Raw genomic sequence first — 72,089 nt, 5'->3', positions numbered from 1 at the left:
AATATTAGCTTATATGTGAAAAAGTGTGATTAAAAATCTTGAGAGGTAAAGCTTATCCTGGATTACCTGGCAAGCACAGGTGTCCTTGTAAGAGAGAAGCATAGGTTGGTTTCAGGCAGACACACACAGTTGTGAAGATGAAGGTAATGTTTAGAATGATACTGCCACAGGCCAAAGCCTGCAGTCACCAGGGGCTATAAGATGTGAGGAGGATGCTTCTTTTGAACCTCTGGAGGGAGTGCCGCCCTACAGACACCCTGATTTCAGACTCTTATCCTTCATAACTGTGATGCATCCCCTTTCTTTGTTTTAGCCACGAAATATGTGATAATTTGTTGGTGTAACCACAAGAAGCTAAAACAATGCGATAAAATATAAACTTGCAGGTCATCTTTACTCCTTAACGTCATGTGACTTTGAGTAATTTCTTATTGTCTTAGTTTCCACATCTGTAAAAACCAATGCAAAACACTTTCCCACCTCATGAGATGGTTGTGAAGGCTTCAAAGAACAAAGCACCATATTAAGAAAGATAAACATAGTGACTGGTGTAAAATCGGGATGTCATTAAATATTAAGAAATGTAAAGAATACTGGAAACTCCTTACAGTTTGTTCTCCACCAGTTCCATAGCAGAATAAACCACTGACTGAAATGTAATCCTTTCCAGAGACTTATTTAACTATTTAAACTGGTCGCTACCGGGGGTAATTTGCTCCACTGTGTTTTTTTGTCAGTTGAAAGAAATGATATTCCAACAGGCTTCCTAAGCTGAAGAAGATAAGGCCCAAAGTGTTACTAGTCCAGTGATGTAGAGGAGAGGTTCCCTTCAAGCTCTCTAACTGTAAGAGGAGAGATATTTCAAGGAAAAATATCCTGTGACATATTTTGGGCCCCCCTCTCCCCAACTATTGAAAATACTGTAGTTATTGTATAAGATATTGCACTAGCTGTAACAAAGAATACATGAATTGCATCTCATGTATGCTATGATGCATCCATTTTCTTTTTTACACAAATACCCACACAGGCATTCCCTAATCTCCCAGGCCTTGAAGAATGGACCAATTAATAATAGTCAATGTACACCTTGAAAGGAAGACAGTGGATTTTCCCCTTGTGAAATTGCTATGTGAGAAATAACTTCCAAGTGAAATTGCATTCTACTTCTACACTAAGAAAAGTAGCTCTCATGAAGTCTTTAGACACTATACACAGATGATGAAGATCCAAATAAAATTCTGTTTTTCTGACAGAGATTTGCCTCACCAAATCTCATCCCAGTCATTTTGTCCTTTGCCCATATTCACTGTAGAAGCTGGAAAAGCTAAACATTCACTGTGGCCCAGTGATATAATTTTATGAATATTTATGTAAGCTTCCCGTGCTGACATTGTTTTATTGCTTTCTTTCCCTGCTTTCTGTTCCAAATGTGGATGTTATATCTGGAATTGGACAGCCATCTTATAAATGACAACTTGAAAACATGAGGCGAATGTGTGCATGTGATCAAACATGCACATTTACACATGCACACACAAATATTTCAGCAGAACCCCTGGTTTGTATTATGAGCTGCTGAACCATGAACTTCAGCGAACTGCAATATTCAACCTTCTATGTTGTTTTTATTGTCATTTCCTGTTAGGACCTGAGGGAATATCCATAATTTGCAAAGAACCTATTCAAAGTATATGAAAATACCAAAGGCATGCTTCTAACCTCAAGGATCTCATGTTTAAGGTGGGTTAAAATCATTCCTGTGTGAAACAGTTACGTTTGATGATTACTTTATTGGTATCTCAAGGCACAAGGCCAGTGTACAGGAATGAGAAGATAGAAAATTGAGGAACTCAAGGGCTCACACATAAGGTAGTGTTTCTATTGCATCTTAAATGAAGATCTCAGGTGTATCAGCAGAGATCAGCTACTCCTGATATAGGAAACTAAGTACTAAGACAAGAATGACATGTTCTGGTAATCATATACTTAATTATATTACTTAACTATGGTGCTCTTGAGAAAGCAGAACAAATTACACCAGTTAAACTGGATAGCTCAGGAAGGGCCAAATCAGAAAAGTATAAACAGTAGGCAAAATTACTGATAATTTATCAAACTATACTAAAAAGCTACAATAGTCAAAACAATATGGTCCTGGCACACACACACACACACACACACACACACACACACAAATGGACACACAGATCAGTGGAACAGAATAAGAATGTCCAGAAATGAACCCACACTTATGTGGGCAATTAATCTACAATGAAGAAGGTAACAGTGTACAATGGGGAAGTGATAGCCTCTTCAATAAATGATGTCAGGACAACTGGACAGCTACATCCAAAATAATCACACTGGACTATTCTCTATACCATGCACAAATATAAGTTTAAAATGGACTAAAGACTTCAATGTTAAGGACCCAAACTATGAAACTTCTAGAAGAAAACATAGTGCACTCTTTGACTTTGGTCTTAGTAATATTTTTTTTAGTCTGTATCCTTAGGCAAGGTGGGGGGAAAGAAAAAATAAACAAATGGAACTATATCAAGCTAGCACAGAGAAGAAACTATTAACAAAATGAGAAGATCACCTGCTGAATGGGGAGAGACATTTGCAAATGGTCTATTTGATAAGGGATGCTGCTGCTGCTGCTAAGTCGCTTCAGTCGTGTATTCAAATTTGACAAGGGATAGTGATAAGGGATTGTGTATCCAAAATACACAATGAACTAATACAACTCAACATCAAAAACAAAAACAAAACACTAACCAATTTAAAAAAATTGGCAGAGGATCTGAATAGACATTCTTCCAAAGAAGAAAAACAGATGGCAAACAGGCACTTGAAAAGATGCTCAACATCATCAGAGAAATGCAAATCAAAACCACCATGAAATGTCACCTCGCACTGGACAGAATGGCTAGTGTCAAGAAGAAGAAATAGCAAGTGTTGGTGAGGATGCAGAGAAAAAGAAACTCTCATGCACTGTTGCTGGGAATGTAAATTGGGGAAGCCACTATGGAAAACCAGTATATTTTTCTGTCCCACAAAAACTTAATAAAAAGGTTCTACAAGACTTTAAAAAGAGCTATTGTATGATCCAGCAATTCCACACCTGGGTATTTATCAAAAAAAAAAAAAAGCACTAATTAGAAAAGATATGCATACCTTTATGTTCACCGTAACATTATTTACAATAAGCAAGATATGAAAGCAACGTCATTGCCCATCAATAGATGAATGAATAAAAAAGGTGTAGTATACATATATGCGTGTATATATATACACACACACAATGGAGTATTAGCCATGATAAAGAATGAACTCTTTCCACTTGCAACAACATGGATGGATCTAGAGGGTATTATGCTATGTGAAATAAGACAAAGAAAAATAATGTATGGTTTCATTTATATGTGAAATCAAAAACAACAAATGAACAACAACAACAAAAAGCTGGAATCATAGATACAGAGAACAAAAAGGGGCTGCCAGAGGGAAAGAGGAAAGAAATAGGTGAGGGAAGCAGGAAAGAAATAGGTGAGGGAGCTTTAGAGGAACAAACTTCGAGTTGCAAAATAAATGTCAAGGAAATCAAATGTTCAGCACTCACAGTATAATAAATAACTATTAATATCTTTGAATGCTGACAGATGGTAATTAGATATATCATGATGATCACTTTGAAATGCAAAGAAATATAAAGGCACTATATTGTATGACAGGAATTAACACAGTGTTGTGGGTCAATCATAATTCAAAAAAGAAAAAAAACAAACTCATAGAAAAAAAGCCCAGATTTGTGGTAGCAGAGGTGAGGGATGGGACAAGGGGGAATTGGATGAAGGTGGTTAAAAGGTAGAAACTCCCAGTTATAAGGAAATAGGTACTAGGAATGTAACGTACAATATGATAAATATAAATTAGCATGATTGTATATTATATATGAAAGAGTAAATCCTAAGAGTTCTCACCACAAGGAAAAATATCTATGTCTTTAAATTTCTGTCTAAATGAGATGACTGATGTTCACTAAATTTATTGTGCTCATTGTTTCATGATGTACATAAGTCAAATCATTATGCTGTATACCTTAAACTTATACAGTGCTGTGTGTCAATTATATTAAAACAGGAAGAACAAAGGAGTGTGAACAATAAGCAAAAATGCTGAGAATTTATCTTGTGAGCCATGAGCAACTACTGAAAATTTCAAAGTAACTAGTCAAATAGTCATGTTTTACTGTTTTGAACAAAGGTGTCAAGAACTCAGCTAAAGGAATACTACAGAGGCTTAGAGAAGTCAAGCAGCAATAGAGTTTCAGTGTAGTATTCCAATTTTACTAATTACAGTGAATACTCAGATTTTAATTTCCTGAGTTCATATCCTATCTCTGTCATCTATGAGCTGTGTGACAAAGCAAATAAGCTCTGTATGCTTCAACTATTCATGTGTGAATTTAGAGTAATAATTACATCTCATACAATCATTATGAGGATTAAATGAATCTGTACTGATAAAACATTTATAATAATATTTGACAGAAAATAAGCATTATGTAAACTTGATAAATAGGAAATCAGGTATGGAAATAATTCATTTTTATAAGGAGTAAGAGTCAAAAGTGTTATCAAGTTTCCTTATAGGGAGCCAACTGGTTCTCCTCTTAATCCTTTAGCAAATAAATCTTCTCATTTAAGAATAAAATTTCATTTTTCAAGAACTTGACTGTTCTGCTAATTCTGTGGCAAAACAGAAAATGATTTTTAAAATTCTCAGTTTTCTAGTATATGAAATTAACAGGTCATTCTTCTGTGAATTTTGAAGCAATACTAAAACTTCTTACCAGTCACTAATGTTGTCAAAAGTACAACATATATATACACACACAGGAAAAAAAAGAAAAAGAAAATTATGCTCACAGTTTTCCATATTCAGAAAATGAAATTTTAAACTTTATTTTCTGTTATCAAGTAACTAGGTGCAACAACAATAACAAACTATATTATAGGAAAAATAATGTGTGCATGTGTATGTGCTTGTGTGTCCTTTTAATCCTGACATTTGATCCTGCATGCTGAAATTTTTAATGTTATTTTTTTCAGTAATTAGCAACTGCACACAAATTTCCATTTTGAAAGTGGTCTTCCAGTGGTGAATTTGATAATTGTATGAAAATGAAGAGTTTTAATAAGCTGTGGCAACATAATAAACTGTCATAGAGGACTAATTATCACATAAGGAACTTACAATAGTTGTCATCTTTTCATACTGAGAATGCGAACCCTAAACAACCATAGAAAAAGAAAAACAATCAATTTCTGCAGAAGCATGCAAAAGAGTTATTTTCTGCCTTGCTAGGAGTAATAAAAGAACTAAATGTGAATAGTCATTCATCATGCAAATGGAGCTGTTTGTTAGATTTGTATTTTATGGAACTAGAAGATACTCAGAATTCTCTTTATAAAAACTTAGTAAAAGAAGAGTTTTTTCTTTCTTATTTTTAAAAGATTTCTTTGCAGACTGAGTTTTGTTACTTCCTGAACTTCCTCCTGGTCATTTAAGTCCCCTTGGAAACATTATGATCCCTGTTACTCATTGAAAGTTAATTTCTCATAACATGACTAGCTTTTGTTTATTTGGTGATTGGTCACTAAGAAATGTGAGACTACTTTTAAATGTGTGATAAGTTTATGTAATTATAAGACATAGTCAGAAAATTGATAACTTTACCTGCCAAAGATGAAAGAACATTATTCCTGGATATCTAGCTTTTACTAGAATAATTAAAATGAAAATCTTCTCTCATCTCACGTATTCTCAAAACACACAACCTTTTGTACTTACAGATTTGCTTCACTTAAAATTCCCCACATGTTGCCTAGACCATCTCCTGGGTTCCAGCCTGATCTAGTCATGTTCTTCCCTCAAGAAGCCCATATATAAGAATTCTACTTCCAATTAGGATATGGAAGGACTATAAGATCATTAGCCCATTAGTAACATAAAGAACAATCCAGAAAGTATAAAAAGCAAGCAAATCTAATGTACAAGGAAGGTTGATAAACTGATTGCCAGAGAAATAAGTTCTGGTTGTTGACATTTGGACATCTGTCAAAGCAGAGACTTGACTTGGTAACAATGAGAAGAGGACAGGAAAGTTATTGTTGCTGATGGACTTGGTGGAATAAATTGGAGCTTGTAAGACTTTACATTTGGAATCATCAATAATTTTCTCAGCATATCTATTCTCTTCTAATCCCCTTCCCCAGTGTTACAGGAAAGTGCATGCCTGCAGTGAAAAGTGAAGGAATCCATGCATTCTTACCCATTTTTACAATGGTTGGTATCAGTCTCTGCTAAGACAAAATAGAAAGTTGAATCCTGGGTCTAATACCTTTCTAGCTCAAAGTTGATTAAATAAAAGTGAGTAGTCCCAGGCTGCAACAGTGCTAGACTTTGAGATCTGGACTCACTTGAGTTTATTTCAAATTTATTAAGCCTGTACAACTTAATTCTTGGTTATTTTTAGATGTTCTTCTTCCTATGTTGGTTTCCAAACATAGAAAACAAACAAAAAAAAATTTCATCTGAGACTTGCATAAACTCAGCAAAAAAAAAATATTTTATATATTGATGTGAAATAAAGATATTTCCTTTTATTCTTGGGCTAAACAAATCACTGCAGATGATGACTGCAGCCATGAAATTAAAAAGATTCTTGCTCCTTGGCAGAAAAGCTATATCAAACCTAGAAAACATATTAAAAAGCAGAGACATCACTTTGCTAACAAATGTCCATATAGTCAAAGCTATGGTTTGTCCAGTAGCCATGTACAGATGTGAAAGTTGGATCATAAGGAAGGCTGAGTGCCAAGAAGAATTGATGTTCTCAAATTGTGGTGCTGGAGAAGACTCTTGAGAGTCCTTTGGACAGAAAGAAGATCAAATCAGTCAATCCTAAAGGAAAGCAACCCTGAATATTCACTGGAAGGACTGATGCTGAAGCTGAAGCTCCAATACTTTGGCCACCTGATGGGATTTCTTTGGAAGGAATGATGCTACAGCTAAAACTCCAGTACTTTGGCCACCTCATGCAGAGTTGACTCATTGGAAAAGACTCTGATACTGGGAGGGATTGGGGGCAGGAGGAGAAGGGGACGACTGAGGATGAGATGGCTGGATGGCATTACTAACTCAATGGACATGAGTCTGAGTGAACTCCGGGAGTTGGTGATGGACAGGGAGGCCTGGCGTGCTGTGATTAATGAGGTCACAAAGAGTTGGGCCCAACTGAGTGACTGAACTGAGCAGAACTGATGTGAAGAGCTACCTCACTGGAAAAGACTTTGATGCTGGGAAAGACTGAGGGAAGGAGGAGAAGGGGGTGACAGACCATGAGATGGTTGGATGCATTACTGACTCAGTGAACATGTGTTTGAACAAACTCCAGGAGATAGTGCAGGACAGGGAAGTGTGGCATGCTGCAGTCCATGGGGTCACAAAGAGTTGAGCATGACTTAGCAACTGAACAATTATGTCACTGTGAGACATGTATGTAAGATATACATTATAATAATATGACAGATATTGTGAGGCAGGTCTAAGAAACATGTCTAACCACTTTTTTTGTTTAATAAAGATTTGTTAGCTATACTGGATATCTGTTGTGATATCACTTACCACAAAGGATCTACAAGTCAATGCAATGAAAGCATTTTACATGTATAGAGTTTTTATTGAGTGCGATTTGAAGAGAGGTAAAACATAGGAGTTAAGGCTGCCAAAACTGCAGTCAAAATTGGCTTAACATGTTGACTTCTCTAGTTATGAGTAACGTGACTTGGGATAAATATCTTTGTTGTTGTTTTGCATAGATTTCTTTTTATTGAAATGCAATTGACAAATAACTTTATACTAGTTTCAGAGGTGTATAGCCTAATGATTAAGTATTTGTATGTACTGTAAGATGATCACCAAAATAAGTGTAGCTCACATTCATAACCATTTAGTTCAGTTCAGCCACTCAATCATGTCCAACTCTTTGTGACCTCTTGGACTGCAGCACACCAGGCCTCCCTGTCCATCACTAATTCCTGGAGTCTTCTCAAACTCATGTCCATTGAGTCAGTGATGCCATCAAACCATCTCATCCTCTGTCGTCCCCTTCTTTTCCTGCCATCAATCTTTTCCAGCATCAGGGTCTTTTCAAATGAGTCAGTTCTTCACATCAGGTGGCCAAAGTATTGGAGTTTCAGCTTCAACATCAGTCCTCCAATGAATATTCAGGACTGATTACCTTTAGGGTGGACTGATTGGATCTCCTTGTAGTCCAAGGGACTCTCAAGAGTCTTCTCCAACACCACAGTTGAAAAGCATCAATTTTTTGGCACTCAGCTTTCACATCCATACATGACTACTGGAAAAAACCATAGTCTTGACTAGATGGACCTTTGTTGGCTAAGTAATATCTCTACTTTTTAATATGCTGTCGAGTTTGGTCATAAGTTTTCTTCCAAGGAGCAAGTGTCTTTTACTTTCATGGCTGCAATCACCATCTGCAGTGATTTTGGAGCCCCCAAAAGAAAAGTCTGCCACTGTTTCCACGGTTTCCCCCATCTGTTTGCCATGAAGTGAAGAGACTGGATGCCATGATCTTAGTTTTCTGAAGGTTGAGCTTTAAGCCAATTTTTTCACTCTCCTCTTTCACTTTCATCAAGAGGCTCTTTAGTTCTTCTTCACTTTCTGCCATAAGGGTGGTGTCATCTGCATATCTGAGGTTATTGACATTTCTCCTGGCAGTCTTGATTCCAGCTTGTGCTTCACCCAGCTGAGCGTTTCTCATGATGTACTCTGCATATAAGGTAAATAAGCAGGATGACAATATACAGCCTTGACATACTCCTTTTCCTACTTGGAACCAGTCTGTTGTTCCATGTCCAGTTCTAACTGTTGCTTCCTGACCTACATACAGATTTCTCAAGAGGCAGGTCAGGTGGTCTGGTATTCCCATCTCTTTCAGAATTTCCACAGTTTATTGTGATCCACACAGTCAAAGGCTTTGGCATAGTCAATAAAGCAGAAGTAGATGTTTTTCTGGGATGCCCTTGCTTTTTTGATGATGCAGTGGATGTTGGCAATTTGATCTCTGGTTCCTCTGCCTTTTTTAAAACCAGTTTGAACATCTGGAAGTTCACGCTTCACGTATTGTGAAGCTTGGCTTGGAGAATTTTGAGCATTGGTTTGAAGTTCAAGAGTGTTTTTTCTATTTCTGTGAAAAATGGTATTGGAACGTTGTTGATGACTATATTAAGTCCATTGATCACTTTGATTATGATAGGCATTTTAGCAGTTTTCTTTCCAATCCATGAACACATTCACTTGTGTCTTTTTCAATTTCTTTTATCATTGTTTTATATTTTTTAATGTACAGATTTTCACGTTCTTAAATTTATTGTTAAGTATTTTATATAATTTTTATGCCATTTAAATGGATTTGTTTTCTTAATATTTTTCTTGGATAGTTCAGTTTTAGTGAAGAGAAATGCAACAGATTTTTATGTCACTTTGTATTCCTCAACATTATTAAAGAATTTGTAACCACTTTTGTGTATTCTTTAGGGTTTTCTTTTTATAAGATTTGGAGAAGGTAATGGCACCCCACTCCAGTACTCTTGCCTGGAAAACCCCATGGACAGAGGAGCCTTGTAGGCTGCAGTCCATGGGGTTGCAAAGAGTCAGACACGACTGAACAACTTCACTTTCACTTTTCACTTTCATGCATTGGAGAAGGAAATGGCAACCGACTCCAGGGTTCTTGCCTGGAGAATCCCAGGGATGGAGAGCCTGGTGGGCTGCCGTCTATGGGGTTGCACAGAGTAGGACACGACTGAAGCGACTTAGCAGCAGCAGCAGCATACAAGATTATGTCCTCTGCAAACAGACAATTTTACTTCTTCCTTTCTAATCTGGATGCTTTAAATTTATTTTTCTTTTCTAATTGCTCTGTCTAGGACTTTCAATACCATGTCAAGCAGACATGGCAAGAGTAGGCATTCTTAATTTCTTCCTTATCTTAGAGGAAATGATTTCAAGTTTTCATTATTGATTATGATGCTATTTATGGATTTTAATGCATTATGGTACATTTCTTTTGGAATATTTTTTAAAGTTTTTAATCATGAATGGCTGTTGAGGTTTGTCAAGTGATTTTTCTGCATGTATTAAGATGATCATATAGTTTTTATCCTTCATTTTGTTACTGTTGAATACCATGGAAGCCCCAAGAATTCTGGCGTGGGTAGTCATTCCCTGCTCCAGGGGATCTTCCTGACCCAGGAATCAAACCTGGGTCTCCTGCATTGCACACATTTCTTTACTGTCTGAACCATTAGAGAAGCCCTGTCACAATTATTGGTTTGCAAAACTTGTACCATCTTTGCATTCTAGGGATAAATTAAACTTGATCATAGTGCAGAATCCTTTTACTATGTTATTAAATTCTGTTTGCTAGTATATTGTTGAAAAATTTTGCACCTTTTTTCATTAGGGATATTGATACAAAGTGTTCTTCTTAGTGTACTTATTTGTCTTTGGTATCAGGGTAATGCTGGTCCTATAAAATGAGTTTGGAAGTGTTATCTCTTTAATTTTCGGAAAGCTTGAGAAGGATTGGTATTAATTCTTTAAATAGTTGGTAGAATTAATCAGGAAAACATCCTTGTCCTGGTGTTTTCTTTTTTTGGATGATGATAATGATGATTATTATTATTGATTCAACCTCTTTCCTTGTTAATGGTCTGTTCAGATCTTCTATTTTCTCATGATTTGGTCTTAGTAGGCTGTATGTTTTTTAGGAATGCATTAATTTATTTTAGGTTATTCATTATTCTGGTATGTGATTGTTCATAGTAATCTCTTATAGTCCTTTATAAATTTTTGTGGTGTCAGTTGTGATGGTTCTACTTTCATTTCTACTTTTATTTATTTTAATTTTTCCTCTTTTTTCTTGATCAAATAAAATCATTGTAAATTTTATCTTTTGTGTAATATTCTTTTTTTCTTGAAAGCTGCCATTCCTTTAATTTAAATACACACATACTTGATGTATTCTCAATGCCAAACACTGAGAATAGAAATAGGTAAAAGTTCTTTAAGTTTAACTACTTCCATGAGAAGCTTAGTAGTAGGCTTATTATTCAACCCTGACCCTTAATTAGATATAAAGTATTTTTCTCATTTTCTGTTTTATTGTTTTGTTTTATCTTTTCCAAATTGACAGATGGCATGAAGCTTGGATAGAGAATACAGTGACTAAAACAACCATATTCCAAAATGCTGGGATTATATACCTTAGCTAGGAAGATAAAATTAAGGAAAACAATCTGACTTTTCATGAATTTGGGTTCAGAGTCCAATGACAAAGGTACAAGGTAAGATTAGATTTTTTAAATCTTACCACGATTCGTTAAAATTGATCATTTAAACATATTGAACTTTTCTGGATCCTTAAATTCTGAGTTCTGATATGGAGTTCTGAGACAGAGAGATCTAGTTCTGAGGTCATTTCTAAATTTAATACAAATGTTATGATCTAGAAATGAATGGTCTGACTCACTGTATACCTAAGCGACCTCAGTATATTGGAAGACAAGTTGGGATAAGTTTCTTTTATTTATGAGAGAAATTTAACAAAGGGAAATGATAAGAACCAGGTGAAATATTAATATTTGAGCATGGAATTCTATAAAAATTTCCTAGAAACTTCTAACAGTAATATATATGTGTGTATACATGCACACACATATACACACACACATACATTCATACATACACACATACATACACATCCATTTCTTTTTCAAGTTATACAGGAGATATTTAGGGTAGAGAATTTTAATTGTATTCTTAGTTGCTCCAAAATTTCTGACCTGAAATATTTGCACTACTAAAGTTGTAAGCCATAGGTATGCAGCATATGTCAAAATGCCTGGGATTCTCTCTGGTGGTTTCCTGACTAAGGTGAGTTTGACAGACTGCATTGTTACAGTTGTCATGATATACACAAGAAATACTCTGTGTGGGATCATCAGGGGTCATGGCATTTGTAATCTTCAGAAGAGGCAAGAAAAAAGAAATCTCACGTTTCGAAAACTGTCAAAGAAAGGCAGCATTGAGAATAATACCTAGGGGAATATAGGACTTTTGGAGAATTTTGAAGGCAATTTAGAAAATGCTATTCAGAAGTTACACGAGCAAGTGCATATATTTACTTTTAACTATAATTTTACTTTGTAAGGCAATGCTTATTTGCATTAGATGGTACTTCTATGTTTATAGAGAACTAAGAAAAATTCACATGGTCATGAGAATGAAGAATTAGATGAAGTTTTGGATATATTTATGTGTAAATACCAAGCTAACCTGAACTAATAGGATGACATTGTTCTTTTTTCCTATGAAACCAATAAAAATTGTTTCTAATTCCAAATATTTCAAAGTGTGTATTTTGGAAACAGAGAATGAGAATCATTTTTTCAGCTCAAGCTCCCCCCCACAGAGCTACCCAAGTTAGTTCCTAACACAAACAAATATAATTATGCTACTTTTCTTTCTACTCCCAGCTGTGTATGAAATTAAGTGTAACCTGCTATGTGCAGCCATCTCAAGGTGACCTAACGTGCCTCCGCAGCTCCTTATTTGGTATCCTTCCTCCCCATCTCCTTACAACTTGTGACCAAGCTGAGCCTCTGTTTCTTAATTTTGATTTTTAATATGTTGTTTCTCTGGAGAACAGTGGTTCTTAATTGAGGAGAATTGTGCACCGCGCCCCGCCACCCCTGGCCTCAGGACATTTAGCAGTGGCTGAAGACATTGTTGATTGTCATGACCCGGGTAGTTACCATTTGCATCTAGTGAGCAGAGGCCAGAGATGCCGTTAATATACTACAATGCACTGAAGTGCTTTCCTCCTTCTGCCCCCTCAACGAGACTTATTTGTCCAAAATATCAGTAGTACTGAGATTCAGAAACACGGATGTTGAATAATATATCCTCCTTCTATACCCGGTGACATTCTCTTCATTTTTTAGCTTTCATATCAGCTCTAATGTTATTTTCTCCATGAAAACGCTCTAAATTTCCTTGACTCCATTTATGCTTCAAAAAGTCTTTATCTCTTGTATCACACATATGATGTTGTATTGAAATTACTTACACATGCCTCACTAGACTAAACTGTTTAAGGACAAGACTTAAGTTTTATTTCAGTGCTCAAAACCGGTCTGTCATATGGAGGGAACTTAAAAAGTATCAGTTATTGAAACACAAGTGACACCTGATAGTGCCTTATTCATAGCAGGTACTTACCTTTTTGCCTACTGTTATTTGATAATCTTATACTTTATGATGATTTGCCTCATTTCTAAAATAGATAAAAGAACCTATGTTAATAGTTGAATAAGTTAGTTAATACATGTAAATCATTTGAGATAGCTTCCACAGACTAAGCACTGCATAAATGTTAGTTTTTATTTTAAAATATTGCTTATTCCTAATGTTTGTGATTTTACTATAGTTTTTTATACAGTAAAACTAGCTATAAAATGTAGAATCAAAAACTCATATCCTTATCTGTGACTTAAAGTGTCAATCAATCACTCTCCAAATATTTGCATGCAATATTTACCTACCCTTCTCAAGAAAGTATCTATTTATAAATAGAAGCAATGTTTTATTATTTTCAGCCTCAAATATCCTATTTATATATGTATGACAAATCCATTTTTATAAGAAAAAAGATCTATACTTGTGTCTTTATATTCAAATCTCAAATCTTAAGATCTTCATATGTTAATGATACAGTTATAGTCTAAGGTAAATATTTCACTTGTCTACATTTATGGTATCAGGCATTGGGTTTGAGGCTATTGAACATCCTGGACTTATCTACCATTGTATAAATATAAATTGGGACTCGCATTCATTTTTCAGTAAATTTTGAAAGAAATATATTTGGGGTCTATTCTCATCTCAGCCCAAATAAAACCATTAAAATTTCCTCTTTAGTAGCAAGCAGGGAGCTGCTGGGTGTGGTGTAGAAATAAGGTCATGCATATCAGTCTATCCATAAATATTTAAGGCCATGTGATTAGGTATGATTATAATAATGGGCTCTAGATGGTTGGGTAAAGTTTCAAGATCTGACATTAGTTTATTGAACTAATGGCTTGTGACATAAGGATAGGGACTCTTTAAATGAGTTCATTTCTAGCAGTCATTTCAGCATCTCAAAAGCCCCCAACCTTATCAGAATTGTGAATTACTTGAATCTAAAAACATTAGGCAAAAATGTAATAACCACCCTCTAGAGATGACTGCTTCTTCCTGGTTCAGTTATTAGAAAAGAAAATCAAACAGGTAAATCAAGTGAATAAAAGAGATAATCAAATTCAATGTGTCAGTAAACTCTCAAATCTATTCTTATGTTATCATAATTGCATTACCCAGATTCTCTATGTGAGTAACTGAGCAGAAGTTCTCCTGTCTTCAATTCTGTTATCTAACACAAGAAAGCAAAACAATGAGAAACAAAGTGAAAGATAAATAGAAAAATAATTAGAGGGATTTCTTCCAAAAGTTGTAGCAGATAGGATATGGGATAGAAAAATCTGGACTGATCTTAAAGAGGGTTGTCATGAAACCCTCTTTAAAAAAAATCAATTCTTTTTCTCTGGCTCTAGCTCTCTTTCTATCTTTTGTTTAACATGTATATATGTATGTATATATGTGAACATATATGCATGTTAATATATGTGTTTACTATGTGTGTATACATGGATGTACACATGTATATGTGCATTACATATATGTATATATTAGTAGATAAATCATATTAAATATATATATATATATATATATATATACACATACACTATCTGTGTGTGTGTTGGTTGCTCAGTCATGTCCAACTCTTTGTGACTCCAAGGACTGTAGCCTGCCAGACTCTTCTGTCCATGGAATTCTCCAAGCAAGAATACTTGAGTGAGTTGCCATTCTCTTCTCCAGGAGATCTTCCTGATCCAGTTTTCCCAATCCAGGGATCCAACGGGGGTCTCCTGCATTGCAGGTGGATTCATTACCCTCTGAGCCACCAGGAAAGTTTATAGACTAATATATGTAGTATACTCAATGGGCCGGGAAGATTCCCTGGAGAAGGAAATGGCAACTCACTCCAGTATTCTTGCCTGGAGCATCCCATGGACAGAGGAGCCTGGCAGGTTGCAGTCCATGGGGTCACAAGAGTCGGACACAACTTAGTGACTAAACTACCACCAATATATTCTAACATATTGTATTAGTATATAAATCATATATTAAACATCTATATATATAATAGTCTTACCAGTGTGAGTGTACACATAATACATATATACATACATGTATGCATATGTGTGTATACATACATGCATATATGTGTTACGCACACATGCATTTACCTTGGTAAGGCTATTATCCTTTGCTAACTCTCAGTGTAGGTGTAGGATTCACAGAGAAATCAGAAATAATTTATGTTATCCAGAAATCTGATAAATATAATTAATAGACATCTGTTGATTCTATCTTCCAGTATCATTCTTCTGATGGTAATCGCAGCCTGATTTTGCTTACACACACACAAAAAAGCTCTTTTTATATCTACCGCAATCCTTATATTCCATTCCTTAATAAGAGTACTTGCTGGGATGATGGACACATGGAATCTGCTCAGTCCAAAGATTTGTGTTAAAATAATCAAAGAATGGAATTCATTTTCTGCAGAGTGTTTAGTTAGTAAGATATGAACCTGAAACCTCCAGAGTAGAAGTCAGATCCAAAGTGAAAGTCCGTCTGTGAATAATCACAACATAGAGAAAATCAGAGATGATACATAGAGATGTATTTCTGTGAATATATATATTGACAAGTACTTTTTATCATTTGAGTTAGAGTATTAGGTAGGATCACGCTTGGCTGCAAGTAACAGAAAAGAAAAAAAATTTCTGTTTTTATTTCCTCAAACGATAAGAAGTGTGTAGACAGGCAGCTCAGGAGCAGTGCTATAGGGGCCTATTGTGATCAGCGTTGCACACTCCTCTCTTTCTGACTTATCACTCTTTGCATGGATTTCTGAACCTCCTGGTCACAAGGTGGCTCCTGCTCATACTCATTTTCCTCTCTCATAAGTACTTGGATCATATTTCAGGCAAGAAGAAGCAGGGAAAGATGAAGGCAAAAGATATCTTCACACTCATCAAACTGACACTGCACAAAATCTGGGTCCTGTTAGTAGGAAGAAGAGGAGTCATATATTCAGTATACAGATACCATCAATTTCTTCAACTTGAGATTTAAAAAATAATGTCAATACATAAAAATTATCTGCTTTAAAATATAACATATGCTTCATATTAGATATGTGCTAAAGGGCTATAGAAGTATAAAGGAGAGAGAGAATAGAATTGGAATACATTCACAGGGGAAATAACACATGAGCTGAACATTAAAGGACAGGAAAGTGTTAACCTTGAGGAGAAATAGGAAAGATACTATATTATATACAAAACAAACATCATCTGGGAAGTTATTGAGGCAGGAAAGGAAATGACATTCAAAGAATAACTAGATAGTTGGAGGGGTTGGTGCAAAATTTACTTGGGGAGAAATGGTAACAAGTAAATACTAATTTTGATATTATCCTGAAGTGTGAAGGTGGCAGTGGGAACAGGTCCGAGGAACAGGTCAGTATGTTCTTACTACTACATAACTGTGGATGGCCCCATCAGGACTGCCTCTGACTCATGACTTGGGGTCCAAGAGGGAAATGGAAGGAAAATGGAACCCACTTGTGCATAGAAGAGTTGTCCCTTGGTATAGCTGGTGACTGCTTCCAGGACCCCTCTGCCTCCTGCCATGTTCTTGGCAGACAGCGTAATCTACAGATGCATAAGTCCCTTACTTAGCACCCTGTACCCATGGGTTTGAATTCAGGGACCAAGGAGGGTAATGATTCTACCCTGTGGAACCTGAATGCGGAACCATCTCCTAAGTGAACCCAGAGGATAGAGCTTCAAGCAGATATCCTCAAGCCTTGAAATTAAATGGAATTTGCCCTGCTAGGTTTCAAGCTAATGCAAATAGGGTTTGAAATAATCTTCCCTTCACCACCGGCTTTGTATTGATAGAGGATGGTATCACCTTTGAACACACTTACATGTGTATCATATACTTTAGAGAAATGAAATCACCAAAGTACTGCCAAAACTAATAAGTAAATTCAGCAACCAGGGATTTAAAGAGTGTAGAAGATATGGCAAGTCTTCCATGGAAATCAGTTGATAAAGATTAGTCACTTAAGTGGGCTTCTCCTGTGGCTCAGCGGTAAAGAATCTGCCTGCAACACAGCAGACACAGGAGATGTGGGTTCAGTTCCTGGGATGGGAAGGTCCCCTGGAAGAGGGCATGTCAACCCACTCAAGCATGCTTGCCTGGAGAATCCCATGGACAAAGAAGCCTAGCGGGCTACACTCCACGGGGTTGCAATGCGTTGGACACGACTGACGCGACTGGGCACGCATGCGTTTGAGAAGCACATCCTGTGATTCAGAATAAAGCTCCTGAAGTGAGCCCTTTGTAGATGGTGAGGTGTATAGTAAGCATTTAACAAAAAGATGCATCAGTTTCCTTATTTCTTAGAACCATTCCCTTTCACACTGGTGAAAGGGTGATGCCAGTTTCATAGGAGAAAAGGAACTAGACGTGATTATCAGAAACCGCTGAAGAGTCTTTATACTCCTTCATATCAATGACTAGTAGAACAAAATAGGCAAGCTTCTTTTTACAGCATGGACTAATTACTCGCAACTTCATAAAAAACTATTTTCATAAATTACAATTTAATTTTTATTTTACATTGTTTTATTTCAAATTGCTCATGATAGATGCTATTAATACTTCACTGTTACAGTGGAATATTAAATTCTGTGTATTACAGTGTTAAATTCTGATTTCAAGGATGGAGGTAGTATATCATTCAGTATCCTCCATGTTGGTAACTTTTTCTTGAATATATTTCATGTTACAGAGGCAACTACTGCACATTGTTTACTTGTAGTGTTTTCATAGCCCAAATGTTCTAGTTTTAAGTATGCTTTCAGTAAGCTTCATTTTGTGAATTCTACATACCACCACAAATACAAAACAACACACTTCACAGAGAAAGATAGCTTAATGCTTGGATAATTCATATTTTTACAGACACATGAAAGTATAATACTTTCTTGTTTAAAGTGCAATCAAACCTCACAATAATAAGATATTGTTAAAATAAATAGTAAGTCATTTATGAACTATAAATCAATTTGCATAATGCAAACAATACATATCTGTTGGCCGTGAGAATGCATGGATGGCTTTGAACTAAATTAACAGTTCTCTCTGGTAGGTTTAGAGGTACTTCTTTTTCTTTACTAGTATTTTTGGATTTACATTGCTGTCACATAAATAATTATGGTGGCTTATATAAGAAAAATAATATCAGCTCTTTTGTGTTTGTTATACAGAACTGTGTTTTTTTGTTGTTGTTGATGTAAACATTTTCTAGAATTCAGTTTGTCTTGTTCAGTTCCCAGTGTAAGTGTATAGAACTGTTATTATCTGTTTGCAGATCTAGGCTAGGTTCAAGATTATTGACAAGTGTAAAACATTTTATACTCTGGAAGATTGTTTTTGAAATTTCAATTTGTCAAAATCAGTTACCTTTATCCATGTATAACTGCATAAAGAAACTATTTCTAGCTGTATATTTGCTTAGCATATACATAGCTTTACGTAATCAATAGAAATATACACTTTTAAGTGGAATAACAAAAGAAGAAAAGGAAAAATATTAGGTCACTAGATGGTGCCATGATGTTATTTTTTACTTTATTGCCAGGGATCCTGGAAAGATATCACAATTATTTTTAAGAGGCATCATTTCAAGTACCATTCAGAGCAAAAAGTAAACTTAACGCTTACTTATAACATGGACATTTTAGACAGAAATGTTATTAACCAAATAAAGAAAGAAGGAAAGAATTACACCAGACAATACTGAATTAAAATGGATTAAAGTACTCCAGTAAGTACTGTGGGCTTTTCACAGTATCAAGTTAGAACAGTTTAATGTGAAGAAATTTTATACTGGATTTTTAGGTTGAGTTTAGTAGTTGTTCCTAAAACCAGTTGTAATTACTTACCTCATATGTAAATACACACACACACACAGAAAATAACACTCTTTCCTAGACTATGCATCAAAGTCAAAATTCCTTGCAGTTTTTAAAATAAGCATAATTTTCTTTTTACATGAGTTATATTTAAGGACTTCTGTCTAATCAGGGGTTTCTTTGATAGATGAACCTGGGTCTTTTGTTGTTGTTGTTATTATTAAGCACAAACAATCTTGGTTAGAATATTTCCTGACTGACATTTTCTCCATATGGGTGATATTACAAAGAAACTGCAACTGGAGTGACAGTTTTTCAAACAAACATATTTCACCACACCTGAAACAAATCAAAAATAACATTCTTGTCTTTGGAAATGTCAGAACTTGTTGCCAGAGTTATGGGTAAAAACACTGCTTGGAGAAACCTAGAAGCCTGAGAGAGGCTCATTTGCATTTCTAAACTTCCCCACTGGCATAATTACTCCACGAGAGAAAAGGAGTTTCTCCCTCTTGAATCCTCAACCACCATTCACATGCACAATGTTCAAGGGAGCTAGCAATTTTAGGTACTTTGTAGATTTAATGGTGGAGCAGAGGAGAAAGACTTAAGTCTCAAAGTGCTTCTTTATTTCTCTCATTACTGGAAACAGTTTAACAGTGCACTTCCAGATCTTCCTTTTAACAGAGTTTGCTCTTTTCTATATTATTATTCAACATGAAAACTGATTTTTTTTAACCCAGATAACAACAAGGAATCTTTCAAAAAAGGTGCAGGTTTCAGTGTCAGATAGATTTAGATCCACCTTTGATAACAAAATTCAGTATTCCCCAAACACTGATCTGTGATGTTTCTGAAGATAAGTCAATTTCTTGTAGGAAGAATTTGTTTAATGTTACCAAGAGCACCATCTCTAACTGCCACAGTGCAAGTGATGGATTTTGGATTGAAAGAAGGGAACAAACAAAGGGGATAAGGTTATTCCTCAGGAATATTTCTTGTTTTCTTTAGACAAGGTGACTGCTTTACTCACTTATATTTAAATTATTACTCCACCCCAAAGTAGGCAAATTAATATCTAGTAATACACTGTTGCATGGGAAGAGTTTATAGCTCTGCTCTAACCTCATTTGGGGGATGGGCTCCTTTGATGTGATTTACAGTAAGGCTGGCCTTGTCTCTGGCTTAGGTGAAGATGTAGTTAACAGATTATTCATACTGCTGCTTGATACTCTATTTTACAGCATGTTTGCCAAGGAACGTTAGCTTGTAACAACCTTTTTCTTCCTTGATGGCTATTAATGATACTTGGCACTGCTTTTCTTTAACAGGCTGCATACAATTAAACATAGAGGTTGACATTTAGCTGTTGGCTAAAATGGTATACTGATAGTGAAATGAAAGTCGCTCAGTCGTGTTCCACTCTTTGTGACCCGATGGACTATAGTCTGTGAAATTCTCTAGTTCAGAATACTGGAGTGGTTAGCCTTTTCCTTCTCCAGGGAATCTTCCTGACCCAAGAATTGAACCAGGGTCTCTTGCATTGCAGGTGGATTCTTTACCATCTGAGCTATCAGGGAAGTCCTAAATGCTGATGGCCTTATCTGAATTCATAAGAGTTTCATTTAATAGGTGCAGGAGCCAAAAGAAATAAAATATTCCAAGTTTTTGCTTAAAATATTAATCTCAGCCCAAGCCATTGCTTAATTTGGATCTCTTTTACTGAGCTAAGGTTTCCCCAAAGACAGCAACCTTGCTTTCTTTCATATTAGCCAAAGAGTTTTACAATTATCAGTGAAACACTATGTCCTAAGCACCTGTAACAATGTTTTGCAGGCATTCTCTCCTCTGCCCACCATTACTGAGTAAAAGGACTATTATTAACCTTACTCTATGGTTGAGGGAATGAGGGCTAGAAGTGGTTAAATGATTTGCTCAAAGGCACTGAGATAGCACACAATATGGTGAAGAGCCATAACTGCAACCTAGGACCCATGCACCACAGAAGTTTATGTAGATTTTATGAAGATAGTGTGAAAGAAGTGTTAAAACCTTTCTATGGGGACTTCTGGAGAAGGCGATGGCACCCCACTCCAGTACTCTTGTCTGGAAAATCCCATGGACAGAGGAGCTGGTAGGCGGTGGTCCATGGGGTCGCAAAGAGTCGGACACGACTGAGCGACTTCCCTTTCACTTTCATGCATTGGAGAAGGAAATGGCAACCCACTCCAGTGTTCTTGCCTGGAGAATCCCAGGGACGGGGGAGCCTGGTGGGCTGCCGTCTATGGGGTCGCACAGATCGGACACGACTGAAGTGACTTAGCAGTAGTAGTAGTAGTATGGGGACTTCCCTGGTGGTCCAGTGGTTAAGACTTTGCCTTCCAATGCAGGGGGTGTGTGTCAGATTCCTGGTCAGGGTGCTAAGATCCCATGTGCCTTGAGGCCAAACCAAAACATAAAAGAAACAACATTGTAACAAATTCAATAAAGACTTTAAAAATTGTCCATATTTAAAAATAAAACATTCAAAAAAACTTTTCTGTGGTCAGAGAAAGCAGTGGTTTTGGTGACATAAAGTAGGTAGAAACCTGAGAATTTCTCTCCCCCATCCAAAAATTGTGTTTCATCTTAGATAGATTATTATTATCTGTCCAGAGGGCATCTCATTTGGACTACCATGTTTACTTGCCCAGCATCCGTTTCTCTTTTCTGTTTTCCTTTTCTGTCTTGCTACCATCTAAAGCTGTCAATTAAGGCAGTCCAACCTTTGGCTGTGTGGATCACAATAAACTGCGGAAAATTCTGAGAGATGGGAACACCAGACCACCTGACCTGCCTCTTGAGAAATCTGTATGCAGGTCAGTAAGCAACAGTTAGAACTGGGCATGGAACAACAGACTGGTTCCAAATAGGGAAAGGAGCACGTCAAGGCTGTATATTGTCACCCTGTTTCTTTAACTTATATGCAGAGTACATCATGAGAAACACTGGACTGGAAGAAACATGAGCTGGAATGAAGATTGCCAGGAGAAATATCAATAACCTCAGACATGCAGATGACACCACCCTTATGGCAGAAAGTGAAGACGAACTAAAAAGCCTTTTGATGAAAGTGAAAGAGGAGAGTGAAAAAGTTGGCTTAAAGCTCAACATTCAGAAAATGAAGATCATGGCATCTGGTTCCATCACTTCATGGGAAATAGATGGGGAAACAGTGGAAACAGTGTCAGACTTGATTTTTTTGGACTCCAAAATCACTGCAGATGGTGACTGCAGCCATGAAATTAAGAGACGCTTACTCCTTGGAAGAAAAGTTATGACCAACCTAGATAGCATGTTCAAAAGCAGAGACATTACTTTGCTGACTAAGGTCCATCTAGTCAAGGCTATGGTTTTCCTGTGGTCATGTATGGATGTGAGAATTGGACTATGAAGAAGGCTGAGCACCGAAGAATTGATGCTTTTGAACTGTGGTGTTGGAGAAGACTCTTGAGAGTCCCTTGGACTGCAAGGAGATCCAACCAGTCCATTCTGAAGGAGATCAACCCTGGGATTTCTTTGGAAGGAACAATGCTAAAGCTGAAACTCCAGTACTTTGGCCACCTCATGCGAAGAGTTGACTCATTGGAAAAGACTCTGATGCTGGGAGGGATTGGGGGCAGGAGGAGAAGGGGACAACAGAGGATGAGATGGCTGGATGGCATCACTGACTCGATGGACATGAGTCTGAGTGAACTCCAGGAGTTGGTGATGGACAGGGAGGCCTGGCGTGCTGCGATTCATGGGGTCGCAAAGAGTCGGACACGACTGAGCGACTGAACTGAACTGAACCTACTGTGACCAATGGTGGCCGGTGGCTCCAATTAGTCAATCACATCATCTTCTTAAGAATTCACATCTTGCTCTTCCCTGGTGGCCCAGTGGGTAAGACTCTGGACTCCCAGTGCAGGGAAAGTGGGTTCGATCCATGGTCAGGGAACTAGATCCCACATGCCACAACTGAAGATTCCACCTGTAGCAACTAATCATCCCGTGTGCCACAACTAAGGCTGGTACAGCTAAATACATGACTAAATATTAAAAAGAAAAGAATTCACATCTTTATAAGTGTGACCCAAAGACTCAAATCAACTGAGATGAAGGAGTTGGTTATCCTGATGACTGTTCCCTGAGGACATGTCCATTAGCTCCTGGCACAAGACGCCTAGAGTCCCCATTTCTTAGCCTTCCTGCAATTGTTTGTTTTCCATTGATGCCATGGTTACTTCTCATTCTTTATGAACCTAAGCTCTCTTGTCAATAAGGTAAGCATAATAATTTAATAAAAGACTTCTGATAGTTGTTTTGGGATTTATTTAAATAATATAAACAAAATGTTGAGCTCATTATCTGACATGTAATAATGGCTCACATGTTAGTTAAATTTCCTGCTCCCGAAACCTAACAAAAAACATTTATACCCCTTTCAGGCATCAATATGTTGTAATTTATTCTCCATCAACACCCATACGTGAAATATCATTTGATCCTCTTGTATTGTCTTCCTCATCCCCTTCAGTATCTCCACTGTCACCCTAACACCCTTACCTGATGATGTGTCATTGATTTAATATTGAGTTTTCCCTTTGTTTTCTAATTTGATTTTGAACAACAAGGTTATCAAATTCTTGAGAGTGAGAGTGTCTTACTTAGTGAGTCCGACAGCTGTAAAAATTGGGTTGCGTTGGAGGGGGAGCAGAGGTAGGGAAAAGTGACTGGGTCGGGGGGAGGATAAAACTGTTTTAAACTACATTGAAATCTGAACTGAAACATGTTCTGAAAATGTGCCATTTCTGTTTATACAAGGCTCTTTTCAGAAGGATTTAAAGTTACAATATTCAGATTAGTGGCAGACATTCTCTGTACCCAGGTTTGTACATGCTGATCAATGAGGCATAAAGATATAATTGGTTTATAGACACATTTGTTGAAATGTATTTACCAAGCTTTTAAACACCACATTTATGTTTTGAGCCTAAATCATCAGCAAATGAATTTCAGCATTAAAAAAAAGGGAGTTTCTCTGAGATATTAGCTAATTTATCTGTATATTGACATTAAAAGTTCCTACCACTCTGTTTTAAGGAATTCATTTTAAGGCATGCCAAGAAGGAATTAATTAAAGTGCAATTTGGCAGTAAAATGTCTTTATGGAAAAGTCCAGAGGCCTCTCCTATAAAAATGATCAGTTAAATAGACTAAATCGATTTTTTAAAGTATTAAATTATCTGTTTATGTTTCTAGGTCTAGTGAAAGTTGTTCCTGCTCATAGCAAGATAGACAGAGACTGAAATTTGGCTGTGGGTTGAGGCATTGTTTTCTGGATATCTTAGTCTTATTTTTCATAAGCCAACTTTCAAAAACTCTGTAGAGGTATATACAGAAAATAATGCATTGAAGATAAGTTCTTCTTACTATAAGTTTTGGAACCCAAATTCTACACAGTATTTGTGCCTCAGCCAAGCTGTATTTTGTAATTAAGGAAAATAAATACAAATAGCAAATGTTGGAGGGGGTCTGGAGAAAAGGGAACCTCCTATACTGTTGGTGGGAATGTAAATTGGTGTAGTCGCTATGGAAAGCAGTATGTAAGTTCCTAAAAAAACACTAAAAATAAAGTTGCCATATATCCAGCAATCCCACTCCTGGGCATATATCCAGATATAACTATAATTAAAAAGACATGTACCCCTATGTTCATTGCAGCACAATTTACAAAACCAAGATATTTAAGCAACCTAAATGTTCATCAACAGATTAATGGATAAAGAAGATGTGGTACACACACACACACACACACACAAACACACACACACACACAATGGAACATTACTCAGCCATGAAAAGAATAAAATAATGCCATTTGCAGTAACATGGAGAGTCTCATACTAAGCAAAAAAGTCAGAAAGAGAAAGGCAAATGTCATATGATATAACATATCTAAAGTCTAAAATATAATACAAATGAACATATCTACGAAACAGAAACAAACTCACAGATATAGAGAACAGATTTGTGGTTACCAGCAGGGAGCAGTGCAGGGAGGGAAAAGGATTCGGGTTTGGGATTAGCAGATGCCAACTATTATATATGGATTGTATAAACAAGGTCCTTCTATATAGTACTGGGAATTATATTCAATATCCTGTGGGAAACCATAATGGAAAATAATATGAAAAAGAATATATGTGTGTATGTATGTATAACTGAATAACTTTGCTATGCAGCATTTATTAACACATTTAACTTTTAAAAATCAACTATTGTTCATTAAAATTAAAACTGACATAAAATTAAGGGGGAAAAAAGCAACAAATATAAGTTCCTCCCACAGCCATGAAAAGTGTGATGATTTGCAATAGTCTCTTCATATATAATCTCATCATCCTTATCATCACAGCATTTCCCAGGGAGCTACTGCTGGTGTATTGTTACAGGTATATGGAATGAATTTCGTCTGCTACCCCTATTTAGGGCATTAGTCTAGGAGAGTAACTCTAGAGATGAGATCATCAAATGAAAGTATTTAAATGTTTTGTGAACACTAACTAAAACATATACTTTCCAGGAAAATAAAAGCGTAATAGAAATAGAAAATAAACTTCAAATATAAAAACATATATTGTATCAATCACTATAACTATTAACACCGTTTGGATAAAGTTTATAGAGAATTCCCCCCGTTATGATCTCATCTTATTCAAACCTCAGAGCCACTCTTTCATGTTGCTATGATCACTGTCTCATTTGGAAATCAGAGAAATGAACCACAGAGAGACTATTTTTCTTGAGGGCACATAACTTATTATGTAGAGTCCACACTAGACCTTTTGACTCTATCATATACATTGCATTGTAAGAGTAAGTGTCAATCGTGATATGTAAGTGAAGTGAAGTCGCTCAGTTGTGTCCGACTCTTTGTGACCACATGGACTGTCGCCTACCACATTCCTCCATTCATGGGATTTTCCAGGCAAGAGTACTGGAGTGGGTTGCCATTTCCCTCTCCAGGGGATCTTCCTGACCTAGGGATCGAACCTGGGTCTCCCACACTAGGCAGATGTTTTACCATCTGAGCCAAATACACTATTAAATTGACAGCAGGAACTTTCCTTTTCTAAGAATTTTACATTGGACCACTTTAAATCTCTCTCCTAATACCCCATGAATTGCAGCACGCCAGGCCTCCCTGTCCATCACCAACTCCCAGAGTTTACCCAAACTCATGTCCATCGAGTCAGTGATGCCATCTAGCCATCTCATCCTTGGTCATCCCCTTCTCCTCCTGCCCCCAATCCCTCCCAGCATCAGAGTCTTTTCCAATGAGTCAACTCTTCACATGAGGTGGCCAAAGAATTGGAGTTTCAGCTTCAGCATCAGTTCTTCCAAAGAACACCCAGGACTGATCTCCTTTAGGATGAACTGGTTGGATCTCCTTGCAGTCCAAGGGACTCTTAAGAGTCTTCTCTAACACCACAGTACAAAGGTATCAATTCTTTGGTGCTCAGCTTTCTTCACAGTCCAACTCTCACATCCATACATAACTACTGAAAAAACCATAGCCTTGACTAGATGGACCTTTGTTGGCAAAGTAATGTCTCTGCTTTGTTGTCTAGGTTGGTCATAACTTTCTTTCCAAGGAGTAAGTGTCTTTTAATTTCATGGCTGCAATCACCATCTGCAGTGATTTTGGAGCCCCCCAAAATAAAGTCTGACACTGTTCCCACTGTTTCCCCATCTATTTGCCATGAAGTGATGGGACCAGATGCCATGCTTTAAGCCAAATTTTTCACTCTCCTCTTTCATTTTCATCAAGAGGCCTTTTAGTTCCTCTTCACTTTCTTCCATAAGGGTGGTGTCATCTGCATATCTGAGGTTATCCATATTTCTCATGGCAGTCTTAATTCCAACTTGTGCTTCTTCCAGCCCAGCGTTTCTGACGATGTATTCTGCATACAGTCACAAAGAGTCAGACACGATGGAGTGACTGAACTGAATTGAACTGATGAATGAAGATGAGCTCTAGAAGATTATGATATATCAACAATAATAGCAAAGTCTTAAATTGTTCTTTCTATTTGCCAAGCCCTGTACCAAACCACTTCTGCTGTTTCCATGATTTCATCCATGTAAATGGTCTTTCATAACTAATGGTTGACATGCAAATTGTTTGCTTCTTTAATATTCAAATTCAGATAGTATGTACCAATAGTAAAAATGCTATTCAGGTAATTAAAACATGACATATGCTGAAGTAGATGCTACGCATGATATGAAATTAAATAAAAACAACAAAAATAATATTTGGATTATATTTTAAATGAGGTGAAAAGGAAGAATTTAGAATTCATTAAATCATTAAAGCAGTGATGTTTGTAAGTGATCACAGTAATACATTTCTTAAAGAACAAATTAAACCATCCTAAGTGAACCATCAAGGGAACTCTAAATGACTGACAAAAATCCATTTAAATAATAAGAAGACAACACTGCATCAATCTGTTCACCTATGCATTTGGGACATCAGGGAAAACCTCTCTGAGGACATGATATTTCTGCTGAGATGGAGCCAGTCATTTTTAGACCTGGGAGAAGTGTTTTCTAAGCAAAGAAAATAGTAAGCACTCAAGGCATAATAGATAATATATTCAGGAAGACAGAAGACCAGTGTGGCTGGAACAATCTCAGTAAGAACACCTGTATAAATAGCTGAAGATAAACAACCTATGGGGACTTGGCAGAGAGGGTAAGAGGAGGGTTTCCCTGGTGGCTCAGATGGTAAAGAATCTGCCCACAATGCAGGAGACTAGGGTTTGACCCTTGGGTTCGGGAAGATTGCCTAGAGGAGGAAATGGGAACCCACTCCAGTATTCTTATCTGGAGAATTCCATGGACAGAGGAGCCTGGCGGGCTATATAGTTCATGGGGTCACAAAGAGTCGGACATGACTGAGCGACAAACACACACATCCCACATTAGCTGTGGATTATTTTCAATAGGTAAACTTTTTATGTATGCACTTGTATGCATTGATCCTAATAAAATCATAGTCTTGAAAAGGAAAATTTCATTTCTAATAGCGTAGTCTGTTGATCTAAGTGCCAGTCTAGATATTTGGAAAATTCTTTCTGAATGGATTTGTAGTTTTGTTAGCAGGGTTAGCAGGAAGTCAAGCAAGAACTGCTATCACAAAGACATACCAGGACCTTCATGCTTGAATTACAGATGCATAAGAGAACCCAGAGAAAATTATTGATTATAGCTTCTACAAAGAAATTATGACTCCAGGTGTTAAGATGTTTATTCCTCTGTTTGGATTCTCTGCATCAAAAACCTCAGTTTTAGCTTACAAAGATACAGATGGTGGAATTCTCAAGGACTTTAAGCTTAATAATTTTGGTTAGAATCTTGACTATGCTATTTCTTTGTTGTTTGCTTTTTCTCCAGTGGTCTGTTTTACATCACTGACCCCCACTTTCCTGCTCACAAGTAGATGTGAGTATAGGTCTGAGGGGTAGATCATTTATGCAAATCACAGGGCACAGCCCTTGGAAAGCAGTCACAAATCGATAGTTATGATTTTCATAAAGCCTGAGCCTCCCTTTGGAACACTGATACTTTTTAGAGGTAAGGTATTGTTGAATCAGTGGCAGAAGATAGAACAGACGAGCAGTCTGGAGGACAAAAGTCTGAACAGACCATATTTCAAGAAGGAAAGCAAAAGCATGCCTGAAGGATCCTCTGGGCTTCAGAATATTCTCCCAAGGGCACTTTTCCCTGTATTTGTAAGTTTTGAATAAAAGAGTTTATTTGAGAAAGCTCCTGGGGTGGGAGTGGGAGTAGGGGGAAAAAATTGTGCATTGTTCAAAGAATAAGGTAGAGGATCTAATAGGTCTTCCCTGTTTGTCAAATTTAAGGCTTTTATTATAATTACAATGCACAAAATGTAGTCTTACACTTAAAGAAAGAGTAAGAGTCAAATTATGTTATAGATGCGTTCATGTAGCCTCCATTAACTTGAATAAAAGTATATTCGTGGGAAGTTAACCCCTTCTATGGTTATAAGGAATAACTTTTCTACAATTTTCTAAAACCTGCAATTAGTTTTTTTCCCCCTGTGAGTAAATCAGTTTCTTTTCAATGCTCCTGTGTAAAGAAAACAAAACCATGTGTTTAAAAACATCCACATACACATATATATTACAGGAAATGTATATGTACATACATACTTCAAAATATTAAATATATACCATCGAAGTATGTTAAGATTTGCATTGTAGATAGTTTGAGCTAGTACAAGATTCACTTATAAAATAGAAAATTATGGTAAATAGGCAGATAAGTCTATTTTATAAAAATAAATTCACCAGAATATAGAATTTTAAAAATGGTCACTTAGAAAGTTCAATAACTGCTCTGATTATACAGAAAGAACACCAACAGTGTCATTTTATAACCTCTATTTCACTGGTAAATTTATTTCAGCATTGATGGCGGGCATAATTAGATAATTTTACTTTCAAAGTAGAGGTTAGTAAGCTAATTAACTGATTTACTTCGTGAAAGAAGGATTTTGTTAGGGGGGAAATCATCATATGAAGATGGTAGGATGAATTCTGAAATCAAGCCAACTTTCAGTTTAGAACTTCTGTTTTATTTTATATGCCTAAGATATGGTTGCATAAATGCATAAATGAATGAGCAAATACCTGATATGCAGTGCTTGTATAAATTCCTAGAGTCCAATATTTAAGTTTAAGGAGATATATACTTCATTTCTATGAGTCCTAGATGGGGAAACCCTTCACTGATGATAGAAAGTCATATTTGAGACTTTCCTGGTGGTCCAGTGGCTGAGACTACCCCTTCCAATGCAGGGGACACGGGTTCAATCCCTGGTTGGAGAACGAAGATGCCACATGCCACAGGGCAACTAAGCCTGCACTTTACAACTCCTGAGCCTGGTATTCTAGAGCCTGTGTTATACAATTAGGGAAGCCCATGCCCACAGCTGGAGAAAGCCTGTACACTGCAATGAAAACCCAGCACAGCCAAAAAAATAAAAAAAATAAAAATAGAAAGAAAGAACAAAAGTCTAATTTTCTCCCAAAGATAAAGAACCTGAGATCTTAAAAGATTTCCTACGGAATTTTGTCCTATGCTTTAAAATAGCATTGTGCTCTTTTCTCCAAGGGTTAGAGTTCAGGACTGAGTTAAATAAAGACAAATTCAGGAAAATAAAGTTGATAAAATTGAAGATAATAAATATGTGGATGTTGGTTTCCACTAGTGTTTGTATGAAAATTATGTGAGACATGCAAAAGCTATCTGTAGAAACATTTGGTGGAAAAGAAATTCAGTGACTTTTTTTTTTTTTTTCCAGATTTCTCTACAAATACAAGGTTAAGGCTATACCCTCCATACCTTTCCACATACTGCACATATCATAAAATAATGCCATTTTAATGCTTCCTACCACATGGACATTCTTAACAATGCCCCTAGGGTGGTCAGTTTCCATTCTTAGATTAACTTAGAGGCTTTCTTCCAGCCCTCAGAATTTTTCACCTCATATGCTACCCACAGACAGTCCCAAGGCTTGCCACTTTTCACCTAGATAAACAAGGCCACCACCATCTCTTTGCTGCCCTTCTGACATTGACTCAGCAGCAAGACAAAGTCTTACCCTCAATACACAATGGAAAACTTGTTTCTCCACCTTGCGGATCACCAAATCTCATGGGTGAATCAACTGTTTTCCTCTCATTTCAAACACATGCTGTTTTCCCCTTTTAACTCTGTCATTGTTGTCTCTATCTTGCCTAGAGACAACACATTCCTTTAATTTTTTCTATTCTAAACCAAGTTCCTCAGGCAAATGCTCATCTTCCTACTTTGGTACAAATCTAGATAAAGAGAGAGTTGACATTCTTTTGAATTTAATGCTCTGGAAATTAGTGTTTCGGTTCTTAGTTATCACCACATAGGAATCTAACTTGCAGCTACTGTCAACCCCTCAAAACAATCTACAAAATCAAATTTCATTGGGTGTGTGACCATTTTTCAGATATATAATCTGAAATTCAAATACAAGTTCAAATATTTTGATGATGGTAAAATAGTAAACCACCATTCTATGGATTTGCTTGTTTCTTTGTATGTTTCTCATTACATCTCCTACTAGGCTTACTGTAAGATAAGCATATTTCTTAGCTACAAGTGCTTTCAGAATGACAAAGAAGACAGTACTTAATTTCAGAACTCTCAGAAACAATTCATCTAGTACTGAATGTCAGTCTCTGTGGTCATTTGTAAGGAGAGCCAAATTTCTTGGTAATGAGAGAACACTGTTCAGTATATTTCTTGGAGAAAATAGGACTTGGACGTTAAAGAAGGTTTGAGATTTGAACAAAACCCTTGGAGTCTCAGTCATGAGTTTGCATTCCAGTTCTAATGCTTTACACCTGCTAAAATTATTTAATCCTCATAGGCTCTCATTATCTCATCTGTATTTCCTCCTTTGGGTATAGCCAAACATGTCTAGTGCATTGCCTATGCATTGTAGGTTTTCAATAAACATTTGCTGAATAAATATGTTTCTGTAAATATGGCTTCATTATTGTAGCAAAACTCTTACATATGGCTATCTATTTACCATGTTACATAAGACTAAATCATAGATTATCAATGCTGGGAGATACGTTTGAGGTCACCCATATCCTTCATTTTTAGAGAAGTAGAAACTCAGGCCCAGATTGAAGGTGTAAATAACTTAAAATTTTATATGTTAATGCTAAAAGAGGCATATAAGAAAAAGAGATGGGAAGTTATCATAAGTAGAAATAAGTTTATGAAGGTTATTAAGTCTCAAATCAGAGAATTCCCCTAGAAGAATACTGAAAAACCTACAAAAAATTTAAGCATAGGCATGACAAGGTGAAAGAAAAGAAAATGGAAGCAAATGAACAGTCGAATGACTCTGTATATTAAGAGTTACTTTTGGCTTCCCTGATAGCTCAGCTGGTAAACAATCCACCTGCAACGCAGGAAAAGCCGGTTTGATTCCTGCATTGGGAAGATCCACTGGAGAAGGGATAGGCTACCCATTCCAGTCTTCTTGGGCTTCCCTTCTGACTCAGCTGGTAAAGAATCTGCCTGCAATGTGGGAGACCTGGGTTCACTCCTTGGGTTGGGAAGATCCCCTGGAGAAGGGAAAGGATACCCAATCCAATATTCTGGCCTGGGGAATTCTGTGAACTGTATAGTCCATGTGGTTATGAAGAGTCAGACATGACTGAATGACTTTCAGTTTCACTTTGCACTTATCAAACTGATTTTTCACCCCATTTTGATCTTTTGGATTTCCCCTATAAAACAAGCTTTCTATTTAAGAGTTTACAAACACAACTTTGTATGCATCTTTATTGGATTAACAGTAGGTTACCATTAGCAGCGGATGGAAGGCAAATGTCATCTATATGGTATATATTAAACAGGAAATTAAAATAGAACTTGAAGTGGCCCCAACTTGTGCCAGTTCAGAGTTCTGAGAAGACAAATCGTATGCTGCTGAAAAGCATAAGTGAAGTGAAGTTGCTCAGTTGTGTCTGACTCTTTGCGACCCCACAGACAGTAGCCTACCAGGCTCCTCCATCCTTAGGATTTTCCAGGCAAGAGTACTGGAGTCGATTGCCATTTCCTTCTCCAGGCGGTCTTCCCAACCCAGAGATCAAACCCAGGTCTCTTGCATTGCAGGCAGATGCTTTACCATCTGAGCCACGAGGGAAGCCTGAAAAGCATAAGCCACCTTCATTCGTCCACATACCAAAGTCTCTCAAATCCAACTACATGTCTAACTCTCCCCTTGGTTCTGGAAATACTATGAGGACAAAACTTGGTTTGTGCCTTCTCACACGGAAGAATATAATGAAGGAAAGAGACATTATTAGTAAAATAGGCACATTAATAAAGTCATCAAAAACTTCAGATAAGTGGTAGAAATTAAAGACAGTGACTCTATAAGTGCATAAAGCAAAAAATCCAAAGCCAAATCAAACAACCAAAAAAAAAAAAAATCCTTTGCTTTCACTGTAGCAGCTGGAGAAACGTTTTAAAAGGATACTGGAGCAGAAACCTAAATTATGAATGACAATTAATTTGGTGAAAAAGTGTAGGTACTTGATTGTATAATTGTGTGTGTGTGTGTTTAGAATAACATACGGAATATAAGATTTCTTTTCTTTTGCACTCAGAGCAAGAATAGTTTTCTATTTCAATAAGAAAGACCTGTTTACCAGGGAGCAAACAAGTTAATGATTAACTTACATACTGATTTAAGGCAATTGCTTTGAGATCAATACTCTTTCAACTTCAGGTAGATGTATTTAGCATGAGGCACTCAAGGTTGCTATCTACTCCAACAAGATCCAGGAATAGCCAAGTCTGTTGAAAGAAAGGGAGAGCATTTTTTAAAAATATGATATATAAACAGAATGAGAAGTATGTCATCTCCCAAGATCTCATTCTGCATTGATAATAGAGAATCAGCAGGCAATAGACTCTTTAATAAGAAGAAACTTCTGAACAATGTAAGTATCCCAGTTGATTGTATTTACATATATGAATAGCCTCACATGTCAAAGTCACTTGGAAATTTCTTAACCCTTAATAAGAAGATCAAAATTACTAGTTGCAGAGTTCGGAGAAAAATTTACTTATAAATACCATTGCAATCAGTTTTAATACAAGTGTTTATTGAAATCATTACATGAATTACTTCTTGGACTGAAAACAGAAGGCATTGTTAAAAAGCAAGCATTTGAGACCTTAGCTCATTAGACTGGGTGGTTAGGTGAAGGATATGTTTTTAGTTGGCAGCAGAGGATTTTGAAAAGCCTATGAGACCAATAATGTTAACCAAAAACATGTTTATACATACATCTTTAAGATAAACATCATTATGAACACAGCATATTTATGAAAATGCCTGAATACCCATCGTCTAGGTGAAGACAAAGGGACCAATTCTAAGTGGAAGCTACTGTTGTATATTTGTGTTTGAAGGAAAAAAATCATATCTTGGAATACTTGTCCTCAAAATAGAGTCAATCACATAAATGACATCTGAATAAGACACTTATATTTGGTAAGCATAAATTCACATTGATATACCATTTCCCTAATAATCACTTTAGTTGTGACTCTTGTTTGCACTAGAAATGCTATTGCAGTGATAACAAGAAAGCATAGTTATATTTTCCACTAAATTTAGAATTTTAGTAATTGAAACACAGATGCACTGGCTTTGACAGGAAATTAATTTGGTGTTAAGTACCCTGCTAGTGTTAGTTGTGCATAGTCACTCAGCATGGGCATATTGCTCATACCAACGGTGATTTACACATAACACACACACACACACACACACACACACACACACATACACCTGGGAATAAGACTGAAAACCCAAGATAAGTGTGGGTTGATAAGAGTGAAAGCATTTTTAAATTATATAAAATATTAACAGATTTTATTTTCTATTAGTATATTCATTAAATGTTTCTGTACATTTTAAAATAATTCTGTAACATTTACCTAGGTAGCATATATTAACATGCTATATTTTTAGCTGTATTCTTTTACTACCTAGCATAGATGAAAGAGGAAGAAAACATGGATAGAAATCTCAGTTTTTCTTTACCTTGGCAGAACCTTAGGTGTTGCTTGTACCCTTAACTTCATTCATTCATTTGTTCATTTCTTCCTTCCTCCCTTCCTTTAAAAATACTATGTGAAGTTTGTTATAAATTAGGCACTACATTCACAGTCTAGTGATATCATAGGCGTCAATAAACAATCATGCTGGGGTACTTTCACTGAAAATTGAAAATGATCCAGTACTGAGAGAAATCGTTAAACAGTTTGATGGGTTGAGAGTTTCAGAGAAGACTTTCTGAAGGTATCAGAAGAAGTACCTTTGAGCTGAGATATGAGGGAGGCATAGGGTTAGCTACGCAAAATTGGTTAGAATAAGGGTATTTGGAACAATGGAAATAACCTGTACAAGGACCTAAAGTGACAAAAATACATGGCAAGTTTTGAGATATAGAAACATTAGAGATGTAGAGGCGAAAAGATGAGAAATTAAACCACAGCAGTAAGCACTGTGCAGACAATAGATCATGTTAAATACTTTGGTCTTTAGCCTGAGAAAAATGAAAAATCTTTAAAAGGTTATGTTCACAGTAATGGTGTGAACATAACTGCATTAAAAAATATATATTCTATCAGAACTTTCCTGGTGGTCCAGTAGCTAAGATTCTGCACTCCCAGTGTAGGGGACCCAGGTTCAATCCCTGGTCAAGGAACTAGATCCTACATGCAAAAACTAAAAGATCCTGCCTGCCGAAGATCTAAGATTCCACGTGCAGCAACTAAGACATGGCCCAACCAAATAGATCTACAAGTATTTTTAAAAGGTTTTATCTTCTTTTTGGAAAACAGATCATATATGATACAGGAATGAATTCTGGGAGGTAGAGTGTCATGGCACAGATACAGGCCAGATTTGACGATAGCTTAAAATAGATTGATTATAGGAGACGCGGAGAACAGAGTAGGTGTTTGAGATACTTACGAAATAAAATCTAGGGGCATGCATGCGTGCGTGCTCAGTCGCTTTAACCATGTCCAACTCTGCAACCCCTTGGACTGTAGCCCACCAGGCTCCTCTGCCCCCAGATCTAGGGGAATCTTTGCTAGATAAGACAAAAGGAGACCAAAAAAAATGACTCTTAGTTTTCCAAATTTGCTTACATCACAAGAATTGGGTGGGGAAAATACATAGGGTGTGTAGCGCCTTTTATTATCACTAATGGATGATGACAATATGATGGATGGATAAAGTTCTAGGATATTAGAGAAGACATTGGAAGGCATAAAACAAAATGCCAATCCTCCAAATAACTGATACCATAGACATACACGTTTGCTAAGAGAAGCACAGGTAGAGTATACACCGATCAGGATCAGCTCTACAACTATAACAATTTCTAAGTATCACTGGCTTATCATAAAAGTTGACTTTTATGATTTTTTTTCTTTTTAAAATATATTTGTGTGTATTTTATTTCACATATGTTACATAGTATACAGGAGTGAGGTGCTCAGCTTCATTTGGTTTCTCAGAGAACTGGGCTCGCGGCAGCTCTACTACCTTGAAGTTCAGTGGCTCTCACTTGGAGCGAGCATCTTCCAAGAAGGTGTTTTTCAGTGCCATAATATATCACTTATTGTCATAACTGGAGAGAATGACGCTGGAAGCTACTGGTGACGGATGCCATAACACATTATATAGTTCATAAGATATATCCTGCCCCCCGCACCCTGGTGGCTCAGACGGTAACGATTCTGCCTGCCATGCAGGAGACACAGGAGATGTGAGTTTAATCCCTGGGTTGGGAGATTCCCTGGAAAAGGAAACGGCTGCCCACTCCACTATTCTTGCCTGGGAAGTCCCGTGGACAGAGGAGCCTGGAAGGCCACAGTCCATGGGGTCACAATGCATTTAACACAGCTTAGTGACTAACACTTTCACACTCAGGATTATCTGGTTCAAAATGACCATAGCAGCAAGGTTGCAAAACCCCGCCATAGCTGTACCACCAACACATTCTCAGATCCCACAGCATGGACAAAAGACTGATGGCTTTTTAATACCTAATCCTGAAAATAATACTCATCACTTCTATCAACAGCACAGTTGCCATAAGTAGTTCCATGTCCATGCTTAAGTGCAAGGAGGAATTTGGGCATGTGGTGAAGTAGATGATATATTTTCTAAGCACTGCTGGTACTGCTTGGTCCAAAACTGGATCCCGCTGTAAGTATATTGTGCCTCTAGAATCATGACTTTAAGTTATTGTATTAGACTGGTGGGGTGGTGAGGATCAGCATGACTGACATCTAATCTGGGGGCTGAGAGAATAAATGTTAAGTCTGCCAAGGAGTTTCGAGTTCAGACTGATCTGCTTTCACATTGAGGTATTCACTGAAACCCAGCAAAAGGCAATATGTTAACTTTCCAATGTAATTTTCTCAGATATGTGTGAAAATGGAATTCATTATACTTGAGAATTGAATATTAAGGGTAATTAATGAATTTGGAAGCTCTTTTATTCTCAGCATTAGCTGGGAAAATTTCAAGTATTCACCAAATGAAGCAGGTTTTCTAGTTTTCAAGTTATTTCTTCAAGTGGAACAAGTGACTGAGAAACTACTTAAAAAAAATTCCAGAAGATTCCTTAACTTCTAAAAAAAGAGAATAAAATAATTTTGGAGTACATCATAATGGAATGAAATTCATTGGTTATTTTCTTTTTATTCTGGCAGATATTTCTTCAAAATTAATATCTTAATAGTTACAGTGAAAGACAATTTTTTTAAAAGGTAGAATACAGTTATGAAGAGAACATGCTTTAGAGCTTGAGTTCTGACTTTACTTTTTTATGTCTGCATGTCCATTGGCCTTTCTTTATCTTTCAAATGACTATTCTCCTCAAAGGAGAACCTTGAGAATGCTTTATCTCATAGCAGATTTTGGCATGTGCCTCATATACAATAGACACTTACTGTAAGTCATTAACACTAATATTATAATTATTGTTACTTATTTAAATTTCAGATTAAACTATTCATCCCTTGGAGGATGATGAAGAACACTTAGAATAGTTTCATTTTAACCTTATTCCCTGGTGGCTCAGATGGTAAAGTGTCCGACCGCAATGCGGGAGACCAGGGTTCAATCCCTGGGTTGGGAAGATCCCCTGAAGAAGGAAATGGCAATGCACTCCAGTACTCTTGCCTAGAAAATTCCATGGATGGAGGAGCCTGGTGGGCTACAGTCCTTGGGGTCACAAAGAGTCAGACACGACTGATCAACTTCATGACTTCACGATGCGGCTGGAAAAATTTTGTTCCAAGAGACTGGCATCCTACTTTTCATTTGTTTCTTTCAGTAAGCTCATGTGTCAGTCAGTGTCCTGAAAAGAGAAACCACACCAGTAATTCAAATAGTGTGATGGATTGAAAAGATGATTAACTACTAAAAGAGGTTAAAGAAGGGTCTAAGAAGTCCAGAAATTACAGATGCAGAAGGCAGCAAGCATGTCTAGGCTCACAAATATGTGAGAGAAATTAACAAGAATGAACTAAGAATTTAGAAGAAAACTACTTCCCACCTCCCACCATCCAAGGCTGTCACAGATCCACAGCATTCTTTACTGCCAGGGCAATTCACACTGGAGAGTGTGTGGCTGCCACAGAACCACACAGACAACGAAATGCCCCGAAAGGGGCTGAGCCAGAACTGCTTTGAAGGAAGCACTCACCAAGTGGCTGAGAAACTTTCTATCATGGCTGCTTACCTTTTTTTTTTCCCCCTGAACTATTTGCTTCTTTGCTGAAAGAAAGTATTTTGGGAAACAGTGCTCTGGTCTTTCAATATCTCTCCGGTGGTATCTTCCAATATCCTCTTGTCTTCCAATATCTCTGCAGCGCCCTCTTTTCACAAAGCCTAATAGAGCAGACTGGTAAAGGAAGAATATTCACAGGATCTAGTTCCTGTTTCATTTCAGTGGTCTCCAGCCTTTTTGGCATCAGGGACTGGTTTTGTGGAAGACAATTTTTCCACAAACCTGGGGGAGAGGGCATGGTTTCAGGATGATTCAAGTGCATTGTATTCATTGCGCTCTTTATTGCTATTATTATTACATCAGCTCCACCTCATTCTCGGAGAAGGCCATGGCAACCCACTCCGGTACTCTTGCCTGGAAAATCCCATGGATGGAGGAGCCTGGTAGGCTGCAGTCCATGGGGACACAACTGGACATGACCGAGCAACTTCACTTTCCCTTTTCACTTTCACCTGTTGGAGAAGGAAATGGCAACCCACTCCAGTGTTCTTGCCTGGAGAATCCCAGGGATGGGGGAGCCTGGTGGGCTGCCATCTATGGGGTCGCACAGAGTCGGAAACAACTGAAGCGACTTAGCAGCAGCAGCAGCCACCTCATTAGATCCCAGAGGTTGGGGACCCCACCAGTTGAACTGATGACTGCACAGTCAGCGGTGTGCCAGCACTGACTACGCCAGCTTATGAGAGCTGAACACTTACATCTCTCCACATTTGGTGACATCATGTAAATGGAAATCGGCCATCATCAAAGTGTCTAAAAAGGGCAAACACTGCATTTCAGTGTTTCTTGCTGTCATTGTTCTTGGAGAACCAGTTTCTCAATATACCACTGGGCACAGCCCAATTTATAGGGAACAAACATACCCTAAAACAAAGAATCCAATTTAAAAAATGTATTGGAATCCATAAATAAACAAAATAGTTCATTTAAAAAACTTGTCAGCTTTGGAGTCTAGCAGTATAGATGCTGTCATTTACTATTTGCTATCTGTGTAACAAGGGTCTAAAGTTTCTTCAGTCACAAAATAAAGACCTCTCTAAAGGTTATTCTGAAAATGGAGCAAGATAAACAAGGATAAGAAACAGCCCTTCAATAAGCCCTCTCTAAATGTGAGTGATAATGATTAGTAACACCACATATAATTCTAAAAATTTTTGTTCTGTGTTTTATAATATTAACTCAGCTAAATGTATCATGCATTGACTAAAATATTAATTCTAGTCCTCAAAAAGTTTGCAATACAATTCATTTAGAAATACTTGAAATAGTCTAAAAGACTTATTATTCATTTGAAAGTTAGGTTTCACAGATTAAAAGTCTTCTAAACTATTTATGTAACTGAAGTCAATAGCTCTATTTCTGGGAAACTAACATAAGAGATTATTCAAAACAGAGTAAAAATTTTATTGCCTGATTATTTTTACTGTGTTACTTATAATAGTGAAAAATCACAAAGTAGGAAACTGGTTAAGTAAATTATGGGATAGTAGGAAATATTTGGAATATTATACAATGCTTTGAATAATGTTTATTAAGTACTGATTGACATAGGAAATACAATTAATAATGTGAAGAAAGGGAGAGAAAAATTTTATACGTTATAAACACAACCATGGGTAGGAGTGTAGGAAAAAAGAGGGTAAAATAATATTGAGATTGTTTCCTATGCGTGTGACATTGAGTTTTTCAGAATAAGAGAAGCTTGTCAAGGGTTAAGAATTTTACAGTCTTGGAGAAGGAAATGACAGCCCACTCCAGTACCCTTGCCTGGAAAATCCCATGGACAGAGGAGCCTGGTGGGCTACAGTCCATGGGGTCGCAAAGAGTCGGACACGACTGAGCGACGTCACTTTCACTTTCACTTTCCTCACCTCCTACTCTTCTCTGTCTATAAAAGAAACTGGCATTCAGACCCAGATAAGATGATATGCTGGGGCAATAGCCTGCCATCTTCTAGGACGCCTAGCTTTCTAAATAAAGTTGTATTCCTTGCTTAAAAAAAAAAAAAAAGAATTTCATAGTCTATTATCCCCATCTTTGAACCAAGGTTGCTTGTGATTTTCCTTTATACAGCAATCACTCTTTTTCTTTTAATGTATCTGGTGATGTTATTGAACTCATGACTCATAGAAAGTCCATCTCAGCCTGGATTGTTTTCTTTTTCATGAAAGCATTTCTGTGGGGAAGTGTTACTCTCCCATCTTCTCTATTCTAGACAAAAACCCCCTAATTCTTAACACAATGTCTCGTTCAGCATGGGTTTTCATATCTATTATGTGTTTTGATAATTCCTCTTACTTACATTTCAGGTTTCCAATGTTCATTTCACAACTTATTAGCAAGTATTGCACTAGGAACTCTGGCCGAAGAGAGCAGACATGGTTTCCTAGCCGGTGTTGGTGATGACAAACTCATCCTAGCTCAGTTACTCCTAAGTCACATTAATGCTCACATCCAACTCTATTCAAGTTTCTCCCTGATGCTTCAAGCTTCCATGACGTGTGATAAGGTAAGGAATTGTATAGTATGGAAAATTTATCTTGGACTTTAAACCGTGCAAACAAGAGGCTTCCTCAGAACATATTAAGAAATATACCAATTGATAATTTTTAAAATAATGAATGACTCGTGTTGCCTCAAAATGACCCTGTTAAAACTTGATTTTAATTATTTGCTTTGTAATTCATGTTGTTATTTTTGAGTCAATCTTTACTGAGACTCTAGAAGATGAGGTTAATGGACTAAATTGTTTGTGTTTTTGTTTGTTTACTTGCATGTTGAACATTCATTATTATTAAGAACACAGTCTTGTGATTTCCTATTTTTTCTAGCTCATTTTAAAGTGCAAGGAAACTGCGGACACTCAAAAAGCATTGCTTAAGTGCAAGACAAATTAATACTGGCTATTAAAAAAACAACAGTCACAGAAATAAGGATGCATATTTGATTAATATCCTTGTCTGTTTTTAAACTTCAGTGACTCTTTATCATGACCTATTCATGATCTAGCTGTTGGCTATCCTTAGAAAACATTTTACTGTAATTCCTCACTTCTTTAATTGTCACTCAGTCATACTGGCTTTCCCACAGTTCTTTGATCACATCATGCACACCTCTACCTAATTCTCAGTGACGTCTGCTCAGTGACTTCTCCCTGACCATCTTACACAAACTGCATGAATCATCACTTGTGATTCTCTTTCTGTCTTTGTTATTTGTTTCATACTACTCTTACTACCTAATATTATCATAGGTATACATCAATCATGAAGAAGGCAATGGCACCCCACTCCAGTACTCTTGCCTGGAAAATCCCATGGACAGAGGAGTCTGGTAGGCTGCAGTCCATGGGGTCGCTAAGAGTCAGACACGACTGAGTGACTTCCCTTTCACGTTTCACTTTCATGCATTGGAGAAGGAAATGGCAACCCACTCCAGCGTTCTTGCCTGGAGAATCTCAGGGACGGGGGAGCCTGGTGGGCTGCTGTCTATGGGTCACACAGAGTCGGACACGACTGAAGTGACTTAGCAGCAGCAGCAGCATGCATCAATCATTCTTCCTCACTGAATTAAAGCTCCAAGTAAACAGATACTTTTCATTGTCGTTGTTCCATTGTTTTACCCACAATACCTGGAACATAGTAAGTACTGAGAAAATAATAAATAATCAAATGATTGGTTGAATGAATGGACAATCCTAAAAGGTAGGTTATTAATGCCAACATTTCAGAATTATGGACCTGAGACCTAGAGTGGTTACATACTTCCTAAACTTAACAGAACTAGAAAGTGGCAGGTCTAATTTATAGAGATTGTTCGCTCTCAAGATCATGACCTGTGCTTGCTTCCCATTTGAACAATTGATTTTTAGGGTAAAATCACAAATTAGGTTTTTCAGATTAGGAGAATGTTTGAAAATCTCTGGTGCGAAAACCAGGATCCAAAGTTCTCCTCCCATGAAAATTTTGAAAATCTCTCTGTGATTTCTAACTTAGACTTCACCTGGGATTTCCATGGTTGTCCAGGAGCTAAGACTCCATGCTGTCAGTGTAAGGGGCCCAGGTTTGATCCTTGATAAGAGAACTAGATCTCACATGGTGCAACTAAGACCCAGCACAACCAGACTAATACATATATATATGATCACTGTAAGGGGGACTACAAAATTACATTAGTCCCCATCAAATCAGGCAGAAATCTCAATCTCACCATGCTAAGTGATGGTAAAATATGGTGTGGTCCTGGTATACCTAGAATTGAATATAGTGGCCCCAGAAAGACTGGCTAAAGTTTTTCCTGAATTTCCCTTGTGTTGTACAGATTATTTTATCTCATTCACAAGCTTTCATATCCTATGTGGGTTACATCAAGATTGTTTATATTGTTTTAGGGTTTTATTAACAGTCTGAGATTATTAATAGTTTCTGATATGTATGCATCTCTGTTTTACGGTTGTTTATGCATATATTAATTTTTGGTGCAATGTCAAAGGATCCTTATATTTCCCTCACACATGTTCTCAATAATTGTATTTTTTTCTTTATAAAGCTGTGAAATCTGCCAAATTGAACATTTTTTTTTGCATTACAAAAATTCTTTACTAAGATCTGTTAAAGGGAGAATTCTTTTTTCCTTCTTTCCTTCCCTCCCTCCCTCTTTTCCTTCCCTTCCTTCCTTCCTCTCTCTCCCTTGCTCAAGATGAGTTGTTTGTTAGAGTCTGATTTTTAAAAAGAGGGTATAAACTATCATTATAATGGAGTGTGTTCAGTTGCTCAGTCATGTCTGACTATTTGCATCCCCATGGACTGAGCCTACCAGGCTCCTCTGTCCATGGAATTTTCCAAGCAAGAATACTGGAGTGGGTTGCTACTTCCTATTCCAGGGATCTTCCCATCCCAGAGATTCAACCCATGTCTTCTGCATCCTCTGCATTAGCAGGTGGATTCTTTACCACTAGAGCCACTTGGCAAGTACCCCAAACGAGGTAATTTTATTGTTTAAAAAAACATCTCACGTACTTGGGTATTTGAAGTAGAAACACTCTATTAGGATTTTCCAGACAATTTTATTAAGGCCCCACTTCCTTTAAGATATGTCAAAATATGTTATAATAACAAGAATACTTGCCTTAGAAAATCTGAGTCAATATTTTATTCCCATTCTTGGGACAAAATGCTCAAAATTCCTTATCTCCAGGTTCCATATTTTAAACAAAAATAGAAAATATTCATCCCCAAAACTCTTATGTGGCTGTTATGAGATACAGTGCCCACCAGGAGTGTCTTTTAAATGTGACCCGAGTTTCACTTTCATGTGTTCCCATCTGGAATCCAGGATTATTGTCCTACTTCCAGTCTGTTGTTTTACTTTTCTTCTACTTTGTAACATTAAAATTGAAAATAATAAAACATTCTACAATATAGTTCTTGCATACTTTGTAGGAAAAAATACTATGGATAGCTATTAAATAATGGATTGATATCACCTTTCAAGTGTAATTTTGTATCACCTTACAAAGATGTTTTAGTCTCCTGCATGGAAGCATCGAAACGATAGCCACAAAGCACAAGTCAGCTAAATCAATATTATCAATGAGGCCAAGTTTAAAGAGCAGAAGATAACAAAGAGTGAATCTACAACTAAAAAATTAATGTGTCTTTATTTTATTTACAGTTCTCATGAAGACTATTTTTTCTTACATATTCCAAATTGCCCAGAGTCATTTTTTTAGAATATCTTTGTATCAGATAAAAAAAAAAATCTGAGATATCTATTGTTTCTATGTAAATTAACTGTTTCCAAATATGATCATAATTAGGTCAAAATTTTACTTTCATCTTCTTTAAAACTCCAATTGACTTTTCATCGGAAGGTAAGCTCTCTGTAGTCAGAGGTCCTCTCCTGTTCATCATTGTATTAAATGCACTTAACACAAATCTTGCTATGTTTTAAGTGATCAAAATGTGGCTAAGAAATTTTTGCAGTTTTACAGATCATTTCAAACCTCACTGCTGTGAAAATCTATTTATTCACTGATTTTAAAAGAAATTACAAATATATGGTTATCAACCTTTATAATATTTTACCCTATATTATGTGGGAGTATGAAAATCATTATATATATATGTATTAACTACAACAATTGAGTACACCTGATGCTTCTTTCTAAGGGTCCTGGAACACTTTGTAATATTAATTAAACAGCAAAGAAAGGAGTTGTTTATAAGGCAGACAGGAAATTAGCAATAGGTGAATCATGGAATTGGATTCATTCCTACTGATAGAATTTATTCAGAGAATGAAAATCCAGATGACAACTTACTTGAATTATTAGATTATTGCAAATCACTATTTGCTATTACCTAGCAATAATCACAACCTTTTGAAAATTATAAATTTGTTTTATATTCATTGCCTCATTTGATCCCATAATCCAGAGTTGTTTGAAGGACAAATATATTTTAATGATTTTCAAATTGTCATAGTGGATATTAAATGCTTGTTTGTTTAATTTTTTTAATTTAATGGGAAAACTAATGTCTTATCTCCCTTTAGATTGTGATATCCCCTGTTCCAAGCTCCTATTGGTAGAACAGTCTGATGTAATCATGTCATCCATGATTTTAACAGTGAAATGGATTGGAAATATTTCAAAAATAAAGTCCTTAATAGTTAGCTTTTTCTTTAAGACTGTAGCAAATTAGACCATTTTAAATGTGGTTTCTGGTTTTATCATAAAAGTCAAATCAGCACAACTGCTATAACATCTCAGTAGGAACAGGTGAAGCATAAGGAGGAAAATGCAATGATGGACATCTGACTATGGCTCCAAGGAAGCAACTGTGTCTGTCTAATCCTAAGAATTCACCAACTGTCTGTTTTATTTTATGCTGTACATTAAAAGGGCTTCCTTGGTGGCTCAGACAGTAAAGGATCTGTCTGCAAGGCAGGAGACCTGAGTTCGATCCTTGGGTGGGGAAGGTCCTCTGGAGAAGGGAACAGCAACCCACGGCAGTATTCTTGCCTGAGAAATCCCATGGACAGAGGAGCCTAGTGGGCTACAATCCGTGGGGTCACAAAGTGTCAGACAAGACTGAGTGACTAACACACAATATACATCCATTGAAAGGAACGATGAATCATTTTGAAGAAAAAAATACATATTTATTCACAAAGTATATGGTTTAAATCCAAGGAAGTTGGTTAAATTGTCTCACAGGTAGATCATTGGGTATGACAGCAAATTTTTAGTCCTGCCAAGATCTGTCATAGTTATTCAAGGCACACTCCTTGAATAGATGCAATTAATGTTATATTCTGACTTTTTTTCTGTTAGCATGACATAAGACATGTTTTTCAATTACTACTTAACTTTCAAAATGCTGATTTGAATAGTTGAGAATTTATGTTTTTTTTTCTTTTAGATATATTGATAGCAAAACATACCTGAAGACCTAGAGATAAAACTCTAGGCTTCTAGACAAAATGTCTGAAATGGTTATAATAATCTGTGATCTGACTTTAAATGTGCTTTCCCTGCTCCCTCAACACCATTTGCAGCTTTACTTATTTTTATATTGAAATTCCACTCTATAATTTATCCATTTTTCTCTCTCAGTTTTCCAAGTTGAGATAATAACACCACACTACAGTAAGCTGGACTACAGGAATATTTTTTGGAAGGGAATGGGGGAAGGAGGAATGAGGAATACAGATAAGCCAAACCAGTCTGTAATGGTAAAAGGATGTCTTTGCAAGGATCGCCTGACTACCCCCTCTTCACTATTAAAGAGGTAAGGAGCTTCTTTCATTAAAGTAGTTCTGTACATCTTTCAGACAAAGAGAAACTCTATTCTGTTGTTCTCGCTGACCTAGAATTAGATATTTGTTATTATTTCCTAAAATGGCTTTTGGTGGATTATCCCTTGATTTTATTTTGGGCATTCACATACTAAGGAATTTTCAATTAAAATAGCTTCTAACTTTAAAAAACTTCAGTTCAGTTCACTGCTCAGTCGTGTCCGACTCTGTGACCCCATGAATCGCAGTACGCCAGGCCTCCCTGTCCATCACCAACTCCCGGAGTTCACTCAGACTCACGTCCATTGAGTCCGTGATGCCATCCAGCCATCTCATCCTTGGTCGTCCCCTTCTCCTCCTGCTCCCAATCCTTCCCAGCATCAGAGTCCTTTTCAATGAGTCAACTCTTCGCATGAGGTGGCCAAAGTACTGGAGCTTCAGCTTTAGCATCATTCCTTCCAAAGAAATCCCAGGGTTGATCTCCTTCAGAATGGACTGGTTGGATCTCCTTGCAGTCCAAGGGACTCTCAAGAGTCTTCTCCAACACCACACTTCAAAAGCATCAATTCTTCAGTGCTCAGCCTTCTTCACAGTCCAACTCTCACATCGATACATGACCACTGGGAAAACCATAGCCTTGACTAGATGGACCTCAGTCGGCAAAGTAACGTCTCTGCTTTTGAATATACTATCTAGGTGGTCATAACTTTTCTTCCAAGGAGTAAGCGTCTTTTAATTTCATGGCTGCAGTCACCATCTGCAGTGATTTTGGAGCCCCAAACAATAAAGTCTGACACTGTTCCCACTGTTTCCCCATCTATTTCCCATGAAGTGATGGGACCGGATGCCATGATCTTCATTTTCTGAATGTTGAGCTTTAAATCAGCTTTTTCGCTCTCCTCTTTCACTTTCATAAAGAGGCTTTTTAGCTCCCCTTCACTTTCTGCCATAAGGCTGGTGTCATCTGCATATCTGAGGTTATTGATATTTCTCCCGGCAATCTTGATTCCAGCTTGTGTTTCTTCCAGTCCAGCGTTTCTCATGATATACTCTGCGTATGAGTTAAATAAGCAGGGTGACAATATACAGCCTTGATGTACTCCTTTTCCTATTTGGAACCAGTCTGTTGTTCCATGTCCAGTTCTAACTGCTGCTTCCTGATCTGCATACAGATTTCTCAAGAGGCAGGTCAGGTGTTCTGGTATTCCCATCTCTCAGGCTTTTCCACAGTTTATTGTAATCCACACAGTCAAAGGCTTTGGCATAGTGAATAAAGCAGAAATAGATGTTTTTCTGGAACTCTCTTGCCTTTTCCCATGATCCAGCGGATGTTGGCAATTTGATCTCTGGTTCCTCTGCCTTTTCTAAAACCAGCTTGAACATCAGGGAGTTCATAGTTCACGTATTGCTGAAGCCTGGCTGGGAGAATTTTGAGCATTACTTTACTAGCATGTGAGATGAGTGCAATTGTGCGGTAGTTTGAGCATTCTTTGGCATTGCCTCTCTTTGAGATTGGAATGAAAACTGACCTTTTCCAGTCCTGTGGCCACTGCTGAGTTTTCCAAATTTGCTGGCATATTGAGTGCAGCACTTTCACAGCATCATCCTTCAGGATTTGAAATAGCTCAACTGGAATTCCATCACGTCCACTAGCTTTGTTTGTAGTGATGCTTTCTAATGCCCACTTGACTTCACATTCCAAGATGTCTGGCATTAGATGAGTGATCACATCATCATGATTATCTGGGTCATGAAGATCTTTTTTGTACAGTTCTTCCATGTATTCTTTTCACCTCTTCTTAATATGTTCTGCTTCTGTTAGGTCCATATCATTTCTGCCCTTTATCAAGCCCATCTTTTTGTGAAATATTCCCTTGATATCTCTAATTTTCTTGAAGAGATCTCTAGTCTTTCCCATTCTGTTCTTTTCCTCTATTTCTTTGCATTGATCGCTGAAGAAGGCTTTCTTATCTCTTGTTGCTATTCTTTGGAACTCTGCATTCAGATGCTTATATCTTTCCTTTTCTCCTTTGCTTTTCACCTCTCTTCTTTTCACAGCTATTTGTAAGGCCTCCCCAGACAGCCATTTTGCTTTTTGCATTTCTTTTCCATGGGGATGGTCTTGATCCCTGTCTCCTGTACAATGTCACGAACCTCATTCCATAGTTCATCAGGCACTCTATCTATCAGATCTAGGCCCTTAAATCTATTTCTCACTTCCACTGTATAATCATAAGGGATTTGATTTAGGTCATACCTGAATGGTCTAGCGGTTTTCCCTACTTTCTTCAATTTGAGTCTGAATTTGGTAATAAGGAGTTCATGATCTGAGCCACAGTCAGCTCCTGGTCTTGTTTTTGTTGGCTGTATAGAGCTTCTCCATCTTTGGCTGCAAAGAATATAATCAATCTGATTTCGGTGTTGACCATCTAGTGATGTCCATGTGTAGAGTCTTCTCTTGTGTTGTTGGAAGAGGGTGTTTGCTATGACCAGTGCATTTTCTTGGCAAAACTCAAGTAGGTCACAAAATGGCACTTCAGTGACTGGGGAAAAAGATAAATGTGATGAAAATTTCAGATAAAATTCTAGTTCTCTAACTAACTATGTGGTCTTACCCTGTTGATTTATTGCATTGGACTTAGCTTCTCTGTATAATGCCTTCTTAACCCCTGTGGATAAGGAATAAATACTGAAGTATTTAGCATAGTTTTGACCCTTATTGAGCGTTCAGTAAATATTGTTCTTGTTCAGTTTAGCCTAAATTTATTGAACATGAACTGTGTGTCAATTCAGCATGCCCCATATAATCAAAAATAAAGAAAATGATTAACACAAGAAATCTGTCCTAGAGAAAATTCAATTTTAAGATTATGAATTATGATTGAGGATTAGACATCTTTATATTTTTTAATTGAATAAACTCAGGTATAAAAAGGGAGATTGTGCAAGGAAAGTATTTCAGATGTGTATAACATGAAAAGAATACTTGGCAGATTTGTGGGGGCTTTGTCTTTTCATTTAAAGTAGCCTGATAATCCCAACAAATATTCAGCCCTGTAATGCATAAGACTTAATATTTTCATTGCTGAGAGAATTTATAATCATTGCATGCTAAGTGGGTTCAGCCATGTCTGATTCTGTGACCCTGTGGACTAGCGTACCAGGCTCCTCTGTCCATGGGATTCTCAAGGCAAGAATATTAGAGTGGATTGCCATGCCCTCCTCCAGGAGATCTTCCCAATGCAGGAATTCAACTCGCCATCTCTTATGTCTCCTCCTTTGGCAGGTGGGTTCTTTAATTATTGCCAACCCACTATTTTGCAGCTCACCCCTTCTGACCTTCAGTAGCAGATAGAATCAGGGCCAGTAGCACCTTGGCAGAAACAGGCATCAGTGCCATCACCAAGCGGCTTGGTGTGAATACATAGGAGACTGAACTCTGTAACAAAGGAATGATACCATTTTACTTGTACCAGGCTTTGGGAAAAATCTTCTATCAAATGTATAGTATATTTGAAATCAAAATTGTCCATCACAATTCCACTCCCTTGAGCTAGTCCTACCCATTCACATATATTATGGGCTGTTAACTAGAAAGAAAAGTTATTATTATAAAAATTCACCTCTGTTTTGACAGTAGCTTATGACTCAGACTACTGTGGTTGCACTACCATCAACCACATTCTGCAAATTGCTGCCCCTTGGATTTGTGCCCAGTTTTGAATCTTTCTTCTGTCTCCTTAGATTTGTTGCCTAATTGCCATTTCCTTGACACCACTCATACCTTCTTAAAGGACATTGTTCAGCTCATCTCTGCAGATCGTCCTCTTTGTGGATGCATGAGCCTATTCAGGCTGAATCCAGCTTTGCACAGCTTGTCTCTTATTTATGTGCATGCTTGCATTGTATATGGTTGAATTAGCTTGTAGGTACTAACTCTAACTTTCCCCAGAAGTGAAAAATTAAGTGGCGGTAACTTGGGATTTATATAAATCTAAACATGTGATAAAATTTCATACATCCTCACACATGTACACACACACACACCCCTGAATACAGGTAGAAGCGGATGAAGTCTGACTCAGTTCTGTAGTTTAGTTAAAGTGTTGTGCCAGTATAATCTCTTGGTTTTGATGGTGTACTATAGCTACATAAAACACAGGGGAAGTTGGAAAAGCTTAAGCAAATCCCATCATAATCTGTTAAGTGAAAGGACTATGATTTCAGACTACAAGCAGCATTCAAATCCAGCTCCACAATTTAGTAACTATATAAACTTGAACAAGATCTTTTATGTTTCTAATTCTGAGTTCCTTACTTCTAAAATTGGGGTAAAAAGGATAACTACCTCTCAGGAAGTTTGTGAAAATTGAGTAAAATCGTGAATGCAAAGAATGTAGCATAGCCAATTCATTTTCTTTAGATCGTTTAGCACAATGAGAATGTTGGAAATTAATTAATACACTATCTGCAGAATTTTCTTTACAAAATCCAGTCAGTACACACTCTGTTAATTGAACTCCAGATTTTCAATTTAAAAATTTTAAGAAAATTGTACACAGAGACACTGCCCTTTCAAATGACTTATGTGTAGTTGGTGTTAAAATGCAATGATGAAAACACACTTATAATTAACCACAGAAAGTCATCTACTTGATTTACAGAGAAAAATAGTTTGTGCTTCAGTGTCTCCCAATAGTTCTTATTAGACTATTCTGATTTTCTACTGTACATTTAAGCTCTGACTTTACGCTAAAATGGGGCTTCCCTGGTGGCTCAGTGGTAAAAATCCTGCCTGCCACCACAGGAGACATGGGTTTGATCCCTGGGTCAGGAAGATCCCCTGGAGAAGGAAATGACAACCTACTCCAATATTCTTGCTAAGGGGATTCCCTGGACAGAGGAGCCTGGTGGGCTACAGTCCAGTGTCACAGTCAGACAGGACTGAGCATGCACGCACATTTATACTAAAATACAGATACAATTTTAATCTGACCTCTTGAGAATGATGACTGAGGTGTAAGACCCAAACTGTAAAGCAAAGTGGTCCACTTCTCAGGAAACTTGTTGGACTTTGACTGGCATTCCATTCCCTAAAGCAAAAAGTGACTTCATTCTGTAGTGACTATAATGTGAAATCTTACAAAGGCTACATGATAAAGCTGTAATACACAGGATGTCTTTCACAGTAAATAGACATTTGTCATATTATTTCTATTTATAAAACAGTCTCTATCTCCTGACAGTATTGGAGGAAAAAACATTCAGGTCTCACACACAAAAAAAAAGTTGTTAAAGCAATTTCCTAGATGCTGCTGCTTAAAGTAGGTTTGAGAGTAACATGAATCTATAGATTCCTGGTTTTAAGAATGCCGTTTAGAGTGACACAGACATCACTGTCATTTTAAAAGTAATCAAATCGTACAAATATCTTGTGAAAAGTAGATTATTTGCTACTTCATGAATGTTACATTCAACATGTAGGGAAAATATATTCCTTAATTATGTAGGAAAGCCCCATTTTCAGTATTCTCTCATATGCTTGCAAAGGCAAGCTTAACAGCTAGGGTAGAAAAATAACGATGAGAACAAAAGAATAATGAAACATGGTGAATGAGAAAGTCAAATAATATTGCAACCAGAGAGTTGGATTATCATTTAGTCATTTTTATACAAAGTATTTAATTATAAGACCAAAGAAAAAGGACTACAAAGTAAGGGGGATATTGAGAGTTATTTTAACTGTTTAGAGAAAAGTACATAGAAATTAGACATGATGAGTATATTAAAACTGTTAATGTCAGCTCCTAGGTATTGAGTTTTGGGTAATTTTGGAAGCTTTTTACAAGTTTCTCAACTCATAACAATTTCATCATAGCTATTGCTGAAGGTACACACACACACACACACACACACACACACAAACATATGATATATTTAAAATCAAAAACAGTAGCCAAAGTACTGAAGAAGAGCTGAATATAAAGGAAAGTGGAATAAATACTTCCACATCTTATAAAATCTTTCTGCCAATACCAGCTACATAATTTGTAAAGCACAGTAAAAAAAAAAAAAAAAGAAAAAAGAAAAGAAAGAAAGAAAGAAAGAAAATGTGAGGTTGCTTGTGGAAAATGTATTAAGTATTTCAAAACAGTAATAACAGAGTGTTAAACCAAACACTACATACAGGTCACATGCCCACGATCATGGCCCTGCTTCCTACTTATCATATCTATGTTTACATCTTTCCAGTTCTGGAACATTTTAGACTAAAGATTATCCACTTACCACTTTCAGACTTACCGCCATTGCTCTCTAAGGCTTTAACTCTTTTTGTGCCTTTGGTTACTCATCATGTTGCATTTGGAAAACAATTTCCAAGCTTTTAGTTTTTAGTAAACTTCTTTTCAAATATCCTTTGCTATTGTAATATGACTAGAACACTGTCTTGTTTTGTTTTTGATGGAAGAGATAGGATAGGGGAAGGGCTGTTGGATGGTGCGATACGTATTTATGGTGTACCTCCAATATCCTACAGACTGAATCCTATAAATCAGGTAGAGAACTAAGGATAAATGATAGTCTCTCCCTCCAAGATCCTGTAAAATCAGGAGGAGACAGAAACCAAAACAGAACATTTCAAAAGCAAGATTTTCTAATTTCTAATCATAAGGAAGCCTAGAGGAACATAGTGGGTTGAGGCAGGAAGAAAAGATATCATCTTACATGGTTACCAAGTACATGCCTGTAATCAGAAATAGGCTTTGCCTATCAGAAATCTAAAAAAAAAAAAAAAAAGAGAGAGAGAGAGAGACAAATCTGGCAGTCTACCTCCACTTGGAAGAATTCTGCTTCGTGATTATTCAGGGCCAATCGTTTTCCCCACATACACTACTACTACCTCTCTCCCTGATCTTTTGGGGACTAAAGTTCTCTGTAACACAGCTCTAACATGGGGAGCAGTGAACAAACAGGGGCATGTCAGGGGATAGGTCATGCCTTGATGTATTACCCTTTGGATTGTATGTTTTATTGTGCAATGAGTCTGGCAAAGAGAGAACTGCAGATTGCTTAAAATTATTTAGGAATAAATGCTCTTCTTCATAGCAAATTTGCCAGGCAATAGGAACAATAAAATTCTTCATAACAGGAGACTGTAATTACATTACAAAACTTTGACTGTAGTCAGCAGAAATAAACTACCTACCTTAAAATGAGTGAGATATTAGCAGAAACCAAATATACAGTGAGACAACCCAAAGAGAATATGTGAATTATCTTGTTATATTGTTGAAGTTGTACAAAATATAATAATATATTATCATCCACATATTGTTATTATATCAACTTTATTAATGGAATAATTGATGTGATGCTTTGTCCTAGGTGAATAAATAGGTTTTCCAGGCTTATATTTTTAAGCAATTTCTTCTAAAGCTGTTAACATGTTTTGATTTATATAGGGTTGTTTTATTATTTGACATATGAAGTTTAAATAAATATGCATCAATTAAATGCCAGTAAAAATGTTACCAAATCACTATAACATAAATATTCATGTAGTTTTCATTGTAAATATTTTAGCAATATAAAATGATACTTTTGTCTCATTTAATATCCTTTTCCCTGAAATCTAATTTGTCTGCTAGTACTAATGCAATTTTTAATTTCTTTCTATTTGTGTTCACTGATATTTTTGAACATAATTTTAATTCTTCTGTATTATCACTTTTGTATTAATGATGTATAATTTGGTTGTCTGTTACATTGTTGGACTCCACTGATTCATGTCTTCTGATATTTCAGTCCAGTCGCTCAGTCATGTCTGACTCTTTGTGACCCCATGAATTGCAGCATGCCAGGTCTTCCTGTCCATCACCAACTCCTGGAGTTCATTCAAACTCATGTCCATCGAGTCAGTGATGCCATCCAGCCATCTCATCCTCTGTCGTCCCCTTTTCCTCCTGCTCCCAATCCCTCCCAGCATCAGAGTCTTTTCCAATGAGTCAACTCTTCGCATGAGGTGGCCAAAGTACTGGAGTTTCAGCTTTAGCATCATTCCTTCCAAAGAACACCAGGACTAATGTCCTTTAGAATGGACAGGTTGGATCTCCTTGCAGTCCAAGGGACTCTCAAGAGTCTTCTCTTATGCCCCATTAAAACCCCTTCTTTTTTCACTCTAGCCTAATTATGAGATTATTTTCTTTTTATTTATTTATTTATTTTTAATTTTTACTTTATTGTACTTTACAATACTGCATTGATTTTGCCATACATTGACATGAATCCACCACAGGTGTATACAAGCTCCCATTTCTGAATCCCCCTCCCACCTCTTACCCCATATCATCTCTCTGGATCATCCCCATGAACCAGCCCCAAGATGAGATTATTTTAAATAGTAGGGTGAAGCAGAAATGTTGGTTCCATATTTAAAGTTAAAAAGACTTGGCAGCTTCTGAGTTTGCCTGTTGCAGAAAACTGAAATTCTACTTATCACAAGACTTCCATGATTTAAGAAGCACTAACTAGCTACATAAAGAGGCCAGTGGAAGTGTTCCAAGGGAGTCAGCATAAAAAAAAAATATATATATATATATACACACACACACACAGAAAACAAAGTCCAGACACATGGCTACTCTAGGCCCACTCAAGCTAACCCGTTTTTCATGTGATACAGCTCATGCCAGTGGAACAGAGACTAGCCCACTGGATTATGCCTTTTCTGAATTTGTCTACAAAATTATGCACAAACTGATTGGTTCCCTGCTCCTAGGAGTGTGGTATGTGTAGGCTATTATCATCAATTCTAACACAATAAAACTAGGAAAGTATAAATATATGTCTACAGCTCTTTGACCATCAATATGAGACAACACCACCAGCCCCCCCTCCCCAGTTCAGACATATATTCAATGTTTTAATCCATTTATAATCAGAAATCAGTGCCTAAAATGAATAAAATTTCACAATAGGAAAAAACTTCTGAAGAGCAGAACAAAGTAAAAAGAATGGAAAAAAAAAAAAAAAACAACCCTGAGGATAGTCTCAGAGACCTCTAGGATAATATCAATTGCACGAACATTTGAATTATAAGGGTCTCAGAAGAAGAAGAGTAAAAGAAAGGGTATGAGAAAAATTTTGAAGAGATTATAGTTGAAAATTCCTCCAACATGGTAAAGGAAATAGTCAAGTCCAAGAGAAGCAAAGAGTCCCATACAGGATAAACCCAAGGAGAAACACCAAGACACATATTAATAAAACTAACAAAGACTAAACACAAAGAAAGAACACTAAAAGCAGCAAGGGAAAAGCAACAAGTAACATACAAGGAAAACTCCATACGATTGACAGCTGATATTTCAGCAGAAACTCTGCAGGCCAGAAGTGAATGGAAGGACATATTTAAAGTATTGAAAGGGAAAAACTACAACCAAGATTACTGTGCCCAGCAAGGGTCTCATTCAAAATTGATGGAGAAATGAAAAGCTTTTCAGACAAGCAAAAGTTAAGAGAATTCAGTACCACCAAACCAGCTTTACAACAAATGTTAAACAGCCTTATATAGGCAAGAAATACAACAGAAGAAAAAAGAAAATCAACCCCAAACAATAAGAAGATGGCAATCGGAGAACATATATCAATAATTATTTTAAATGTAAATGGATTCAATGCTCCAAACAAAAGATACAGACTGGCTGATTGGATACAAAAACAAGACCCATATATATGCTATCTACAAGAAACCCACTTCAGACCTAAAGACACATATAGACTGAAAGTGAGAGGATGTAAAAACTTATTCCATGCAAATGGGAAGCAAAAGAAAGCTGGAGTAGCAATCCTCATATCAGACAAAATAGACCTTAAAACAAACAAGATTATAAGAAACAAGGAAGGACACTACATAATGATCAAGGGATCAATCCAAGAGGAAGACATAACAATTGTAAATATCTATGCACCCAGCACAGATGCAACTCAATACATAAGACATAAAACTAACAGACACAAAAGAATAAATTGACAGTAATACTATAATAGTAGGAGACTTTAACACCCCACTCACACCAAAGGATAGATCATCAAACAGAAAATTAATAAGGAAGCACAAGTATTAAATGATACATTAGATGAGATGGATCTCATTGATATCTTCAGGATATTCCCATCCAAATGCAGAAGAATACACCTTTTTCTAAAGTGCACATGGAATATTCTCCAGGATAGACCACATCTTGGATCACAAATCAAACCTCAGTAAATTGAAGTTGTATCAAGCATCTTCTCTAACCACAATGCTATGCGACTAGATATCAGTTACAAGAAAAAAACCTGTAAGAAACATAAACACATGGAGATTAAATAACATATTTCTAAATAGCCAACAGATTACTGAAGAAATCAAAGGGAAAATCAAAAATTTATAGAAAGAAATGACAATGAAAACATGACAACTCAAAACCTATGGGATGCAGCAAAAGCAGTCCTAAAATGAAATTTATAGCAATACAATCCTAGCTTAAGAAACAAGAAAAACATCAAATAGACAACTTAACTTTACACCTAAAGCAACTGGGAAAAGAAGAACAAAAAAAACCAAAATTTGTAGAAGGAAAGAAATCATAAACATCTGAGAAGAGATAAATGAAAAAGAAAGGAAAGAAACAAAAGTAAAGATTAATAAAACTAAAAGCTGGTTCTCTGAGAAGGTAAACAAAATTGAAGAACTTTTGGCCAGACTCATCAAGAGAAAAAGAGAGAAGAATTAAATCAACAAAATTAGAAATGAAAAAGGAGAGGTTACAACAGACAATGCAGAAATACCAAGGATTATAAGAGACTATTATGAACAACTGTATGTTAATAAAGTGGGTAACCTGAAATAAATCTATAGATTCTTAGAAAACTTCAATCTTCCAAGACTAAACGGGGAAGAAATAGAAATTATAACAACCCAATTACAAACAATAAAATTAAGCTGTGACCAAAAATCTCAAAAAAAAAAAAAAAAAAAAAAGCCCAAGACCAGATGGCTTCACAGGAGAATTCTATCAAATATTTACATAAGAGCTAATACCTATCCTTCTAAAACTCTTTCAAAAAATTGCAGAGGAAAGGACACTTCCAGACTCATTCTATGAGGCCACCATACCCTAATACCAAAACCAGATAAAGACAAGAAAGACACACAGAAAAACTACAGGCCAATATCACTGATGAACATAGATGCAAAAGTCCTCAACAAAATTTTATCAAACAAAATTCAGCAACTCATATAAAAGCTCATTCACCATGATCAAGTTGGGTTTATTCCAGGGATGCAAGGATTCTTCAGTATATGCAAATCAATCAATGTGATATGCCATATTAACAAATTGCAAGATAAAAACCATATGGCAATCTCAATAGATACAGAAAAAACATTTGACAAAATTCAGCACCCATTTATGATTGCTGCTGCTGCTCCTAAGTTGCTTTAGTCATGTCTGACTCTGTGCAACCCCATAGACAGCAGTCCACCAGGCTCCCCTGTCCCTAGGATTCTCTAGGCAAGAACACTGGAGTGGGTTGCCATTGCTTTCTCCAATTCATGAAAGCGAAAAGTGAAAGTGAAGTCACTCAGTCAAGTCCAACTCTTAGTGACTCCATGAACTGCAGCACTCTTCTAAAAATGGGCATAGAAGGAACCTACCTCAACAGCCTGCAACAAACATTATTCCCAATGGTGAAAAACTGAAAGCATTCCCCTAAGATTAGGAACAAGACAAGGGTGTCTACTTTCACCACTGTTAATCAACATAGTTCTGGAAGTCCTAGAAACAGCAACCAGAGAAGAAAAAGAAATGAAAGGAATACAGATCAGAAAAGAAGAAGTAAAGATCTCACTGTTTATAGATGACATGATACTGTACATTGAAAACCCTAAAGATATACCAGAAAATTACTAGAGCTAATCAATGAATTTAGCAAAGTTGCAGGATTAAAAATCAATACACAGAAATTAATTGCATTTCCATAAACTAACAATAAAAAATCAGAAAAAGAAATTAAGGAATCAATCTCATTCACCATTACAAAAAAAAAGAATTAAATATCTAGGAATAAATTTACCTAAGGAGACAAAAGAACTGTACACAGAAAATTATAAGACACTAAGGAAAGAAATCAAAGATGACATAAACAGATGATATAAACAGAGACAAAGATGACATAAACAGAGATATTCCATGTTCCTGGGTAGGAAAAATCAATATACAGATTCAATGTGACCCCTATCAAATTACTAATGGCATTTTTCACAGAACTGAACAAAAAATTTCATAATTCATATGGAAACAAAAAAGACCCCGAATAGCCAAAGCAGTCTTGAGAAAGCAGAATGGAGCTAGAGGAATCAATCTTCCTGACTTCAGATTTTATTACAAAGCTACAGTCACCAAGGCAGCATGGAATTTTCACAAAAACAGAAACATACACCAATGGAACAAGATAGAAACCCCAGAAATAAACCCATGCGCCTATGGGTACCTTATTTTTGACTGAGGAGGCAAGAATATACAATGGGCAAAGACAGCTTCTTCAATAAATGGTGCTGGGAAAACTGGATAGCTACATGTAAAAGAATGAAATTAGAACACTTCTTAACACCATACAGAAAGATAAACTAAACATAGATTAAAGACCTTAATATAAGACCAGAAACTGTAAAACTCTTAGAGGAAAACATAGGCAGAACACTCGATGACATAAATCAAAGCAAGATCCTCTATGACCCACCTCCTAGAGTAACGGAAATAAAAACAAAAGTAAAAAAGTGGGACCTGATTAAACTTAAAAGCTTTTGCACACCAAAGGAAACACTAAGCAAGGTGAAAAGACAACCCTCAGAATGGGAGAAAAGAATAGAAAATGAAACAACTGACAAATGGTTAACTTCCAAAATACATGAGCAGCTCATACAACTCAATACCATAAAATCAAACAACCCAATCAAAAAGTGTTAAAGAGACCTAAACAGACATTTCTCCAAAGAAGACGTACAGATGGCTAACAAATGCATGAAAAGATGCTCAACATCGCTCATTATTAGAGAAATGCAAATCAAAACTACAATGAGATATCACCTCACACTGGTTGGAATGACCCTCCTCAAAATGTCTACAAACAATAAATTATGGAAATTGTGTGGAGAAAAGAGAACACTCACTGTTGGTGGGAATGTAAATTTATACAGCCACTATGGAAGATGGTATGGAGATTCCTTTAAAAACTGGGAATACAACCAGCAATAGACCTAGCAATCCCATCCCTAGAACTATACCCTGAGGAAACCAAAATTGAAAGAGACACACATATCCCATTGTTCATTGCAGCACTATTTACAACAGCTAGAACATGGAAGCAACCTAGATGTCCCTCGACAAATGGATGGATAAAGAAGCTGTGGTACATATACACAATGGGATATTACTCAGCCATAAGAAGGAACAGCTTTGAGTCAGTTCTAATGAGGTGACTGAACCTAGAACCTATTATACAGAGTGAAATAAGTCAGAAAGAGAGAGGGAAATATCGTATTCTAATGCATATATACGGAATCTAGAAAAATGTTTCTGAAGGTACTTACAGGACAACAACGGAGGTACTTACAGGGCAGCAGTGGAGAAACAGACATAGAGAACAGACTTGTGGACTTGGGGAGAGAGGAAAGGAGGGCGAGATGTATGGAAGGAGCAACGTGGAGACTTACATTACCATATGTGAAATAGAGAGCCAAGGAGAATTTGCTGTATGGCTCAGGAAACTCAAACAGGGGCTCTGTATCAACCTAGAGGGGTGGGATGGGGAGGGAGATGAGAGGGAATTTCAAAAGGGAGGGGGTATTGTATACCCATGGCTGATTCATGTTGAGCTTTGACAGAAAACAAGAAAATTCTGTAAAGCAATTATCCATCAATAAAAAATAAATTAATTTAAAAATGAATAAAATTTCACAATAAGATACCCATTTACACACACTAAAATTTCTGTTTTTCTATTTTATGATCAATAGTACCAAATATGAGTATGCATATGGAGCAGATTGGTTTTTGATACAGTGGCAATGTGAGTATAAAATGGTATAGGACTTCCTGAAAACTGTTGCTTGCTTATTTATAAAGTTATACACTCATCTTCCCTTTAACTAAGAACCAATTCTTTGAACTTCCCAATAAGAAATGAAAACATGTCCACCAAAAAACTTCTGTAAACTATTGATTATAGTCTGTAAGAGCCCAGAATTTTAATAACACAATCCGATGGAGAAAAGAATTCTGCTGTATTAATAAAAGAAATACTACTCATCAATAAAAAGAAACGAATCTCAGAGACATTATGTGAGTGAAAGAAGCAATATGGAAAAGAGTACACTGATATGAAGTCCAAGGCTAGATGGGAGAATCTGTGCTGATAGAATAAAAGAATCATGGCACGGGTGGGGGTGGGGTGGGGTTTAATGTTGAGTATAATGGACTATGATGTTGATGGAATATTCTGTTTTAATTGGAGTGTTATATGGAAGTAGCCAGAGCTCATCAAATTACACTTGGAATCTGTACACTGTGTTGTTTTGTATATAAATCATACCTCAACAAAAATAATCTAAAAAAAGTAGAGAATAGAGGAGATTCTTAATAAAAAGATGAATAAAGAGTAACAATTTTAACAGCAACAAAAAAATGGAGCAAAGAGGAAGCGGAAAATTAAAAAGCAAAACAAACAAAAATCTTCATGAAAATTTAAAACAGTGATTATCAAACCTAAGCAGGCATCCAAATCACCTGGAATGCTTGCTAAAACACAGTATGTGGACTCCACCGTTAGCATTTCTAACAGGTTTGGTCTGGAGTAGGCTCAAGAGTGCGCATCCTCCAAGTTCTAAGTGATACTGATGTTTTGAGTCCCGGGCCCATACTTTGGGTATCACTCAATTAGAAAGTACAGGGGTGGGGAAAGCAACACAACTGAGTATTTTTAAAATCTGGAGAAAAAGAGAAAATGGAATAGTGCAAAACTTAGAAAGGGCTAGTATCTAGCCCTAGATATAAAAAGAACCTTAAAAAATCTCACTTACATGAATTCTTGAGTTCTAAATTTGGAAGAAACATATGATACTTTACGGAAGAGTAATTATCCAAAACATATCCTGAAATCCATCTAGATAATGGAAAATATTGAAAATGAGAGACTGAAATTTCTCAAAATGAAAACTGATAGTAGGGCCCAATCATCGTCTGATATTGTCCTGGAAATTTTAACCACTGGAACACATCATAAGATAAAAATTTAAGACATAACTATTAGAATCAACTATTAAGAGGAGACAATTGACTTTACATTTAATGGGTGTATACATATACACATAAAAAAGTATAGAAGAAAAAAGAGAAAATTATTGGCAATTCCTATCTTCAAATTTATTATTATTTTGCTGGTGAATTTGTGTTTTTTTCAAAATTCCAGAAAATGAGCCTGCATTGTTTTTCCAATCATATATTGAAAAACATTTTAAAAATTTCTTACCAAAACAAAAATTAGCACACAGATTAATTAATGTGCACCTGTTGGCCAAGATTGAGTCTTAAATATAAAGGGTATTTAATATTTAAAAGGCATTTTCAGAGCACAGTAAAGACTAATTCTTAATATTTGTGTGAATTTCCTTGCAACCTGCAGGATAGTAAATGAATCATCTTAAAGTCTACTAAAATAACTTGGTGGGGGACCAGGTTATTTAATTTGATCACTGAATTATTAAGGAAACACTTCCCCTTAGTTTGTCAGTGTTTAGACATTTAACAATTGTCAACAAAATCACAGCCTGGAGAAGCCATTATTATATACATCACAGAATTGAACTATAGGTGTCAAAAATTCAAGCTTGAATATTTTCAAGGGGCCTAGAAATTTCCAGCTTATCTTGCACACTCAGTAAGTTATCAAGGCTCACTGAAAGGATTTCATTTCTACTGGAGCCTCCTGATTTATCCCCGGCCTGCTCCCATATAACAGATGTAATTACCTCCTAACTGCTGCTTTGCTTTCAACCTCACCCACCTTGAATCCATCCTTCTTACAAGCCAATAACATACCTTCTCCAACACAGAGCTGACCAAACATCGTAGCAATGGATAAAAGCACAATTTCTTCCTACAGATCTATTTGTAACTCACACTTCCTGGCTCAAAATATGATAATATGGGGTTATTCACAAATCAAGAAGCAGGCTCCTTTTCCCTCCTGTCTTGTTAGATAGGTAGGTAGAACAAAAGAGAGAGAAACATTTATAAAAATATATTTTTCAATTGAGAATTCCTTTTCTTTTCCCTGATTTTCTAGATGCCGAACTATGTTTGCCAAGATTTCCTTTAGGAGATGGTTAGTAGCAATAGGGAAAACTTGCAAGCATATTTTTAAAATAAAGAATTAGAATACCAGGTGAAATTATTTTGATTAGAAAACATAGACAGTCTTGGATTTTTGACTCTCTATTTATACATAAATATGCATAAACACACACACAACCTGCTTTGACTGCCTACTATCATATACATTTTATAGCTACAATTTTGTACTTTTGAACATACTCCTTCATTTTAGAACAGCAGTTTCCAGCCTTACATTTGAGTATCCTAGGGAGTTTATTAAGCTACTCATGCCTGAATCTCACCTCCAAAGATTTTTATTTAATTGTTTTGGGCTATGGCTTTGGTTCTTCTGTGTATTCTTTCCATCTCTTCTTAATATCTTCTGCTTCTGTTAGGTCCATATCATTTCTGTCCTTTATCGAGCCCATCTTTGCATGAAATGTTCCCTTGGTATCTTGAATTTTCTTTAAGAGATCTCTAGTCTTTCCCATTCTGTTCTTTTCCTATTTCTTTGCATTGATCGCTGAAGAAGGCTTTCTTATCTCTTCTTGGTATTCTCTGGAACTCTGCATTCAGATGGTTATAGCTTTCCTTTTCTTCTTTGCTTTTTGCTTCTCTTGTTTTCACAGCTATTTGTAAGGCCTCCCCAGACAGCCATTTTGCTTTTTTGCATTTCTTTTCCATGAGGATGATCTTGATCCCTGTCTCCTGTACAATGTCACGAAGCTCATTCCATAGTTCATCAGGCACTCTATCTATCAGATCTAGGCCCTTAAATCTGTTTCTCACTTCCATTGTATAATCATAAGGGATTTGATTTGGGTCATACCTGAATGGTCTAGCGGTTTTCCCTACTTTCTTCAATTTGAGTCTGAATTTGGCAATAAGGAGTTCATGATCTGAGCCACAGTCAGCTCCTGGTCTTGTTTTTGTTGGCTGTATAGAGCTTCTCCATCTTTGGCTGCAAAAAATATAATCAATCTGATTTTGATATTGACCATCTGGTAATGTCCATGTGTAGAGTCTTCTCTTGTGTTGTTGGAAGAGGGTGTTTGCTATGACCAGTGCATTTTCTTGGCAAAACTCTATTAGTCTTTGCTCTGCTTCTTTCCACATTCCAAGGCCAAATTTGCCTGTTACTCCAGGTGTTTCTTGACTTCCGCATTTTGCATTCCAGTCCCCTATAATGAAAAGGACATCTTTTTTGGGTGTTAGTTCTAAAAGGTCTTGTAGGTCTTCATAAAACCGTTCAACTTCAGCTTCTTCAGTGTTACTGGTTGGGGTATAGTCTTGGATAACTGTGATATTGAATGGTTTGCCTTGGAAACGAACAGAGATCATTCTGTCGTTTTTGAGATTGGATCCAAGTACTGCATTTCAGACTCTTTTGTTGACCATGATGGCTCCTCCATTTCTTCTGAGAGATTCCTGCCCATAGTAGTAGATATAATAGTCATCTGAGTTAAATTCACCCAGTCCATTTTAGTTGGCTGATTCCTAGAATGTCGACATTCACTCTTGCCGTCTCTTGTTTGACCACTTCCAATTTGCCTTGATTCATGGACCTAACATTCCAGGTTCCTATGCAATATTGCTCTTTACAGCATCAGACCTTGCTTCTATCACCAGTCCCATCCACAGCTGGGTATTGTTTTTGCTTTGGCTTCATCCCTTCATTCTTTCTGGAGTATTTCTCCACTGATCTCCAGTAGCATATTGGGCACCTACTGACCTGGGGAGTTCCTCTTTCAGTATCCTATCATTTTGCCTTTTCATACTGTTCATGGGTTCTCAAGGCAAGAATACTGGTTTGCCATTCCCTTCTCCAGTGGACCACATTCTGTCAGCCCTCTCCACCATGACCCGCCTGTCTTGGGTTGCCCCACAGGCATGGCTTGGTTTCATTGAGTTAGACAAGGTTGTGGTCCTAGTGTGATTAGAGTGACTAGAGATCTTCACGACCCAGATAATCATGATGGTGTGATCACTAATCTAGAGCCAGACATCTTGGAATGTGAAGTCAAGTGGGCCTTGGAAAGCAACACTACAAACAAAGCTAGTGGAGGTGATGGAATTCCAGCAGAGCTATTTCAAATCCTGAAAGATGATGCTGTGAAAGTGCTGCACTCAAAATGCCAGCAAATTTGGAAAACTCAGCAGTGGCCACAGGACTGGAAAAGGTCAGTTTTCATTCCAATTCCAAAGAAAGGCAATGCCAAAGAATGCTCAAACTACCGCACAATTGCACTCATCTCACATGCTAGTAAAGTAATGCTCAAAATTCTCCCAGCCAGGCTTCAGCAATACGTGAATTATGAACTTCCTGATGTTCAAGCTGGTTTTAGAAAAGGCAGAGGAACCAGAGATCAAATTGCCAACATCCACTGGATCATGGAAAAAGCAAGAGAGTTCCAGAAAAATATCTATTTCTGCTTTATTGACTATGCCAAAGCCTTTGACTGTGTGGATCACAATAAACTGTGGGAAAGTCTGAGAGAGATGGGAATACGAGACCACCTGACCTGCCTCTTGAGAAATCTGTATGCAGATCAGGAAGCAACAGTTAGAACTGGACATGGAACAACAGACTGGTTCCAAATAGGAAAAGGAGTACTTCAAGGCTGTATATTGTCACCCTGCTTATTTAACTCATATGCAGAGTACATCATGAGAAACGCTGGACTGGAAGAAACACAAGCTGGAATCAAGATTGCCAGGAGAAATATCAATAACCTCAGATATGCAGATGACACCACCCTTATGGCAGAAAATGAAGAGGAACTCAAAAGCCTCTTGATGAAAGTGAAAGTGGAGAGTGAAAATGTTGGCCTAAAGCTCAATATTCAGAAAACGAAGATCATGGCATCTGGTCCCATCACTTCATGGGAAATAGATGGGGAAACAGTGGAAACTGTGTCAGACTTTATTTTGGGGGGCTCCAAAATCTCTCCAGATGGTGACTGCAGCCATGAAATTAAAAGACACTTACTCCTTGGAAGAAAATTAATGACCAACCTAGATAGCATGTTCAAAAGCAGAGACATTACTTTGCCTACTAAGGTCCGTCTAGTCAAGGCTATGGTTTTTCCTGTGGTCATGTATGGATGTGAGAGTTGGACTGTGAAGAAGGCTGAGCGCTGAAGAATTGATGCTTTTGAACTGTGGTGTTGGAGAAGACTCTTGAGAGTCCCTTGGACTGCAAGGAGATCCAACCAGTCCATTCTGAAGGAGATCAGCCCTGGGATTTCTTTGGAAGGACTGATGCTAAAGCTGAAACTCCAGTACTTTGGCCATGTCATGCGAAGAGTTGACTCATTGGAAAAGACTCTGATGCTGGGAGGGATTGGGGGCAGTAGGAGAAGGGGACAACAGAGGATGAGATGGCTGGATGGCATCACTGACTCGATGGAGGTGATTCTGAGTGAACTCTGGGAGTTGGTGATGGACAGGGAGGCCTGGCGTGCTGAGATTCATGGGGTCACAAGAGTTGGACACAAGTGAGTGACTGAACTGAACTGAACTGAACTGATGGCTTTGGTGGGCTTCCCTGGTGGCTCAGTGGTAAAGAATCTGCCTGTAATGCAGCAGGCCTGGGTTCGATCCCTGGGTGGGGAGGATTCCCTGGAGGAGTACATGAAACCCATTCTTGCCTAGAGAATCCCATGGACAGAGGAGCCTGGTGGGCTATACTCTATGGAGTCCCAAAGAGCATGATTGAAGCATAGCACACAGTAGCAGCATCCCGGCTTTGATGTTAGGAATTTTATGCTCTCTCTTGGTACTACTACTGTTTCACTAAGGTTGAGATCCACTGTTTTAAGGTCTGACTGTTTGAAATACTTGAAAATAAAGTTTATAGCTTCTTGTGTCTATTCACATTAGTCTAAACTTATTATTCATTATACATAAAGAATAAAAGTCATGATCCATTTACCTCTAGATCCCAAAGTTAATTCTGGTCTATTGCATAAAGTAAATCTTCCTGCAGTCTCTTTACTTGACTGGATGCTCAGATGCTCAGATCTGCAGTGAAACCAACAGATACTACTTGGTGGAGGATGGCATGGGTTGGAGACACTTTGGAGTCCTCAGTCATCTGGGAGGACTGAGGAAACATATGAAGTATTCAACAGAATAAAGGCTCAGTAAATGTCCACTCATGTATTTTTAATGTTCTCCTTCAAAAGCAGCATAGCTGTCAAATTGTTGTTGTTTTTTAGTTGCTTAGTCATGTTAGACGCTTTTCAACCCCAAGGATTGTAACCCTCTAGGCTCCTCTGTCCCAGACATGAATTTTCCAGGAGAAGAATATTGGAGTGTGTTGCCATTTCCTTCTCCAGAGGAATCTTATCCACCCAGGAATTGAAACTGTGTCTCTTGTGTCTCCTGCATTGCAGGCTAATTCTTTATCATTGAGCCACCAAGGAAGCTTAGTTGTCAAATTGTATACATTACATAAAATCAGATTTTAATACAATCAATTTTGTTACAATAAAAACTTTTTTTTTTTTTTTATGTATAGGGCTTCCCTGGTGGTGCAGAGGTTAAAGCGTCTGCCTGCAATGTGGAAGACCTGGGTTCGATCCCTGGGTTGGGAAGATCCCCTGGAGAAGGAAATGGCAACCCACTCCAATATTCTTGCCTGGAGAATCCCTTGGATGGAGGAGATTAGTGGGCTACAGTCCATGGGTCGCAAAGAGTCAGACAGGACTGAGCAACTTCACTTTCACTTTCAAAGCAGTATAATGAATGTATTATATCTCTCTTTGGAAGTGTCCTTTTGGGTCTCACAAAAGGATTTCCCAAAAGCAGTAGTCAGCAAGCACTAGCTTTGGGGCCCAACCTACTTGTTTTAGTAGATCTAGTGAGCTAAAAATGGGTTTCGTATTTTTAAATTGTTGAAAAAATAAGTTAATTATATGAAATTCAAATTCCTATGTTCATAATAAACTTTTATTGGAACAAAGCCATGCTCATTTATTTCCATATTGTCTATGACTCCTTAAATACGACAATGACAGTGTTGAATATAGTAGTTGTGACAAAGACCAGATGGCCTTCAAGCCTGAAATATTTATGATATGGTCCTTTACAAAGCAACTGTGGAAACCCTTGATCTAAAAGTGGTTGAGAAATAACTGGTTTATACCCTAGAAAACAGTCTCCATAACAATGAGTCCATTCTGCCCTCACTATGCCAAGAAGAAATCAAACAATTAAGAGGGTAGCAAATACCACTGTTAATTTGTGAAAAATAAAGTTGATGAGCAAATAAAGACATTTCAAAGAGGAAAAAAGTAAGCATAGCTTTTCTTACAAAACAAATTAAAACAAAGCAACCAGAAAAATATAAAACCTTGAAGCGATTAGCATCTCTATTCTGATATAAGCAACAGAGTTTCAGTGTTAAGTGTTTTCTTTCTGCTCACAGACATAGTGCTATTTGATGGTAAATGGAAGAACTATCTGGAAAAAGAACCTTGAGTCTGAAATAGCTGAGGCAGCAGTTACAGATAATCATTCTAATAAAGAAGGCACATTTCTTTTTTTTTTAATTTAAATTTTTTGTTTTCTATTTGGGTGTATATGATTAACAGTATTGTGATGGTTTCAGGCGAACAGTGAAGGGACTCAGCCATCATGTATCCATTCTCCCCAAAGCTCCACTCCCATCCAGGCTGCCACATAACATTGAGCAGAGTTCCCTGTGCTATATAGTAGGTCCTTGTTGGTTATCAATTTAAAATACAGCAGTGTATACATGTCCATCCAAAACTTCCTAACTATCCATCCTCCCTTCTGGCAAGCAAAAGTTCGTTCCCTAAGACTGTGAGTCTCTTTCTATTTTGTAAGTAAGTTCATTTGTATCATTTCTCTTTAGGTTCCACATATCAGGCATGTCATATGATAGATCTCCTTCTCAATCTGATTTCACTCAGTAGGACAATCTCTAGGTCCATCTATGTGGCTGCAGATGACATTATCTCATTCTTTTTAATGGCTGAGTAATATCCCATTGTGTACATGTACCACATCTTCTTTATCCATTCTTCTGTCAGTGGATATGTAGGTTGCTTCCATGTCTTGGCTATTGTAAACAGCACTGCAGTGAACACTGAGGTGCATGTATCTTTTTAACTAACACTACTTTTCCCTGGGTCTATGCTAAGGAGTGGAGTTGCTGAGTCATATGACAGTTCTGGGCTTCCCTGGTAGTTCAGTTGGTAAAGAATCCACCTGCAATGCAGGAGACCCCACTTCAATTCCTGGGTCAGGAAGATCCCCTGAAGAAGGGATAGGCTACCCACCCCAGTATTCTTGGGCTTCCCTGCTGGCTCAGACATTAAAGAATTTGCCTGCAAAGCAGGAGACCTGGGTTTGAAGCCTGGATTGGGGAGATCCTCTAGAGAAGGGTATGGCAACCCACTCCAGTATTCTTGGCTGAAGAAAGCCCACTGGCAGAGGTGCTTGGCAGGCTATAGTCCAGGGGGTCGCAAAGAGTCAGACACAACCGAGCGACTAAGCACAGCACAGTAGAGCACATGCCTGTTTTATTTCTAGTTTATGCTTGAAGCCACAGTAAAACACCAAAGGGAAGAGAGATAGAGGTTGGGGTACTTGTAATGGTTAACTTTTATCTGTCAAATTGACTAAGCTATGGTACCCAAGGGTTTGATCCAATCTTATTCTAGATGTTTCTGTGAACATATTTTGCAGATACAATTAACATCTACAATCAGTTAACTTAAGTAAAGGATGTTAATCTTCATCATGTGGGTGAGCCTCACCCAATCAGTTGAAGACCTTAACAGCCAAAACAAAGTTTTCTTGAAGAAGATGGAATTCTGCCTCTAGACTATGGAAGAAATTGTGCCTGAAATTTCTGCCTGCCAGCCTGCCATACATATTTTGGACTTGTCAGCCCCCATGATTGGATGAGCCAATTCCTTAAAATAAATCTCTATTTACAGAAAGAATATATATGTATATAACCGGATCTGTTTTCCTGGAGAATGCTGGCTGATATAATATTAGTCCCACCAGCTCTGGCTTTCTTGTAGGGTCAGTATACATGCTGGCATGGGTCCAATCTACTCTGGGCTCAGCTCCCATTGCATTGCTCTCGTCCTCTTTATGTGCTATTTCAGTTACTGCTTCCTCTCCTTGCCCTTTTAGCACTAGTACTGGCAACAGAGCCCACTTTTTATCAGTCCAGGAATGTTACACTGTATCTTCTGATTTCCTCAAATCTTAAGCACACCTTTGTAAACAGTGCCTTCGCTGATCTGTTCTCAATTTTCCCTAATTTAAGCATCCTAAATACTTCCTACTTGGACCCTAAATGATAGAGCATTTACAAAATTATCAGAATAAAATAAGAAAATCTCTGGAAAGTACCTGTCCTGTATTAACATCGTCAACAAAATGCAGGCCATCGTTAACCTGATTGCTCCCATTTAATCTTTACTGCCACTGTTTCCAAAACTGTTTCTGCACTGATAAATATTTCTGAATATATTAAATGCCTCCTCATCTTTCCAGTGTCCTGTCTCCAGGGGACTCCCGTGGCATCTTGGCAGTCATTCAAAGGCTGCAGCCTCAGGGTCAAAGATCTTGCCCCTCCAGATGCCAGGATCATGTTGCCTGTTCAAGCAGGGCTAATTCCCTCCAGGTCATGTGAAAAAGGAACATCTTTTTGCAAGCAGAAATGGGGGAAAACAACTTCCTATTTAATTGTGTGGGAGTGGTGGTTGTATGCAATGATCTATTCCATTTTGTTCAAGAAACAAGTCAAACTGTACCATTTAGGGGAAGGAGCTCAAATAGTATTTTTAATCTGGGCAGCCCTAAATTTATTTTGCACTTAAATGTGACACTTCTTTAAAGATATAAATATTGGGACCTCCTCTGTGGCACAGCGGTTAAGACTCTACCCTTCCAATGCAGAAGACATGTGTTTGATCCTTGGCTGGGAAACTAAGATCCCACATGCCATTTGGCATGGCCAAAGATAAATAAATAAAGTGTACAATTCAATTGTTTAAAAAAGAGATAGATATCTGCGGGGAGAATACATGTTTGTTCTCCCTCTTCATTCCTGATCCCATCACAATCACTACAGCTTTCCCAGGCTCTGATAACCATTTTTCATATTGGGAGCCTGAGTCATCTTCCTAAATCAAATTAGCTGTTAAGGTTTCTCCCAAGCTTAACATCTATTGCTTGATTCTCACTCTTTATAGAATAAAGTAGAAGTACTTCAGCATGAAGTCTTCCCAGGTGGTTCAGTGGATAAAGAATCTGCAATGTGGGAGACACATGAGATGCAGGTTTGATACCTGAGTCAGAAAGATACACTGGAGCAGGCCAGGGCAATCCACTCCAGTATACTTGCCTGGAGAACCCCTTGGACAGAGGAGCCTGGCAGGCTACAGCCTATAGGGCTGCAAAGAATCGGATACCACTGAAGCGACAACACACACACACACACACACACACACACACACACACACACACACACACACACTTCAGCATGAGCCCCAAGCATACTTCTAGCCTCCTACTTCATTAAATTCCACTCTGAGCATCTGGGTATGCTTTATGCTCTTATGTGGTGGGCTGTTTACATGTTTCTTTCTCCTTTGTCTTGGTGCCCTTCCCTGCACTCATCTCTTTTAGCCCTCACTCCTTCTGTTTTTTCAAGTTTAGCTTAATCGGAAGGAAATCTTATCTGTCCCCCAGATCTAAGCAGATTTCTGTTTTCTGTGTCCCTGCACAGACCTATATTACTACTTCTGCCACGACAATGAGATCCTCAGTTAACCTTCCTGCACTGTGTCCCCATCCATTCTGAGTACCATGATTATTTTGGCCTAGGCTAAGCCTAGGAAAATGAATATCAAATAAATGAATGAACACACTGATGAGCCAAGAAATGCAAACCCATATTGGCTCTTGTTATTATTGTTATTAGCATTGCTTTTATTAAATTTAGTTTTTTCTCTCCAAAACTAAATTTATGGATAAATTTTTTTCTGAAAGCCTTTCCTAACCCAAAACAAACCCCTCAGCTCATGCCTCACTCTATGGCCAGGGTTCTT

The sequence above is a fragment of the Ovis aries genome, chromosome 14, assembly GCF_016772045.2.
Source record: "Ovis aries strain OAR_USU_Benz2616 breed Rambouillet chromosome 14, ARS-UI_Ramb_v3.0, whole genome shotgun sequence".
Classification (NCBI taxonomy): Eukaryota; Metazoa; Chordata; class Mammalia; order Artiodactyla; family Bovidae; genus Ovis; species Ovis aries.
This window is presented reverse-complemented; position numbering follows the sequence as displayed.